Genomic DNA, 72,089 nt, shown 5'->3' with positions numbered 1-72,089 from the left:
TGCTGGGAAAACTGGACAGCTAAATGTAAATCAATTAAATTAGAACACTTTCCAAAGGACAAAAGAAAGATATACCCATTTGAATGCAGAGTTCCAAAGAATAGCAAGGAGAGATAAGAAAGTCTTCCTCAGCAATCAATGCAAATAGAGGAAAACAACAGAATGGGAAAGACTAGAGATCTCTTCAAGAAAATTAGAGATACCAAGGGAACATTTCATGCAAACATGAGCGCAAGAAAGGACAGAAAAGGTAGGGACCTAACAGAAGCAGAAGATATTAAGAAGAGGTGGAAGGAATACATGGAAGAACTATACAAAAAAGATCTTCATGACCCAGATAATCAGGAAGGTGTGATCACTCACACTCACCTAGAGCCAGACATCCTGGAATGTGAAGTCAGATGGGCCTTAGGAAGCATCACTACAAACAAAGCTAGTGGAGGTGATGGAATTCCAGTTGAGCTGTTTCAAATCCTGAAAGATAATGCTGTGAAAGTGCTGCACTCAATATGCCAACAAATTTGGAAAACTCAGCAGTGGCCACAGGACTGGAAATGGTCAGTTTTCATTCCAATCCCAAAGGCAATGCCAAAGAATGCTCATACTACCGCAACATTGCACTCATCTCACACGCTAGGAAAGTAATGCTCAAAATTCTCCAAAGCCAGGCTTCAGCAATACGCAAGCCATGAAATTCCAGATGTTCAAGCTGGTTTTAGAAAAGCCAGAGGAACCAGAGATCAAATTGCCAACATCCGCTGGATCATTGAGAAAGCAAGAGTTCCAGAAAAACATCTATTTTTGCTTTATTCACTATGCCAAAGCCTTTGACTGTGTGGATCACAATAAACTGTGGAAAATACTGAAAGAGATGGGAATACCAGACCACCTGACCTGCCTCTTGAGAAATCTGTATGCAGGTCAGGAAGCAACAGTTAGAACTGGACATGGAATAACAGACTGGTTCCAAATAGGAAAAGGAGTACATCAAGGCTGTATATTGTCACCCTGCTTATTTAACTTATATGCAGAGTACATCATGAGAAACGCTGGGCTGGAAGAAGCACAAGCTGGAATCAAGATTGCCGGGAGAAATATCAATAACCTCAGATACGCAGATGACACCACCCTTATGGCAGAAAGTGAAGAGGAGCTAAAAAGCCTCTTGATGAAAGTAAAAGAGGAGAAGAGTGAAAAATCTAGCTTAAAGCTCAACATTCAAAAAACTAAGATCATGCCACCTGGTCCCATCACTTCATGGCAAATAGATGGGGAAACAGTGGAAACAGTGACAGACTTTATTGTTCTGGACTCCAAAATCACTGTAGATGGTGATTGCAGCCATGAAATTAAAAGACACTTGCTCCTTGGAAGGAAAGTTATGACCAACCTAGACAGCATATTAAAAAGCAGAGAGATTACTTTGCCAACAAAGGTCCATCTAGTCAAGGCTATGGATTTTCCAGTAGTCATGTATAGATGTGAGAGTTGGACTATAAAGAAAGCTGAGCACCGAAGAATTGATGCTTTTGAGCTATGGTGTTGGAGAAGACACTTGAGAGTCCCTTGGACTGCAAGGAGATCCAACCAGTCCAGCCTAAAGGAGATCAGTCGTGGATGTTCACTGGAAGGACTGATGTTGAAGCTGAAACTCCAATACTTTGGCCACCTGCTGCAGAGAGCTGACTCATTTGAAAAGACCCTGATGCTGGGAAAGATTGAGGGCAGGAGGAGAAGGGGACGACAGAGGATAAGATGGTTGGATGGCATCACCGACACAATAGACATGGGTTTGGGTGGACTCTGGGAGCTAGTGATGGACAGTGATGCCTGGCGTGCTGCAGTTCATGGGGTCACAAAGAGTCGAACACTACTGAGTGATTGAACTGAACACCATATACAACGATAAACCCCAAATGGATTAAAGACCTAAATGTGAGACCAGAAACTATAAACATCTTAGATGAAAACGTAGCAGAACACTCGACATAAATCAAAGCAAGATCCTCTATGACCCACCTCATAGAATAATGGAAATAGAAACAAAAGTAAACAAGTGGGACCTGATTAAACTTAAAAGCTTTTGCACAGCAAAGGAAACTATAAGCAAGGTGAAAAGACAGCCCTCAGAATGGGAGAAAATAATAGCAAATGAAACAACTGACAAAGGATTTATTTCCAAAATATACAAGCAGCTCATAAAACTCACTGTCAGAAAAATAAACAACCCAATCAAAAAGTGGGGAAATGACCTAAACAGACATTTCTTCAAAGACATACAGATGGCTAACAAACACATGAAAAGATGCCCAACATCACTCATTATGAGAGAAATGCAAATCAAAACCACAACCTCACACCAGTCAGAAGGCCATCATCAAAAAGTCTACAAACAATAAATGTTTGAGAGGGTGTGGAGAAAAGAGCATGCTCTTGCACTGTTGGTGGGAATGTAAATTGACACAGCCACTATGGAAGACAGTATGGAGATTTCTTAAAAAACTAGGGATAAAACCACCATATGACCCAGCATACTGCTCCTAGGCATACACCCCGAGGAAACCAAAATTGAAAGAGACACATGTATCCCAGTGTTCATCGCAGCACTATTTACAATAGCTAGAACATGGAAGCAACCTAGATGTCCATCAACAGATGAAAGGATAAAGAAGTAATGGTACATATACACAATGGAATTTTACTCAGCCATAAAAAGGAACACATGTGAGTCAGTTCTGATGAGGTGGATCAACCTAGAACCTATTATACAGAGTGAAGTGAGTCAGAAAGAGAAAGATAAATATTGTATTCTAATGCCCATAGAAAAATGGTACTTAAGAATTTATTTATAGGGCAGCAATGGAGAAATAGACATAGTGAATAGACTTATGGACATGGGGACAGGGGAGGAGAGGGTGAGATGTATGGAAAGAGTACCATGGAAACTTACATTAGGGGAGGAGAGGGTGAGATGTATGGAAAGAGTACCATGGAAACTTACATTACCATATGTAAAATAGATTACCAATGGGAATTTGCTGTATGGCTCAGGAAATTCAAACAGGGGTTCTGTATCAACCTAGAGGGATGGGATGGTGCAGGAGATGGGAGAGAGGTTCAAAAGGGAGGTGATATATGTATACGGATGGCTGATTCATGTTGAGGTTTGACAGAAAACAACAAAATTCTGTAAAGCAATTATCCTTCAATTAAAAAAAAATAAAATAAGTTGCAGGGTATATTATCAATATGCAAATATCAGTTATAATTCTATTGCTAGCAATAAAACACTGAAAGAGAAATTTTAAAACTTTCATTTACAACAGCATCAAAAGAAACAAAATACCTTGGAAAAAATGCAATTGACAAGGTGAAAGAGTTGCACACTGAAAACCATAAACATAATTGAAAAGAATTGAAGACTTAAATAAATGGAAAATTATCTCATATCTATGGGTAGAGGAACTTAATATTGTTAAGATGGCAATCGTTAATGATAGCAATTTACAGATTTAATACAATTCTTATCAAAATCCCAGCAGTTTTTAAGAAATGAGAAAGTTGATCCTAAAATTCTTATGGAATTTTCAGGGATCCTGAATAGCCAAAATAGTCATGAAAAAGAGAAACAAAGTAGGAGGATTAACATTTCCTGATTTCAAAACTTACTATGAAGAAACAGTAATAAAAAGTGTGATGCTGGCATGGGGTTATACCTTCAGATCAATGTAATTGAATTGAGAGTCCAAAATAGATTCATACATCTATGGTAAATTTACTTTTGAAAAGTATGCCAAGACCATTCAATGGTGGAAATAATAGGCTTTTCAACAAATGGTGCTGAAACAACTGGATATCCACATGTAAAAAATAAAGTTGTGCCCCTACTTCCCACCATATATAACAGTTAATTCAGAATGGATTGAAAAAAAAAAAGAAAGAAAGAAAGAAACCTCAACATTAGAGCTAAAACCATAAAATTCGTCGAAGTAAACCTAAGGGCAAATCCTCATGATTTCGGATTTGGAGATGGTTTCTTAGATATTTGATTTACACCAAAGCACAGCAACAAAATAAAATTGATAAGTTGGATCTCATCAAAATTTAAAACTTATGCATCAAAGGACACAATGAAAAAAGTGAATAAACAACCCCACGGAATGGGAGAACTCTTGGGATTTCCCTGGCGGTCCAGTATTTAAGATTCCATGCTTCCACTGAAGAGGTTGAATGTTCCATCCCTGGTCAGGGAACTAATAATCCCACATGGCACAGTACAACAGCAAATAAATAAAATGGGGACTTCTAGAGGTTCCTGTCAAAAAAACCTCATCAGTTCAGTTCAGTTCAGTCGCTCAGTTGTGTCTGACTCTTTGCAACCCCATGAATCGCAGCACGCCAGGCCTCCCTGGCCATCACCAACTCCCGGAGTTCACTCAGATTCACGTCCATCGAGTCAGTGATGCCATCCAGCCATCTCATCCTCTGTCATCCCCTTCTCCTCCTGCCCCGAATCTCTCCCAGCATCAGAGTCTTTTCCAATGAGTCAACTCTTCGCATGAGGTGGCCAAAGTACTGGAGTTTCAGCTTCAGCATCATTCCCTCCAAAGAAATCCCAGGGCTGATCTCCTTCAGGATGGACTGGTTGGATTTCCTTGCAGTCCAAAGTATGACCTAAATCAAATCCCTTATGATTATACAGTAGAAGTGAGAAATATATTTAAGGGCCTAGATCTGATAGATAGAGTGCCTAATGAACTATGGATGGAGGTTCGTGACATTGTACAGGAGACAGGGATCAAGACCATCATCATGGAAAATAAATGCAAAAAAGCAAAATGGCTGTCTGAGGAGGGCTTACAAACAGCTGTGAAAAGAAGAGAAGTGAAAAGCAAAGGAGAAAAGGAAAGATATAAGTATCTGAATGCAGAGTTTCAAACAATAGCAAGAAGAGATAAGAAAGCCTTCCTCAGTGATCAATGCAAAGAAATAGAGGAAAACCACAGAATGGGAAAGACTAGAGATCTCTTCAAGAAAATTAAAGACACCAAGGGAACATTTCATGCAAAAAATGCTTATATTACGTCACAAAAAAAAAAAGACAAAAGAAAAAAATTTAAATAGGCAAAGGACTAGGATAGATATTTTCCCAAAGAACAAATAAAAATTGCCAACAAGTAGTTGAATAGTTGTTCAGTCACTCAGTCATTTCCGACTCTTTGGGACTCCATGAACTGCAGCATGCCAGGCTATCTTGTCCTTTACCATCACCTTCAGTTTGCTCAAACTCATGTCCATTGAGTCAGTGATACCATCCAACCATATCTGTCGTCCCCTTCTCCTCCTGCCCTCAATCTTTCCCAGCATCAGGAACTTTTCAAATGAGTCAGCTCTTCACATCAGGTGGCCAAAATATTGATGCCAACATAATTAGTCATTTAGTTCAGTTCAATTCAGTCGCTCAGTCGTGTCTGACTCTGGGACCCCATGAATCGCAGCACGCCAGGCCTCCCTGTCCATCACCAATTCCCGGAGTTCACTCAGACTCACGTCCATTGAGTCCGTGATGCCATCCAATCTCATCCTCTGTCGTCCCCGTCTTCTCCTGCCCCCAATCCCTCCCAGCATCAGAGTCTTTTCCAATGAGTCAACTCTTTGCATGAGGTGGCCAAAGTACTGGAGTTTCAGCTTATGCATCATTCCTTCCAAAGAAATCCCAGGGCTGATCTCTTTCAGAATGGACTGGTTGGATCTCCTTGCAGTCCAAGGGACTCTCAAGAGTATTCTCCAACACCACAGTTCAAAAGCATCAATTCTTCAGTGCTCAGCCTTCTTCATGGTCCAACTCTCACATCCATACATGACCACTGGAAAAGCCATAGCCTTGACTAGACGGACCTTAGTCAGCAAAGTAATGTCTCTGCTTTTGAATATGCTATCTAGGTTGGTCACAACTTTTCTTCCAAGGAGTAAGCGTCTTTTAATTTCATGGCTGCAGTCACCATCTGCAGTGATTTTGGAGCCCCAAAAAATAAAGTCTGAATACTGTTTCCACTGTTTCCCCATCTATTTCCCATGAAGTGATGGGACCGGATGCCATGATCTATGTTTTCTGAATGTTGAGCTTTAAGCCAACTTTTTCACTCTTCTCCTCTATCACTTTCATCAAGAGGCTTTTTTGTTCCTCTTCACTCTCTGCCATAAGGGTGGTGTCATCTATGTATCTGAAGTTATTGATATTTCTCCCAGCAATCTTGATTCCAGCTTGTGTTTCTGCCAGTCCAGCATTTCTCATGATGTACTCTGCATAGAAGTTAAATAAGCAGGGTGACAATATACAGCCTTGACGTACTCCTTTTCCTATTTGGAACCAGTCTGTTGTTCCATGTCCAGTTCTAACTGTTGCTTCCTGACCTGCATACAGGTTTCTCAAGAGGCAGGTCAGGTGGTCTGGTATTCCTATCTCTCTCAGAAGTTTCCACAGTTTATTGTGACCCACATAGTCAAAGGCTTTGCCATAGTCAATAAAGCAGAAATAAATGTTTTTCTGGAACTCTCTTGCTTTTTCCATGATCCAGCGGATGTTGGCAATTTGATCTCTGGTTCCTCTGCCTTTTCTAAAACCAGCTTGAACATCAGGAAGTTCACGGTTCACGTATTGCTGAAGGAAAATGTAAATAAATACCATCTACTATGATGGCTAATATAAAACAGAAACAACAGAAAATAGCAAGTGTTGGTGAAGATGTAGAGAAATTGGAACCCTCAGACACTGTGGAATGTAAAATGGGGCAACTACTGTGGAAAACAGTATGATGGTTCCTCGGTAAGTTAAACATAGAATTATCACATGACCCAGCAATTCTGTTGAATATTGTTATGGACTGAATAATGTATACCTCCATTCATACGATGAAATTCTAACCTCTAACGTAGCTGTATTTGGCAATGAGGCCTTTAAGGTAGTGATTAAATGAGGTCATAAAGGTGGGTACCTGGTCTGAAAGGATTTGGAAGAAAAGTTATGACCAACCTAGATAGCATATTCAAAAGCAGAGACATTACTTTGCTGACTAAGGTCCGTCTAGTCAAGGCTATGGTTTTTCCAGTAGTCATGCATGGATGTGAGAGTTGGACTGAGAAGAAGGCTGAGCACCAAAGAATTAATGCTTTTGAACTGTGGTGTTGGAGAAGACTCTTGAGAGTCCCTTGGACTGCTAGGAGACCCAACCAGTCCATTCTGAAGATCAACCCTGGGATTTCTTTGGAAGGAATGATGCTAAAACTGAAACTCCAATACTTTGGCCACCTCTTGCAAAGAGTAGACTCATTGGAAAAGACTTAGATGCTGGGAGGGGTTGGGGGCAGGAGGAGAAGGGGACGACAGAGGATGAGATGGCTGGATGGTATCACTGACTCGATGGATGTGAATCTGAGTGAACTCCGGTAGTTGGTGATGGACAGGGAGGCCTGGCGTGCTGCGATTCATGGGGTTGCAGAGTCGGACATGACTGAGTGACTGAACTGAACTGAACTGAAGGAGAGATACAAAGAGCTCACTTGTTCTCTCTCCACTTTCACGCACTGAGGCAAGGCCATGTGAGGATATAGCAAAAAGACAGCTATCTCCAAGCTCAGAAGAAAGCTTTACCAGAAACCAACTGTGCTGGCACCTTAATCTCAGACTTTCAGCCTCCAGCACTGTGGAAAATAAATTTCTATTGTTTAAGCCATGTGGCAGCCTGAGGAGACTAAGACAGGTACATACCCCAAAGATTTAAAAATAGATGTTCAAATAAAAACTTCTACATGAAAATTCATAGCAGCACTATTCACAGTAGTCAAAAGGAAGAAATAAGCCAAATGTCCATTACCTGATAAATGGATAAACAAAAGGTGACATATTCAAGCAATGGAATATTATTCAATCATAAAAAGGAATGGAGTACAGATTAAATGTACAACATAGATGAACCTTGAAAACATGCTAAGTGAAAGGAATCAGGCACAAAGTGCCACATATATTATGATTCCACTTATATGAAATATTCAGAATAGGCAAATCTCTAGAGACAGAAAGCAGATTAATAGTTGCCGGGGGCTGGGGAAAAGGTAGAATGGGGCATGACTGATTAATATATAAGGGGTTTCCTTTTGGGATGATGAAAATGTTCTGAAAGTATATAGCGGTGATGTTTGCACAACATTGTGAATGTACTAAAGGTTACTTATTTGTGCACTTTTAAATGGTTAAAATGGTACATGTTATATGTATTTTACCATACTAAAACTATTTCTAAAAAACAAAGGGATGGAGAAATATATACCATGTTAACATAAAAGAAATCTGAAGTAGTTAAAATTAATTTTATACAAAGTGAACATCAGAAAAGAAGACATAACCATCGTTAATAGGTATGCACCTAAAAACACAGCATCAAAGTACCTAAGGCAAAGTGATAGAACTTCAAGGAGAAGTAGACAAATATGCTATTATAGTTGAAGACTGTGTTAATGTTAACCAATACTTATGAGAACATAGACGTGGTTAAAGCCAAATAAGGAAAAAAAAAAAAAACAGCTTTCATTTCGGGTTTGCTAGGACTGCAGCCTTCGAGACACAGCTTCAAGAAGCATTTGGGTTGTGTTCTGCCAGACTACTGGCAGAACTTTGGCCTCCAGTACTTTGGTCACCTCATGCGAAGAGTTGATTCATTGGAAAAGACTCTGATGCTGGGAGGGATTGGGGGCAGGCGGAGAAGAGGATGACAGAGGATGAGATGGCTGGATGGCATCACTGACTCGATGGACGTGAGTCTGAGTGAACTCTGGGAGTTGTTGATAGACAGGGAGGCCTGGCGTGCTGCGATTCATGGGGTCACAAAGAGTCAGACACAATTCAGCAACTAAACTGAACTGAACTGCCAGACTACAAAATGGGGGAAGTTTATAAACACAAAAATCTGCAAGGTTACATAAATTTTTGGCCAAGAACTGGGATTGGAGTTGGAAAGAAGTAAGAGTATTTGTTAAGCAAGGATTGGTAGGGGTTTGAAATGATTACATAGTTACAAAGATCTGAGTGATTCTGAAGCTATAAGGTTGCAGCTAGCAGCTGCTAGCAGATAATGTTTTGAGAATGGCTGGTGATATCCTTGAACTTGATATAACTGAGAAAATTCAAGTTCTCAATGATTCAGGAAAATGTCTGAAACCACATCCACAATGACCACCTGTCTCCATTGTGGATGCCTGGATGATAGCTACTCCATATTGATTTTTTAAATGATCTTAGTGGAGAGGTCTGACAGATTGTGGTCCACTGGATAAGGGAATGGCAAACCACTTCAGTATTCTTGCCTTGAGAACCCCATGAATAGTATGAAAAGGAAAAATGATAGGATACTGAAAGAGGAACTCCCCAGGTCAGTAGGTGCCCAATATGCTACTGGAGATCAGTGGAGAAATAACTCCAGAAAGAATGAAGGGTTGGAGCCAAAGCAAAAACAATACCCAGCTGTGGATGTGACTGGTGATAGAAGCAAGGTCCAATGCTGCAAAGAGCAATATTGCATAGGAACCGGGAATGTCAGGTCCATGAATCAAGGCAAATTGGGAGTGATCAAACAGGAGATGCTAAGAGTGAATGTTGACATTCTAGTAATCAGTGAACTAAAATGGACTGGAATGCGTGAATTTAACTCAGATGACCATTATATCTACTACTGTGGGCAGGAATCCCTCAGAAGAAATGGAGTAGCCATTATGGTCAACAGAAGAGTCTGAAATGCAGTACTTGAATGCAATCTCAAAAACGACAGAATGATCTCTGTTCATTTCCAAGGTAAACCATTCAATATCACAGTAATCCAAGTCTATGCTCCAACCAGTAATGCTGAAGAAGCTGAAGTTGAACAGTTTTATGAAGACATACAAGACCTTTTAGAACTAACATCCAAAAAAGATGTCCTTTTCATTATAGAGGACTGGAATGCAAAAGTAGGAAGTCAAGAAACACCTGGAGTAACAGGCAAATTTGGCCTTGGAATGCAGAATGAAGCAGGGCAAAGACTAATAGAGTTTCGCCAAGAAAATGTACTGGTCATAGCAAACACCCTCTTCCAACAACACAAGAGAAGACTCTACACATAGACATCACCAGATGGTCAACACCGAAATCAGATTGATTATATTCTTTGCAGCCAAAGATGGGGAAGCTCTATACAGTCAACAAAAACAAGACCAAGAGCTGATTGTGGCTCAGATCATGAACTCCTTAAAACTAAATTCAGGCTTAAATTGAAGAAAACAGGGGAAACCGCTAGACCATTCAGGTATGACCTCAATCAAATTTTTTATACAGTGGAAGTGAGAAATAGATTTAAGGGCCTAGGTCTGATAGATAGAGTGCCTGATGAACTATGGAATGGGGTTCGTGACATTGAACAGGAGACAGGGATCAAGACCATCCCCATGGAAAAGAAATGCAAAAAAGCAAAATGGCTGTCTGGGGAAGCCTTACAAATAGTTGTGAAAAGAGGAGAAGCGAAAAGCAAAGGAGAAAAGGAAAGATATAAGCATCTGAATGCAGAGTTCCAAAGAATAGCAAGGAGAGATAAGAAAGCCTTCTTCAGCGATCAACACAAAGAAATAGAGGAAAGGAACAGAATGGGAAAGACTAGAGACCTCTTCAAGAAAATTAGAGATACCAAGGGAACATTTCATGCAAAGATGGGCTCGATAAAGGACAGAAATGGTATGTACCTAACAGAAGCAGAAGATATTAAGAAGAGGTGGCAAGAATACACAGAAGAACTATACAAAAAGGATCTTCATGACCCGGATAATCACGATGGTGTGATCACTCATCTAGAGCCAGACATCCTGGAATGTGAAGTCAAGGGGCCCTTAGAAAGCATCACTATGAACAAAGCTAGTGGAGCTGATGGAATTCCAGTAGAGCTATTTCAAATCCTGAAAGATGATGCCGTGAAAGTGCTGCACTCAATATGCCAGCAAATTTGGAAAACTCAGCAGTGGCCACAGGACTGGAAAAGCTCAGTTTTCATTCCAATCCCAAAGAAAGGCAATGCCAAAGAATGCTCAAACTACCGCACAATTGCACTCATTTCACATGCTAGTAAAGTAATGCTCAAAATTCTTCAAGGCAGGCCTCAGCAATACGTGAACTGTGAACTCCCTGATGTTCAAGCTGGTTTTAGAAAAGGCAGAGGAACCAGAGATCAAATTGCCAACATCTGCTGGATCATGGAAAAAGCAAGAGAGTTCCAGGAAAACATCTATTTCTGCTTTAATGACTATGCCAAAGCCTTTGACTGTGTGGATCACAATAAACTGTAGAAAATTCTGAAAGAGATGGGAATACCAGACCACCTAACCTGCCTCTAGAGAAATCTGTATGCAGGCCAGGAAGCAACAGTTACAACTGGACATGGAACAACAGACTAGTTCAAAATAGGAAAAGGAGTGCGTCAAGGCTGTATATTGTCACCCTGCTTATTTTAACTTCTATGCAGAGTACATCATGAGAAACGCTGGACTGGAAGAAACACAAGCTGGAATCAAGACGGCCGGTAGAAATGTCAATAACCTCAGATATGCAGATGACACCACCCTTATGGCAGAAAGTGAAGAGGAACTAGAAAGCCTCTTGATGAAAGTAAAAGAGGAGAGTGAAAAATTTGGCTTAAAGCTCAACATTCAGAAAACGAAGATCATGGCATCCGGTCCCATCACTTCATGGGAAATAGATGGGGGAACAGTGGAAACAGTATTCAGGCTTTATTTTGGGGGGCTCCAAAATCACTGCAGATGGTGATTGCAGCCATGAAATTAAAAGACGCTTACTCCTTGGAAGAAAAGTTATGATCATCCTAGATAGCATATTCAAAAGTAGAGACATTACTTTGCCGACTAAGGTCCATTTAGTCAAGGCTATGGTTTTTCCAGTGGTCATGTATGGATGTGAGAGTTGGACTGTGAAGAAGGCTGAGCGCTGAAGAATTGATGCTTTTGAACTGTGGTGTTGGAGAAGACTCTTGAGAGTCCCTTGGACTGCAAGGAGATCCAACCAGTCCATTCTGAAGGAGATTAGTCCTAGGTGTTCATTGGAAGGACTGATGCTGAAGCTGAAGCTCCAGTACTTTGGCCACCTCATGCGAAGAGTTGACTCATTGGAAAAGACTCTGATGCTGGGAGGGATTGGGGGCAGGAGGAGAAGGGGACGACAGAGGATTAGATGGCTGGATGGCATCACTGACTCGATGGACGTCTGAGTGAACTCTGGGAGTTGGTGATGGACAGGGAGGCCTGGTGTGCTGCGATTCATGGGGTCGCTAAGATTCGGACACGACTGAGCGACTGAACTGAACTGAACTGAAATATGTTGTGAACTGCAACATTCCTGTATCAATAATTGACAGGTCCAGCCAGAAGATGACCAGTAAGGATATGGTTGAAATGAAAGGCACCATCAATCTAATCTTGGATCTGAATCTGACATTTACAGAATACTTTATCCAACAACAGCAGAATAAACTTCATCAGTTCTCAAGCTCACATGGAACATTCACCAAGATAGAATACATACTGGGTACAGACACACTTTAACATGATTGGGAGAATATATATCATACAAAGTATGCTTTCTGATTACAATGGATTTAAACTAGAAACCAATAACAGATATAGCTAGAAATTCCCCCAAGTGCTTGAAGATTAAACTACACACTTCTAAATAACACATGGGTCACAGAATTCTCTAGAGAAATGTCAAACCAACAACCTTCTACTCTAAGAAACTAGAGAAAGAACATACAAAAATGCAAAGCAAACAGGAGAAAGGAAATAATAAATATTAATGAGGAAATAAAACAGAAACTAGAAAAACACTATAGAAAATCAAAAGAACTAAAAGTTTGTTGAGATGATCAACAAAATTGACAAATCTTTAGGCTGAAAATAGGGGAGCAAACTCAAATTATTGAATCAGAAATAAAGAGAGGACTTTACTACTGACCTTACAGAAATAAAGAGGGTTATAAAGGAATACTTTAACAATTATATACCAACAACAACAAAAATTAGATAACCAGTATAAAACAGACATATTCTTAGAAAGACACAAATTTCTGAAACTTTCTCAAGAAGAAATATTAAAAGAAAATATGAACAGATCTATAAAACATAAGGATATTGAATTAGTAATTTTCAAAAAGCTTCTCACAAAGAAAAGCTCAGGACCAGGTGGCTTCTTCAGTGAATTTTACCAAACATTTACAGAATTAACATCTCACAAACTTCAAAAAACAGAAGGTATATGTCCCAACTTATTTTATGATGCCAAAACCAGACAAGAAAACTCCAGATCAATTATCATTTATAAATACACACACAAAAAAATTCCAAAACAAAATGCTGACAAACCAAATCTAGCAATACGTAAGAAGGATTACATGTCATGACCAAGTGGAATTTATGAAATGCAGAAATGTAAGGTTGTGATTTAACAAAAAAAAAAAGCCAATAAATCAATCAGTGTAACACAACACATCAACCAAATAAAGGCCCTCAACCAGATGGTTATCTCCACAGATGTAGATGAACATTGACATTAGCCAACAACCTTTCATGGGAAAACCACTCAATACACTATGAATAAAAGGAATCTTACTCAAACTAATAAAAGCTATCAATTAAAAATCCATAGCTAACATCATATTAATGGTGAAAAACTGGAAAGTCCTCTTAAGAAGGAGCAAGACAAGGATGTTTGTTCTTGCCACTTGCAGGCCACATTGTACTAGATGTTTTAGCCAGGGCAGTTAGACAAAAAAATAAACAAATGGTGCATTGATTGAAAAAGAAGTACAATACACTTAAATGAGGTGAATTTTATACTGTGCAAATTATATCTCAATAGAGCTGTTTTTAAAAAATTTGCTACTGTAACAATGACACTGAGAATTTTAAGTCAGGTGTTTTAATAAAAAGTAGATACAGTCCAGGATGCACATACAATCATGTGGGTTCACTTTAGACTACTTCTTAACTAGACAGCAGTGAACAAATATTGCATGTCTAAATGCCAACCTGCAAATGTTTGCAAATTGAGAAAGTGAATGAAAATCTGCCAACATAGAACTTCTGAGCCTAATGCATTAGGCCCAGAGAGCTTCTCTCTGCATTAGGATGGTTGTGGTCCAGATTTCATTGTGTCAAATATGGAGCCTGGCCATTTTCTCCTGGCAGAACGTTTTGTCTCAACTTTCTCTCCACACTATTTCCAGCTTAACATTTTTTAATGTGGTAAAATATACAGAACATAAAAATTACCATTTCAACTCTTTTAAAGTGTGCTGTTCAGTGGTATTAAGTACACTCACATTGTTATACAATAATCACTACATCCATCTCAAGAATTTTTTCATCTTCTCAAACTGCAACTAAGTACCTCTTAGACAATAATTTCTCATCTTCACCCCCTACCCAGCCCTGGAGGCCACCTTTCAAATTTCTGTCTCTATGAATTTGACTATTCTATGTACCTCATGTAAGTGGAATCATACAATATTCATTCTTTTGTGTCTGGTTTATTCCACTTATAATATTCTCAAGGTTCATTCCTTTTTAATGCTGAATAATGTTCTACTTTGTATATATACCATTTTGTTTATCTATTCATCCCCGGATGGACATTTGGGTTGTTTCTACCTTTTGGCTATTGTGAATAACACTGTTATGAACAATAGTGTATAAAAAAAAAACTGTTTGTGTGAGTCCCTGATTTCAATTCTTTTATGTAGATACCCAGAAGTGGGATTGCTGGGTCATATTGGTAATTCTATGCTTGTTTTTTTGAGAAATATCAGTAATGTTTTCCACAACATCTGCATCACTTTATATTCCCACTAGCAATGGACAAGGGTTCTTATTTCTCCACGTCCTTGGCCAACACTTATTTTGTCTATTTTTATAATGACAGCCATTGTAATGAGTAGAAGTGGTTATCTCATTGTGGTTTTGATTTGTATTAACCTGATTAGTGATATTGAGCATTATTTTTCATGTGTTTGTTGACATGAAAATCTCAATAATCTATATGCCCTCTTTAGAGAAGTGTCTATTCAAGTTCCTTGCCCACTTTTTAATTGGGCTGTTTAGTTTTTGTTGTTGTTGAGCTGTAGGAGTTTGTATATATTATGGATATTATTCCCTAATCAGATATATGATTTGCAAAGATTTTCTTTCATTCTGTGGATTGCCTTTTTTCTCTGCCAATAGTGTCCTTTGATGCACAAAGTTTAAAAAAGAAAATGATGTAGTCCAATTAATCTATTTTTTCTTTTGTTGCCTGTCCTTTTGATGTCGCATCCCAAAATAACTGCCAAATCCAATGTCGTGAAGGTTTCCCCTTATGCTTTCCTCTGAGAATTTTATAGTTTTAGCACTTATACTTAGGTCTTTGATCCACTTTGAGTTAATTTTTGTTTATATGATTCCAATTTCATTCTTTTACATGTGGATATCCAGTTTTCTCAACACCATTTGTTGGGAATATTTTACTTTCCCCATTGACTTGACTTGGTATCCTTACTGACAATCAATTGACCATAAATGTGAAAATTTATTCCTGGACTCTATCCTATTTCAATTGGTTTATGTTAGGTTGGTTTATTTATTCAATTAGTTTATTATTGGCTTAAGCAGGTTAACCTTTTATTTACTTATTTATTTTGGCTGCACTGGGACTTAATTGTGGTCCGTAGGGTATCTCTAATAGCAGAGTATGAGGACTTCCCTAGTTGTGGCATGTGGGCTTTTCTTGCTACGATGCACAAGCTCTAGAGTATATGGGTTCTCTACTTGCCAATCACAGCATTTGGGATCTTAGTTCTCCAATTAGGGATCAAATCCATATCCCCTGCATTGGAACGTGGATTCTTAACCACCAGAAAAGCAGGGAAGTTCCAAGGTTAACTTTATTTAAAGTACATTGTGTTGATATAAGAGCTTTGTAACTGGGCCAGAGACATGCAGTCTCTTTGAGATTAGACATAAGGACACTGGAAACTCTTAGAAAGGAAATGTAAGACTTGAGTGATCTAACCCAGGCAACTAAATTAAGTAGAAATAAAGAAAAGTATACATCAATATCTCTCATGAGCAAGGGATGCAGAAATCCCTAACATAGTATTAACAAATCCATCAATATATATTAAAAAAATAATTTACCATGACTGTGTGGGTTTATTCCAAGGATAAAAGGAAGGTTTGATATTTGAAAATCTATCAATGTAATGTATCATATTAACAACTTAAAGGAAAAAAAAAATGACCTGACAAGATCAACTGATAACAAAGAAAATTTGAAAATTATTTGACAGTCATTTGTGATAAAAATCCTTAGCAAACCAGGAATTCATCCTTTTGACCAGGGCTTAACTGTTGTTAGCCGAAATAGACATTTGACAATGATATGATACAGACTGATGAGAATAAAACAAAATCAAACAAAATCTGGCTAGAAAATGTTTCTCCTTCAGATTCATTTGACAGGCTTGTCTTCTTGTCTGTCTATCTGGGCTCCAGTAAAGCCCATGTACTCCAGTGGAGGATATGAAGTACACCATTTTCATTCATAGGAGGCCACTGTAAGGAAAAGATCTCATCAATCACTGGAAATTTAAAGAACCAGAATTGAAAGAGACACATGTATCCCAATGTTCATCGCAGCACTGTTGATAATAGCCAGGACATGAAAGCAACCAAGATGTCCCTCAGCAGATGAATGGATAAGAAAGCTGTGGTACATATACACAACGGAGTATTACTCATCCATTAAAAAGAATACATTTGAATCAGTTCTAATGAGGTGGATGAAACTGGAGCCGACTATAGAGAGTGAAGTAAGCCAGAAAGAAAAACACCAATACAGTATACTAACACATATATATGGAATTTAGAAAGATAGTAATGATAACCCTGTATGCATGACAGTAAAAGAGACACAGATGTATAGAACAGACTTTTGGACTCTGTGGGAGAGGGAGAGAGTGGGATGATTTGGGAGAATGGCATTGAAATGTGTATAATATCATGTAAGAAACGAATCGCCAGTCTAGGTTCGATGCAGGATACAGGATGCTTGGGGCTGGTGCACTGGGATGACCCAGAGAGATGGTATCAGGAGGAAGGTGGGAGGGGGGTTCAGGATTGGGAACTCATGTACACCCGTGGCGGATTCATATTGATGTATGGCAAAACCAATACAGTATTGTAAAGTAAAATAAAGTAAAATATTTTAAAAAATTAATTAATTAAAAATAAAGGACCAATCGCTTGTTTAGCTTTTAATTATGCTTGCCTTCCTTTTCTATCATCCCTTGGCCCTCATTCAAGCTCCAGTTTCATTACTTCCAAACATCATCTGCTTCTTCCATCTCAGAAGCATCACATGGCCTTGATAAGAAATGTAACAAATTGTAGTGCATGCAGTAGTGTGCCTCTCAGATGTCTCCCTCTTTAGGACTAAGTTACTCATTCTCTCAGCAGCTTAGAGATTTAGCAGCCAATAACTCTCAGCTGAGTCTCTCTCAGGAATTGTCCTTGGCTCAAAAAAGTCATCTAATGTAAAGTCATGCCCTACCTCCACATCCAACAACTGGGAGATGTGTGGTTCAAGGCCTGGCACATTTGCTTTAACTAGGGATAACAATGAAGGGCTTTTCCAACTCCATAAAGACTTAATACAACTTACCAATACATTCGGTTCCAAATCTTAACAACTCAACTAACCAAAATTTTATCCCCTCATGTCTGTGTCAAATATTCCCCTTTTTTTCTACAAACTCACTCACCACCCCTCTTTATCCTGCTGTGTGTCCCAGGATGCTGTTCTCTGCATCCACCAGGCTGCCTAGCCTTCTGGCTTCCAGCCAAGAAAATAGCACACCCATGGCAAGTATTAACAGAGCAGGAATTTGGGGACAGTCCACTTAGAAATTTTTTTAAAGATGATGAGTTTTGCTACTTTTATTTTCAGCTAAAAACCGCTCTGAACAGTTATGACCCTGAATTAGACCATGTCAAATTATACAGTAGCAGAGAAAAATAGATTTAAGTGACTAGATCTGATAGAGTGCCTGATGAACAATGGACTGAGGTTCATGACATTGTACAGGAGACAGGGATCAAGACCATCATCATGGAAAAGAAATGCAAAAAAGCAAAATGGCTGTCTGGGGAGGTCTTACAAATAGCTGTGAAAAAAAGAGAAGTGAAAAGCAAAGGCGAAAAGGAAAGATATAAGCATTGAATGCAGAGTTCCAAAGAATAGCAAGAAGAGATAAGAAAGTCTTCCTCAGCGATCAGTGCAAAGAAATAGAGGAAAGCAACAGGATGGGAAAGACTAGAGATCTCTTCAAGAAAATTAGAGATACCAAGGGAGCAATTCATGCAAAGGTGGGCTCAAGAAAGGACAGAAATGGTAGGGAACTAACAGAAGCAGAAGATATTAAGAAGAGGTGGCAAGAATACACAGAACTATACAAAAAACATCTTCATGACCAAGATAATCACGATGGTGTGATCACTCATCTAGAGCCAGACATCCTGGAATGTGAAGTCAAGTGGGCCTTAGAAAGCATCACTACGAACAAAGCTAGTGGAGGTGATGGAATTCCAGTTGAGCTATTTCAAATCCTGAAAGATGATGCTGTGAAAGTGCTGCACTCAATATGCCAGCAAATTTGGAAAACTCAGCAGTGGCCACAGGACTGGAAAAGGTCAGTTTTCAATCCAATCCCAAAGAAAGGCAATGCCAAAGAATGCTCAAACTACCGCACAATTGCACTCATCTCAATGGCACCCCACTCCAGTACTCTGGCCTGGAAAATCCTATGGACGGAGGACCCTGGTAGACTGCAGTCCATGGGGTCGCTGAGGGTCGAACACGACTGAGCGACTTCATTTCACTTTTCACTTCCATACATTGGAGAAGGACATGGCAACCCACTCTAGTGTTCTTGCCTGGAGAATCCCAGGGATGGGGGAGCCTGGTGGGCTGCCATCTATGGGGTCGCACAGAGTCAGACACGACTGAAGCGACTTAGCAGTAGCACATGCTAGTAAAGTAATGCTCAAAATTATCCAAGCCACGCTTTAGCAATACGTGAACCGTGAACTTCCTGATGTTCAAGCTGGTTTTAGAAAAGGCAGAGGAACCAGAGATCAAATTGCCAACATCTGCTGGATCATGGAAAAAGCAAGAGAGTTCCAGAAAAACATCTATTTCTGCTTTATTGACTATGTCAAAGCCTTTGACTGTGTGGATCACAATCAACGGTGTAAAATTCTGAAAGATGGAAATACCAGTCCACCTGACCTGCCTCTTGAGAAACCTGCTTGCAGGTCAGGAAGCAACAGTTAGAACTGGACATGGAACAACAGACTGGTTTCAAATAGGAAAAGGAGTACGTCAAGCCTGTATATTGTCACCCTGCTTATTTAACTTATATGCAGAGTACATCATGAGAAACGCTGGACTGGAAGAAACACAAGCTGGAATCAAGATTGCTGGGAGAAATATCAATAACCTCAGATATGCAGATGACACCACCCTTATGGCAGAAAGTGAAGAGGAGCTAAAAAGCCTCTTGATGAAAGTTAAAGAGGAGAGTGAAAACGTTGGCTTAAAGCTCAACATTCAGAAAACGAAGATCGTGGCATCTGGTCCCATCACTTCATGGGAAATAGATGGGGAAACAGTGGAAACAGTGTCAGACTTTATTTTTTGGGCTCCAAACTCACTGCAGATGGTGATTGCAGCCATGAAATTAAAAGATGCTTACTCCTTGGAAGAAAAGTTATGACCAACCTAGACAGCATATTCAAAAGCAGAGACAATACTTTGCCAACAAAGGTCTATCTAGTCAAGGCTATGGTTTTCCCAGTAGTCATGTATGGATGTGAGAGCTGGACTGTGAAGAAAGCTGAGCGCTGATGAATCGATGCTTTTGAACTGTGGTGTTGGAGAAGACGCTTAAGAGTCCCTTGGACTGCAAGGAGATCCAAGCAGTCCATTCTAAATGAGATTAGTCTTGGGTGTTCTTTGGAAGGAATGATGCTAAAGCTGAAACTCCAGTACTTTAGCCACCTCATGTGAAGAGTTGACTCATTGGAAAAGACTCTGATGCTGGGAGGGATTAGGGGCAGGAGGAAAAGGGGATGACAGAGGATGAGATGGCTGGATGGCATCACTGACTCGACGGATGTGAGTCTGAGTGAACTCCAGGAGTTGGTGATGGACAGGGAGGCCTGGCGTACTACAATTCATGGGGTCGCAAAGAGTCGGACACGACTGAGCAACTGAACTGAACTGAACCCCTCTCTACTAAGGCTGCAATGAAATTTCTGCAATGAGAAGACTATTAAGGCACTGTTTGAGTATTTAAAACCAGATAATTTTAAGGGTTACATATTTAATACATTTTGCGCTTCCCTGGTAGCTCTGCGGTAAAGAATAAATCTGTAATGCACTTTCACTGCTGAGGGTATGGGTTCAATCTCTTGTCAGGGAACTAAAATCCCACAAGCCACATGGTGTGGCCAAAAAATCAGGAAAGAGAGTGAGAACACAATCAAATGATGGGAACGGTGTGTAGAAAAGAGAAACCTTGTACGCCACTGGTAGGAATGTAAACTGCTACAATCACTGTGGAAAACAGTACAGAGTTTTCTCAAAAAACTAAAAATACAACTCTCATGTGACCCGATAATTACATTCCTGGCTACATATGTGAAAAAACAAATAGGAATTCAAAAAGATACATGGACCCCAATATTCATAGCAGCACTATTTAACAACAGTCAAGATATGGAACAACCTAAATTCCCATCAACAGATGAATGATAAAGATGTGACTACACACATATGTGCACACATGCACACACAAACACACACACACAGGAAAGCTACTCAACCATAAAAAATGAAATTTTGCCCTCTGTGACAACATGGATGGACTTAAAGGCTATTGTGCTAAATAAAATGTAAGACAAAGACAAATACCATATATCACTTACACGTGGAATCTAAAAAATACAACAAATTAGCACATACGACAAAAAAGAAGCAGACTCACAGATATAGAGAATATACTAGTGGTTACCAGTGGGGAGAGGGAAGGGGGTAAAGGTGCAATATAGGGGTAGAAGATTAAGAGGTACACATTATTATGTATAAAATAACCTGCAAGGACATATTGTACAACACAGAGAATACAGTCAATATTTTATAATAACTAAATGGACTATAACCTTTTAAAGTATAACCTTGCCCAGCTCCTCCTCTAGGCCAATTCTGGACTGACCACTGACCTGGGACCATGCTGCTGCTGCTGCTGCTAAGTCGCTTCAGTCGTGTCTGACTATGTGCAACCCCATAGACGGCAGCCCATCAGGCTCCCCCGTCCCTGGGATTCTCCAGGCAAGAACACTGGAATGGGTTGCCATTTCCTTCTCCAATGCACAAAAGTGAAAAGTGGAAGTGAAGTCGCTCAGTCGTGTCCGACTCTTCACGACCCCATGGACTGCAGCCTTCCAGGCTCCTCTGTCCATGAGCTTTTCCAGGCAAGAGTACTGGAGTGAGGTGCCATTGACCTGGGACCATAACCTCTCTTTAATGGGCCGGCCCCGCCCCCAAAATGGCCACAACCATGTGCTGCTGGGGACCAGTGCCGGTTTTCTTATTCTGAGAAAGAGAGCATGGCTTTGGGGAATGGAGGGGCGGGAACTCTCCAGGGAGCATAGCCACAGGGAGGCCCAGCGGCGCAGGAGGACTGGAGGAGCGGGACTCGGAGGTGGTGGAACGGGGTCACAGTGACAGTCCGCACGGAGCCCGCTCACCTCCCGCCACCCGAGACGTCTCCCCAGACTTTTGTACTACTTGTCGCGGAAAATAGTCGCACTCCTGTCTCTCCATTTAACCTCAGAGGGAGCCACGTCAGAAGCAGTGTCCCCAAAGGTACCATGTTACCCATTGTCTGTGTTGCCCTTCGCCCTTTCAACCCTCTCCTGCGCGTGCGCAGCACTCAGGCTCCTCGGGCAATGGGGAACGGAAGTGCTCTGCTGACCCCAGGGAGGTGGAAGTTGGTGCTGCTTGGTGTTACCCGCCCAGAGATCTCGCGTTCTTGGTGGTGGATTAAGGGGAGGCGAAGTTGGGGATCTGCCACTTAGGAAGGTCGGAGGAGGGGCCATGGATAAAGAGCTCCCGCCCCTGGGGTGGAGGCGGTGTTGAGTGACCGGCCTCGGTGGTGGAAGAAGGGCGGGCTCAGGGCGTCAGCGAGTGGTTGCTTCATTAATTGATTAATTCAGCGACTGTTTACTCAGTGTCTGCTAAATGCCTGGCACTGTTTTTCACATTTGTCGTCATAGTTGCCCTGTATGTACTTTGATACTACCCTTCTGTTCATTTTATAGGGAGAAAACAACAACAGAAGGGCTTGGAAACCTAGCCAAAGTCACACAGTAAACCCGAGGGATCCTTTTGTTGCCAGGGCTGCTCCAACTTTACTCAAAACATGCCAACCCCCACCTTTAGCAGGAATTAACTGAAATCTTACTGTTAAAGGGCCCAGAGATTAGAAAGATTACAAACCAGCTGGGACCGAGATGCTCACTCTTCAGACCTCCAACAGACCCTGGGTCTCAGTATATGCTGATTTTATTACATTAGCATATTAGATAACACTTACCGGTGGCCATGTCCAGAGATTAAAGACCAAAAAATAAATAAATAATAAAAGGATAAAAGGGGGTAATACCACACCCCTTGGAAAAAGCACCACCTTTTCCCCAGTAGACTAATGCATATGCGTCCCCATCTTTAGCCTCACTCCTCCCCCTTTTGCCTTCACTGTTTAAAATTAAATCCCTGCTGCAGGTGGGCGAGGAGAAGTTGCTCTGTGAGCTTAGTTCCTGCTTCTCCATGCTTTGACCACTAAATAAGCTTGTGCTGTGTCCATCTCAGCTTCCATTTCATTATTAGCTGCTCAAACTGGAATGGAAAAAGAACCCTCCCCAACCGGGGCAGAGAGCCTTAGCCAGACTAGGGCCTGAGCAGGATGCAAAGGACTTACAGGTAGCACTTTTTTCCCCTTCGCATAGCACTTATGCCTTTCTAACTAACATACCCTTAATTTACTTATCAAGTTTGTTGCTTACTCTCTCTCTCCTCTGATAGAGTATAGCTCCACACGATCAGGGAACTCTTTTATATCCAACACATAGAATAAGTACATAGTAGGCACTCACTTCTTATATTGAATGAGTGAAACCTGCAGAGGACTTTGATTTCAGAGGCTGGACTCTCAACGAAGTAAATCAGTTGTAGCTCATTGTCTGCCAATAATTGAGCTCTTTGTTTCAGTTCAGTTACTCAGTCGTGTCCAACTTTGCAACCCCATGGACTGCAGCACACCAGGTTTCCCTGTCTATCACCAACTCCTGGAGCTTGCTCAAACTCATGTCCATCGAGTTGGTGATGCCATCCAACCATCTCATCCTCTGTCGTCCCCTTCTCCTCCTGCCCTCAGTCTTTCCCAGCATCAGGGTTTTTTCCAATGAGTCAGTTCTTTGCATCAGGTAGCCAAAGTATTGGAGCTTCAGCATCAGTCCTTCCAATGAACATTCTGGACTGATTTCCTTTAGGATTGACTAGCTTTATCTCCTTGTAGTCCAAGGGACTCTCAAGAGTCTTCAACATCAGCGCATAGGCCCAGGTGGACGGCTCCAGCAGCAAGGGCCGAATCCAGCGCCAGGTGGCGGTCCAAAGGCCCAGATCCCTGCACGCATCCAGAGGCCCAAAATCCTCGGCGGCAGACACTGAAGGAGACCCTGTCAGCAGTTGACCCCTTACCTCTTAAACATAGAATGAAGAACTGTGCCTCCTTGTGTTGAGTAAAACATTTAGGTTTTCTTCAACTTTACTTCATCATATGGTTTGCTAATAGCATCTCATGTGTGGTCATTGCCTTTCCAGGGTCAGGGTTCATAACAGCCAACGGCTCACCAGCTTCAAACACCAGCTTCCTGCCATGGGTTTCCTTAGTCTACAGAAGACCTCATAAGGAGGCAGGTTCCCAGAACAGAAGCAGAGATATGGTGCTGAAGTGATGTTTCTGCAGAAATGTGTTTGGTTCTGCGTACTTAGGAATAAGCTCCTCTGAGGGGAGTTGCAGGAGATGCCTCAACCCTGAACCCAGACACCAGGGCAGAGGAGGAAGGCTCAAAGAACAGCAGATCCTACAAGAGCTAGGCCTGCAATGTGCTGTCCCTTCTCCCAGCTGAGAGAGAGTAACACTGTCATGGTGACGCAGCTTCCAGCCACCCATGAAGGACCAGGTTACAAAGGGCAGTTATATCCCTATTAGAGGAGAGAGATGAAAGTTACAAGTGTTTGGAGAGACACTGCCATGAGGGCAGATGCCTTGCTGTAGTGCCTGTGAGGGCAGGATTGAGCTAGGAAGGATCACTCCCCACCATGTAACCAAACCAAATTGCATCTGGTTGCCAAGTCTACTGACACTGGGTTGTGGTGAAGGAAAATGCAACATTTATTACAGGGCACCAAGCAAGGAGTCCAGGCAGCTAGTGCTTTAAAGACCCGACCTCCCTGGTAACTGTCAGGAAAAGGTTTTTTTAAAAAAAACAGGGTGACTGAGACAGGGTGACTGAGGGGGATTATAGGATCCATCATCAGCTGGTGAACATTTTTCTGATTGACTTGTGGTGAGATAATTGGGAGTTAACATCATCGACCTTCTGGTTCCAACCCGTCTGGGGGTCTCCGTGCTTGTAGTCAACATGCAGTTAAATTCTTCCACCTGGTGAGGGTTTCTGTCTCTGAAAAACAGCTCAAAGGATATGGCTCAGAAGTATTATCTAGAGTCCTTGAGAAGGAACTAAAAGTATTTGACTTTGTTTAATGACTTAACTATTACTCTTTTGTCTTGCTTGACTGTTTTCCTTTGTTTCTGCATTTTCTCATTTCTTTGATTAAATTTATTCTTTGGAACTGAGGAAAGGCCTAGGAGACTAGTTTTTCTACAAACAAGAGGCAGGTAAAGGACATCTGCCTGGGAAGACCCCAAAGGGTCCTGCTCGGTTACAATCTCACAGGACTTTCCCCCATGCTGACATACTTGTGTACACACTTTATTCTTCCCTCTTATGCCATGGGCTATTTCTGGGTTTGAGTCAATCCCTTAGTATGAACATCCCTCCTGCCTCTGGCAGAAATGTTGAATATCCCTCCACTCTCCACTCTGACTAAAGTGCTTTTTATCATTTAACAAAAATACATCAGACATCTTTTCATGTCAGCCAATTGTTATAATGGCCATTTCAGAGTGTAGCCATAACAACTTAAACACTGTCATCCTCCAAGTCCAGATGCAGCTTGTTTACTATCAGAGGTTATTTTTATCAGAAGCGACACCACCTGGTCATATAACTGTCATGCCACCATTATTGAATTCTCAGGAACATAGGACATTGAGTCATGACCCTTTTCTTTTAGCTAACATGAATAATGCTGCCTTTAACATCCTTATGGCCATACAAATATTCCAGTAGGACAGAAAGAAAGTGTTAGTCACTCAGTGGAGTCTGACTCTTTGTGACCCTATAGACTGTAGCCTGGCAGGCTCCTCTGTCCATAGAATTCTCCAGGCAAAAATACTGGAGTGGGTTGCCATTTCCTTCTCCAGGGGATCTTCCTGACCCAGGGATCGAACCTAGTTTTCCTGCATCACAGGCAAGATTGTTTACTGTCTGAGACATCAAGGAAGTCAGTAGGATAAAGTCCTGGTTAAAATATGAGAAAAAAAATGTAATAGTTACTGCCACACTAGGAGTATTCGTGTTCCTATACCTTCATGAACAGTGGCTCTTCTCTATCTTTTGAATGTTTACTAACCTTATAGGTAAAAAAGAGTATCTTACTATTTAATTAGCATATATTTGAACTTTATTGAGATTTATAATCTATTTGTATCTTTAGCAGCTGCTTATATTGGTTTGGCCAAAAAGTTCATTCAGGTTTTTCCATACCATCTTACGGAAAAACCCAAATGAAATTTTTAGTCAAGTAATTACTTCTGTTAGTATGAACATTTTATCCGTTCTGTTGTCTTTTCTTAACTGACATATCAAAAACTCTAGAGTAAAATCCTAGAAATGGCACTGCTGCATTAAATAGTATTTGTAATATATATTTTGATGTATATTAACCAGTTGCTCCACCCATACCCAATGTTTTAAATCATTTATAACTTCTTCGTTGTTTTTCTACACACTTGATTGCACTAGGTATTAACCTGTTTAATATTTAAGAAGCTGAAGAGTATAAATAATTACTGGAGATCTAATGCCCAGCATAGTGATTATAGTTAACCATACTGTATTATAAACTTCAAAGTTGCCAAGAGACTACATTTTATTGTTCTCACTACAAAAAAAGAAATTATAATTGTGTGACATGATAGAGGTGTTAGCTAATGCTACTGGTGGTAATCATATTACAAAATATAAATGTATCAAGTCAGTATGTTGTATGTGTTGTGCTCAGTTCCTCGGTGTCCGATTCTTTGTGACCCTATGGACTGCAACCCACTAGGCTTCTCTGTCCATGGGATTCTCCAGGCAAGAATACTGGAGTGAGTTGCCATTTCCTTCTCCAGGGGATCTTCCCAACCCAGGGATCAAACCTGAGTCTCCCACATTGCAGGCTGATTCTTTACCACTGAGCCACCAGGGAAATCCAGACTTTACACAGTGTTATATGTCAATTACAGAGAAGGCAATGGCACCCCACTCTAGTACTCTTGCCTGGAAAATCCATGGACAGAGGAGCCTGGTAGGCTGCAGTCCATGGGGTCGCTGAGGGTCAGACACGACTGAGCGACTTCACTTTCACTTTTCACTTTCATGCATTGGAGAAGGAAATGGCAACCCACTCCAGTGTTCTTGCCTGGAGAATCCCAGGGACGGGGGAGCCTGGTGGGCTGCCGTCTATGAGGTCGCACAGAGTCAGACACGACTGAAGTGACTTAGCAGCAGCAGCAGCATATGTCAATTGTATCTCAATAAGAAAAAGAATCTGAAGGGTGATAAATCATATACTATTATAAATTTATTTCACATTCCTCCAGTTATACTGGAGGAGGTTGTGGTTCTTAAAGATGTTAGAATTTTAGTGTATGAAGGAAATTAGATCATTGTTATATAAACAAATATCATTACCACTTTGATATTGATGTTTGAGAATTTGAGAAGTTATTTTCTTCAATTTAGATATTTCTAATGTCTAGGTAATCAAGTTTGCCAGTCTTTAACTGTATGTCTTCTGAATTTGGGGATGGCTTAGAAAGACTTTCACTACTTTGCATTTATAAAAACTTTTAACTACTTTATGGTTATCCTGCACACATTTAAATCTCTAATTCATCTGTAATTTATTTTGGAATTTGGAGTGGGGTAGTTAATGCAGTTTTATGGTATGCTTTTTCCCTGCATACATACATAGCCAGATTTTGCTAATAACCTCTTTTCTGCAGCAATTTGAGATGTTTCGTTCTGAACTAAATTCTGACCCTGTATGTGTAGGATCTGTTAGTAGTTTTTAAATTCCTTCATTGTCATTATTAAGCATAACACTGAGTCTAGTATGAATAAAACTCTTTCTCATCACAGAAATCTGAGATAACCTCGCTTTAGCTTTGTGTTTCTGGAAATCCAATAATTGTGGAATAACGGCTGTATTACCAGGCATTGTTACTTAGGATCAATATGACTCTGGATTGGTAAACAAACTGCACCTGGACTGGGAGGCCTGTGAATAACTAAAAATAGCTGGTAGGAAGCCATTGATTTGGGTTCTCCTGGGTCCAGGGTAACTCTCATAACTTAGCATGTCCTTCACCAGGACCCTGGAAAATATGCCGTTAGGGAAATTAAAATGGAGGTAGTCTTGTTCAGGCTTCAGAGGCAAGGGATCAGACCTCTGACCTGCTTCTGACCTGCTTCTGACCTGCCTGGACACTCCCTGGGTTACTTGCCTGCCCATGAGCATGAACATTGTTACCAGCCATCAAACACCTCTTTAGATAAGAGAGGGAATGGGTCTTGGAATTTTCTTGAATTCTTGGAGGCCTGGCCAGCCTCTGGGGTCTGGAAAATCTGGTGACTCAGAAGATGGAATAAACAGCACTGTCAAAGTTTAAAGAAAAACCAGAGCTGCATTTTTGTTCACAAACTGATGATGGTATCAATTTGCAGCCTGGGATTATAAGCAGGAGCCCCCAAAGCTGCAATTTGATCTCTCCAGTGGGGTGGAGGCACTGCCCAGGACCCTCTCCCAATTGGGACTCCAGATTGCTGTTACGTCACAGCGCTGTTAAATTCTGGATATAGGTATTGGTCCAATTTGGTGATGTGTATGCTGTTACTTCTCTCTGTTGCTTCTATTTTTTTTCTTTTAATGACTGTATATTGAAAATAAGTCAGATAATCCTCTATTAAATATTCAAATTGTTGTGTGAGTAATGAGTGGTTTCTTTTTCTAATGAATCCTTTGAACCTAAAATGAAGTAAAACTGTTGGCAAAACGTGTGCCTGGGGGGTCTGTTACAAGAGATACTGGTGTATGGAGCAGCTTTCGGCTTCTAGGCCAGATAGTGGCTGTGTTTGACAGTGTGGCCTTGTTCCTGGGCACCTCAACTAGCACATGGCGGGGGCAGTGGCAGGGGCAGGTTGAGCTACTGGATTGTACAAAGTCCTCCTGCTGGCGACACAGGCCTGTCACTACTTTTTGGCCCACTGCTTCCTGTCTCCCTCTGCAAAGCTGAGTAAACTGGTGCCACACATGGCCCATGGGGGCCTTGTGGCTGCAACATGTCTTCTTGAATTTAAGGCCACCAAGGGTGAGTGGGACAGGATAGGATCCAGAATGGAAATGGGTGGGTTATTGCTCTCCAGGAAGTTAGAGAAGTAAATCCTTGTTTGGTGGTGATAAGATCAAATATAGACCTTTTCTTTATTACCTAAATTTGCTGACCAGGCCAGATACTGTCCTGTTCTTTGACTCATGATTGATCGGATTATCAGTGCCATTGGTCATGACTGAGTGGCTATGTTTTGAACTGTTTGTTCTAGATCTACGTCCCTTTCAAAGCCTTCTCTGTCAGTCCCAAGCAGAACTGAGTTCTTCCTCTTGTGGATTCCCTGCCCTACCTCTGCCATTGCCTTCTTCCTTTCCTCCCACCCTTTCATGTGTAAGTGGTGTTTTTCTCCTTCTACTAGAATGTATGTAATGCCTTCAACTCAGGAGGTGTTTGTTTTTTATTAATCTTTAAATCCTCAGAACTTATCAGCTTGGTCTCTAGTCAATAAATATGTGCTGGAAGAATGAACTTCCAGGGTGAGATATTTCTAACACTTCATCTCTTTTCCCACAGTTTAAAATAATTTTAGTTACATAAGCACCCTATACACTATACTATGTGAAATTGTGGATGATGAACAGTATAACAACAATTACATAGAGAAAGGCAATGCAGTGTCTAAAAGTGTGTGTGCAGAAACCAGACCGCATGGATTTTGATTCCTAGTTCCTACCTGTGTGATCCGGGGCAGGTGACCTTGCACTCTATGAACCTTCCTGAACTCATCTGTCAGGATTCTCCTGGGTGGTGGGGAGGGCTGAAATCTTTCTACATATGAAGAACATAGGATGGGCACAGAGTGGGCACTTGATTTGATGTACTATCTCTGTCTGCAAGCTAATCACTGGGCTAAGGATATGTTGTTGTAGGAAACATTGACCTTCAGGGATGTGTTTGTGGACTTCACGCAGGAGGAGTGGCAGCAGCTGGACGCTGCTCAGAAGAACCTCCACAGGGTTGTCATGCTGGAGAACTACAGCCACCTGGTCTCCGTTGATGAGGAACCCTCCACAGGGTGACTGGAACACATCCCCTCGTGTCTCCCTCTCTGGGCTGCTATAGCTCAGGGGCGTCTGGGCCCTGAATGAGTCAGGCCTCAGGCTCCCGGTCAGCAATTCCTAATGGCATTTGCCCCCTGCCCAGGATAGTCATGCTCTTGCTTTCTCTGTGGATGGTCTGCACTGGGGGCCCACTGGCTGGGCTCACGGGGCAGTCACCAAGGCCAGACCAACCCCACCCTGCAGGGATGGGCCTCGGTTCCAGAATGCTGCAGGTGTTCACAATCAAGTCCTCTGTCATTTCCCCTTAACAGGATACCTTGTGGCCCAGCCACATGGGATCTTCAGGTTGGGACAAGAAGAAGAGGAGGCCGGGATGGCAGCTGGAGAAAGCCCACCGTGGAGCTGTCCAGGTAAGCCCATGTCAAGTCAGGGGTAAAGGGGTGGAGGTCCTTACCACAGTTATATTTATTTCATCTTTCTGTCCCCTGAAGAAACCATCTGGATCCCAGAGAATAAGTTTAAACTACCACAAGCTCAACCACATCAAGTTTAACTTCACAAAAGAGAAATATAGCACCTTGAGGTCCTCTTTGGGATCAGAGGTGACACATTTTACACCTAGAAATACTTGTCTGGCCCATATTCCAGGTAACACAAAAGGCTGCCAGCTTTGGCTGGGGCCTAGGGCAGGAAAGGCTCTGCAGTTAGCCCAGGCTCTAGTGCCAACAGCCTTGTTGCTTGCACCATATGGTCTGGCTGCCCTAAGGGGCTGAAGGTGTCAGTGGTGGGAAAAGATGCAGAGTGAGAAACAAGCCCCTTAGATTTTTGAGTAATGCCATGAAATATGTGTCAGAGAATTATACTACTTTTGAGATAGCAGGGTCCCATAAATCATGAGGGGCACTAGGCACAATAAACCTCCTTATATCTTGCTGCTCTGCTCCATTTACTGAATAACCCACAAAACTGCCAGTTTTCAGTGTGGCCTAGAACAAGCATAGACTTTGCAAGATTACCAAATGACCTAGCATATGAAGTGTCTGTGGCAGATGGACATGGTATATGGAAATTTTGGAAGGTCCCTGTATGTGAGTCACAGTACAGTCTGTGAGGGTTTTGGAGCATAGCAATACCATCTTCTGCAGACAGATATTCTTCAGAGAAAAAAAATTTCTAGTGTGCTATTGACCCTAATTGAGGATCTTCCCTTTGCCCTTTCTAAGTCCTCCCCCTCAAAGTTATTAACTATCCTGAATTCTAATACCAGAGAGGAGAATTCCATAGATACGATTGTATGTTTTATGACCCTGGAAAAATAAACAAGAAAAATTTTAAAAGCACTGTTAGAAACTCCCTGAGAAGGCAATGGCACCCCACTCCAGTGGGGAAAATCCCATGGACGGAGGAGCCTGGTGGGCTGCAGTCCATGGGGTCGCTAAGAGTCGGGCACGAGTGAGCGACTTCACTTTCGCTTTTCACTTTTATGCATTGGAGAAAGAAATGGCAACCCACTCCAGTGTTCTTGCCTGGAGAATCCCAGAGACAGTGAGCCCCCATCTATGGGGTCTCACAGTCAGACACGACTGAAGCGACTTAGCAGCAGCAGAAACTCCAGGAAAATAAAAAACTAAGCAAAAAAGTAAATAATTATTGGGATTAATTTATATTTTCTTATGAATTTCATCCTAAGTTCTTCAGAGGTTCCAATTGAAACTCTGATAATTACCTGGGCCCATAATCACTAGTGGGGTCTGATCTCTAAGTTGATCTCCTTAGCACATAAGGTTCTGGGCTGCTATACATCTCTGAATCTGTCCTATGCCATTTACCAATCAGCCAGCTCCTTGTGGGGAAAAAGTAGCTACTTTTCTTGCTATTGCTACTTTTCTTGCCTGCATGAGCTTGCCACTGAAGTCCCACTGTCTTAGCTCAGGGCTCCTTCAGGCCCTAGAAACCAGCTGCAATTCCTTGTCACATGTATTTCCTCAACATGGCTGCTTACTTTATCAGGCCAGCAAGGGAAATTTCTCTCTGGTCTCCTAAGATGAAGTGTTGTATAACATAACATAGTCATGGGAGTGATATCCTATACCTCTGCCACAAACTATTGGCTGAAAGCAAGTCTCAGTTCTGCCTACACTTAAGCAGAGAGGATTATATAGGGCATAAATCATTGGAGTCACCTAGGATGTGCCTGACACAACTGCTGACAACAGGACAAGGAGAAAAGAGGGAATAGGAACATTCACAGGTGTCACAGTTGAAGAGATTTCTATTTCGTGTCAGAAGTCAGTTTTGTTTCATTACTTGTACCTTTGACCAATTTACTACCTCTCTCCTCACCTGTATAGTTTGTTAGCTGATAATTTATGTAATGAGGTGTGGTGATAACAGAGTAAAGAACTATAGAGACTCATTTTTATCTGAAAAATCACACAGATATTAAAATTGCAGGATATTCATTGTCAAGATGTAAAACATATACTCAAAACCATACCCTCAGATAACTACATGAAAAAGGAATAAAGAATATGTACACATATGTGAAAATGGGGTTATTTTAAGAAAACAATGATGTCATACATTAAAGTATGGATGGAAAGACAGAATCAAGCATGCCCAAGATTACTTTAAACAATTTATTTTACTGGTAGTTTCTGGAGACTACATTTAAAAATTAAAAAATCAACAGTCCTAACACCCAAGTAATAATCTGGATAGTCTGCTTAATAATTTGGTATATTTCCTTCTAAGCATTTTGTTCTGTCTACCTATACAATCTAAAACACATACAAATATAAAACAAATATATTTGTATACAAATATGTACATATAGTTTTACTTTTCTGCCACCCAGAATCACTGATATAATGCTGCATATCCATTCTCAATGCATTTTTACAATGTAAATAATGTGGTACATTTAAAAATTTTTTTCACTTAGCCAATTATCATGAACATTTCCCTAAATCCTCAAACATAAGAACACTTTTGGAGAAGGAAATGGCAACCCACTCCAGTATTTTTCCCTGGAGAATCCTGGGGAGGGAGGAGCCTGGTGGGCTGCCATCTATGGGGTCACACAGAGTCGGACACGACTGAAGCGACTTAGCAGCAGCAGCAGCAGCAGCAGCAGCAAGAACACTTTTAACTAGTGCATACTATTCTATCCTACTGATATGTCAATTTTGAATCAATTGACTGTTGGATAGTCAATTTTTTCCTATTTTAAAGAATATTGTATTAAGGGAGATAATCTGAAAATTAAAAATCTTTTATTGACTAATAAAATGAGGCATAAAATGTAACCATAAAATGGTTACCCTTAAATATTAAGTTGTAAGCAATGTTCCTAAGTGAGGTGTGTCAAAGCTTCAGTTCAGTTCAGTTGCTCAGATGTGTCCGCCTCTTTGCGACCACATGAATCGCAGCACACCAAGCCTCCCTGTCCATCACCAACTCCCGGCGTTTACTCAGACTCGTGTTCATAGAGTCAGTGATGACATCCAGCCATCTCATCCTCAGTCGTCCCCTTCTTCTCCTGCCCCCAATCCCTCCCATCATCAAAGTCTTTTCCAATGAGTCAACTCCTCACATCAGGGGGCCAAAGTACTGGAGTTTCAGCTTTAGCATCATTCCTTCCAAAGATACTATATGCCTTTTCTGAAAGGGGTTTGTATTTTGCACTGAAAGTGTTGATGAACATGTGTAAGATCTCCTGTTTCAGTGCTTGTTTCAGGGATCATGATGACTCATTCCCCTTTATACCACTTAAGGGAGGAATTTTCCTATTTGTTTAAGAAGTGAACGTAGTTTGCCATAGCTAGGATTAGTAATTTTATAGTTTATATTTTTCTTTCAAAAATGTCATACTTACTCCACAGTGAACATGTCTTAACTACTGAGTGCTTATTTGGAACCTCGAGACCTTTCCCACAAAATGTGTGGTACAGAATATGGAACATATTTTTCTCATAAGTTCTAACAGTTTTCTAGACTTTAAATTCTTTCTTTTCAGCATATTCTGATACTCAATGATATTTAAATTCTTTCTAAATTCTTTTCTACATCAATATATTCACAGTTTTGTCACTTCTGAATTCTCTGATATATAATTCTCCACTCGTGTAAGAATTCTGGATGAAAAATTGGTCACATTTATTAGATGCTTCTGGAATTATGCTTTTGTGCTCTGTCTTAAGTTAAATGAACATTAAATAGTAATATGAAGATTTTTACATTCTTGATATTTATAAGGTTACTCCCCAGGATGAATTGATATATAATGAGGTATAACTTGGAGAAGGCAATGGCACCCCACTCCAGGACTCTTGCCTGGAAAATCCCATGGACGAAGGAGCCTGGTAGGCTTCAGTCCATGGGGTAGCTAAGAGTCGGACACGACTGAGTGGCTTCGCTTTCACTTTTCACTTTCATGCATTGGAGGAGGAAATGGCAACCCACTGCAGTATTCTTGTCTGGAGAATCCCAGGGACGGGGGAGCCTGGTGGGCTGCCGTCTATGGGGTGGCACAGAGTCAGACACGACTGAAGCGACTTAGCAGCAGCAGCAGAGGTATAACTAGTGAAATCATCTCTATATTAATATAGTAATAGGTTATGATAGGTTATTATATCATATTATAGGTTATTAGTAAGTATATTAATAGGTTTTATCTCCTGTGTGACTTTTCTGATGTTTAATGAGAGTTGACTTCCCACTGAAGGCTTTATCACATTCTCTGCATTCATAAGGTTTCTCTCCTGTATGTATTCTGTGATGTACAATGAGAGTTGATTTCACACTGAAAGCTTTCCCACATTCACTGCATTCATAAGGTTTTTCTCCTGTATGAATTCTCTGATGTTTAATGAGAGTTGACTTCCTACTGAATGCTTTCCTACATTCACTGCACTCATAGGGTCTCTCTCCTGTATGAATTCTCTGATGTTTAATCAGTGGTGACTTTTCACTGAAAGCTTTCCCACATTCATTGCATTTATAGGGTTTTTCTCCTGTATGAGTTCTCTGATGTACAATAAAGGTTGACTTCTCACCAAATGCTTTCCCACACCTTCTGCATTCATAAGGTTTCTCTCCTGTGTGAGTTCTATGATGGACAGAGAGATGTGATTTTCCACTGAAAGTCTTCCCACATATGCTGCATCCATAGGATTTTTCTTGTGTATGAACTCTCTGATGAACAGAAAGATGTGACTTTCCCCTGAAGCCTTTTCCACATTTACTACACTTATAAAGTGTCTCTTTCATATGAGTTAGCTGATGTTTAATGGGTGTAGGTGTCTCATCAAAGGCTTTCCCATGTTTATTGCATTCAAGTTTTTCACTGATATGAGTCCTTTGATATATAAGGCTGGACTTATCACATTTGATAGCTTCATAAAATGTTTGTCTAATGTGTGTTTTTTCATGTCTAATAAGGCGACATGAACTCTTAAAAGCTTTTGCACATTCACCACATACAAACGGTTTCTCTCCTGTATGAGTTCACTATTTAGTCAGAGTTGACTTCTGGATAAATGTTTTCCCACATTCACTGCATTCATACGGCTTTCCCCCTGTATGAGTTCTCTGGTGTGCAATTAGGGTTGACTTCTGGCTGAAGGTTTTTGCACAGTCACAGCATTCATAAGGTTTCTCTCCAGTGTGAATTCTCTGATGTACAACAAGGTTTGCTTTCTGGATAAACACTTTTCCACATTCAGAACATTGATAGAGTTTCTCCCCATTTTGAATTCTTGGACTTTTATTAAGAGCTTGCTTACGGTGGAGGGCTTTTCCATGTTCATTAGGCTCAAAGAATTTCTCTCCAGATTGAGCTTTATCAAGATTAGAATAGAAGCATAATTTCCAATATGCCTTACATTCATCACCTTTCTTTCTTGCATAGCTTCTACTTTGACTAAGAAAATTGAAATTATGTTTTGAACACTTTCCCCATGAATAATATTTAGTGAGTCTTTGTCCTATAGAAACAAAGCCTGTGCTTGGATAAATGATTTCTCCGTATGTTCTGAATTCTTGGCCACTTTTATCCTTCAGCGTTTCCTTATTTATGGATGCAGCTTGTCATAGAGGTTTGTCTTGGCTTTCCTTGTGGTTATCTATCTGGTCATTAACTTTCCAGAATTCTAGGGAAAAATGCAATGATTCATCAAACTTGTAACTATTTCTATGATAATGTTATGGGACAAAATTCATTCATAGATGCCCTGCTGTGAACTCCTATTAATGGGCCTGAGCTGATGTGAATGAACCCTCCCTATATTCCACCACCTTCTCTATACTCCACCACTTCCCTCAACTGTATATACAAAGAAATGCTGGCCTATATTAAACAAAAATAATTTAATTCACAGTCAAGCTCAAGACCAAGAAAATATAAATTTTAGACATCAAAAGTGAAATGAGAATTTAAAGTGATGGGGTGAACAGAAACTGAAGCTTGAAGATTTACTGGGGAATCCAGACCACAGGGCACAAATGTTCAGGAAACTGGAATGTAATTTTCACTTAAAGTAGGAACCACAAAGGGTATCCATGCTTGTTAAACAGGAACTAGAAAGACTCCCCACTGGTCAAGGAAACTGGAAAGAATGATATTATATATAAGAAATTAGAAGTCTGATATGATACTATATATAGAAAACCCTGAAGATTCCACACAAAAACTACTAGAACTGATAAATTCAGCATGGTAGCAGGATATGAGATTAACACAAAGAAACTGGTTATGTTTCTTTATACTAACAGTGAAATATCAGAAAAGTTAAAAAAAATCCCTTTTAAAATCACATCAAAAAATAAAATACTTAGGAATAAACTTGACCAAAGAGGTGAAAGACTTAATACACTGAGAACCATAAAACATTGATAAAGGAAACTGAAGATGGCCTGAAGGAAAAATACTCCCATCCTCTTTGATTGGAAAAATTAATATGTTTAAATGGTCATACTACCCAAAGGAATTTACAGATTTAATGCAATACCTATCAAATTACCTATGACATGTAAATAAATGAAGTTAGAACACACTCTCAGACCATGCACAAAAATAAACTCAAAATGGCTTAAAGACTTAAATATAAGAGAGGATACCATAAAACTCCTAGAAGAGAACATAGGCAAAACATTCTCTGACATTAATTGTACCCATGTTTTCTTAGATCAGTTTACCAAGGCAATAGATATAAAAGCAGAAATAAACAAATGGGACCTAATCAAACTTATAAGCTTTTGCACAGCAAATGAAATCATGTGTGCTTAGTCACTCAGTTGTATCCAACTCTTTGTGACCCCATGGACTGTAGCCCACCAGGTTCCTCTGTCCATGGGGATTCTCCAGGGAAGAATCCTGGAGTGGGTTGCAATGCCCTCTGCCAGGGGAATCTTCCTAATCCAGGGATTGAACCCAGGTCTCCCACATTGCAGGCTGATTCTTTACCATCTCAGCCACCAGCTTTTGCATAGCAAACAAAACCATAAACAACATGAAAAGACAACTTATGGACTGGGAAAAAATATTTGCAAATGATGAGACCAACAAGGGCTTAAATATACAAACTATATTTGTATATTTCCAAAATATACAAACAGCTCATACAACTCAATAACAAGAAAACAACCTAATCAAAAAATGGGCCTAAGGGTCATCATGCTGGTCATCTTGTGGTTCAGGTTGTCCTTGGTGAGTACTGCATCAAGGGAGGGCCCTGGGATGAAAGGTGTTGTTTCTTAGGATCCTTTCTGCCTTCCTGCAAAAAAGATAGACACAGAAAGGATGGTAACTGAGTGTTCAAAAAACTGTTCTCAGGTAAGAAGAAAGTGTATTCTGGATATCCCTTGTGGTCCAGTGGTTAAGAATTCACCTGCCAAAGCAGGGGACATGGGTTCAATCCCTGGTCTGGGAAGATCCCACATGCTGTGGAGCAACTAAGCCTGTGCACCACAACTACTGAAGCCCAAACACTCCAGGGCCCATGTGCCTTCACTACTGAAGTTGCATGCTGCAACAACTGAAGTCCATGGGCTTAGAGCCTGAGCTCCATGATAAGAGGAGCCACTGCACTGCAACTAGAGTAGCCCCTGCTCGCTGTAACTAGAGAAAGCCTGCATACAGCAATGAAGACCCAGGGAGGCCATAAATAAATAAATGGACAAATAAATTTGTGAGGGGGGCTTCCTTCAGATGGTAAAGATACCTCCTGCAATGCAGGAGACTGGGTTCGATCCCTGGGTCAGGAAGATCCCCTGGAGAAGGGAATGGCTACCCAATCCAGTATTCTTCCCTGGAGAATCTCCATGGACAGAAGAGCCTGGTGGGCAACAGTCTCTATGGGATCACATAGACTGAGCACAACTGAGCAACTAACACACTTCATTTTGGGGGCTCCCCAGGTGGCACAGTGGTAAAGAACCCACCTGCAAGTGTAGGAGATGCCAGAAACACATTTGATCATTGGGTTTGGAAGATCCCCTGGAGAAGGATATGACATCCTACTCCAGTATTCTTGCCTGGGAAAAATGGACAGAGGAGCCTGGTGGGCTGTAGTCCATGGGATCACAAAGAATTGGATATGACTGAGCACACATGCTGGAGAAGGCAATGGCACCCCACTCCAGTACTCTTGCCTGGAAAATCCCATGGAGGGAGGAGCCTGGTAGGTGCTGGGAGCCAGCGTGGAGAATCCCGCCCATGCCAAACGTCATGAGGAAGAGGCCTGATGGGCAAAGGCGAGATCAGGCCTCGAGGGGCCCCCCTTTCTCGAGCATCTACCCCAAAACCAGAATCTGTTTTTTCATGACTTTCACCAACTCTTCTGACATTAACAGGGGGCTGTCCCGACCACCTTTCTCTGGAAAGAGTTAACTTAGGGCTCTAGTTGATAATTCTCCTGGGCATGAAATGAGTGTTTCAAACCCCCTGTTAGCATTCTAGCTTACTTGGCAGGTTTATTGAGACTCTTGCAACATTGTTGAGCCTATGCTTGCTGCCAAGTTCTCACATCCCTTATCCATTGTGTTCCTGAGAGTGCATATAGTCAGGATGTAGAAATAACAAGCAGTAGCTTTAGCATTAGCAACATTAGACTTTGAGTTAGTAAGTTTTTTCTTTACTGTAACCCACTGAATCTTTGCTCCATAAAAATGTAACTCTGTACTTTAAGGGTGACGCGGGCTAGGAATTTAAGAAGAAACACTTTAAGGGAAAATTATTGTTCTGGCTGACCAACCTTTATCAAAAAGAGGTCATAAAATATCAACAGGCCTCCAGGCCAGAAGATAATGTACAAAAAATAAGACTCTTGCAGGAAGGAATCGGATATCGATAAAAGTTAATATTGAAGAAATGTTGAGTTGACTCTGCATTTTTCACCTTGCTGTATGTACAACTCAGGGTATAAAAGCCCCGAGAAAAATAAAGTAAAGGGGCCTTGCTCACTGAAGCTTGGTCACCCCTTGTCATTGTTTCCTTATCTCTTTCTCTATCTTTCTTCATTCACTGATGTCATCCATCCTGAGGTTATCCCTGGACTCTGCTGAGGCTGGACCTTGGCAGGTAGGCTGCAGTCCATGGGGTCGCTAAGAGTTGGGCATGACTGCCATGGGGTCGCTAAGAGTTGGGCACGACTGAGCGACTTCACTTTCGCTTTTCACTTTCATGTATTGGAGAAGGAAATGGCAACCCACTCCAGTGTTCTTGCCTGGAGAATCCCAGAGACAGTGGGCCCCCGTCTATAGGGTCACACAGAGTCAGACACAACTGAAGCAACTTAGCAGCAGCAGTAGCAGAGCACACACGCACAAATAAATTTTTAGAGTTCCAATTTAAAAATCAAAAAAGATACATGCACCCCATGTTCAATGCAGCACTATTTATAACAGTCAGGACATGGAAGCAACCTAAATGTCCATCAACAGATAAAGGGATAAAGATATGGTACATATATACAATGGACTATTACTTAGCTATAAAGAATGAATTTGGGTCGTTTATAAAGATGTGGATGGACTTGGAGTCTGTCATACAGAGTAAAGTAAATAGGAAAAATATCATATGGTAATGCATACATCTGCAATCTAGAAAAATGATACTGGTGAACCTATTTGCACGGCAGAAAAAGAGGTGTGGATATAGAGTATGGACTTCTGGACAAAGGGGCAAAGGAGAGGGTAGGAAAAATTGAGAGAACAGCACTGACATACATTCACTAGCATGTGTGAAACAGATATCTAGTGGGAAGCTGCTGTATAACACAGGAAGCTCAGCTTGGTGCTCTGTTTTGACCTAGAAGAACAGAATGAGGCGGGGAGGAGGAAGATTCAAGAGGGAGGGGATATATGTATACATATGGCTGATTCACTCTGTTGTACAGCAGAAACTAACACAACATTGTAAAGCAATTATATGGCAATAAAAAAAATTTTCCTGAAAAAAACATGGGCACAAGACATAGACATTTCTGCAAAGCAGACATGCAAATGGCCAGTAGGTAGATGAAAAAAAATGCTCAACATCACTAATTATCAGAAAAATGCAAATGAAAATTACAATAAGGTACTACCTTATACAGGTCAGAATGTCCATCATTAAAAGGTCTACAAATAAATACTGGAGAGGGTGTGGAGCAAAGGTAACCCTCCTATACTGTTGGTGGGAATGTGAATTGGTGCATCCACTGGAAAATAGTATGGAGGTTCCTCTAAAAATTAAAACAAGAGTTGCCATATGATCCAGCAATCCCACTCCTGGGCTTATATCTGGACATAACCACTAATTCGAAGAGATACATACATCCTATGTTCATAGCAGCACTATTTATAATAGCCAAGACATGGAAACAACCTAAATGTCCACTGACAGATGAATGGGTAAGAAAGATATATATCTAAAGTGGAATATTATTCAGCCATAAAAAGAATGACATAATGCCATTTGAAGGAACATGGATGGACCTAGAGATTAACATACTAAGTGAAGTCAGAGAAAGACAAATACTTTATGAAATAACTTATATGTAGAATCTAAAATATGATACTGCTGCTGCTGCTAAGTCGCTTTAGTCATGTCCGACTCTGTGTGACCCCATAGATGGCAGCCCACCAGGCTCCCCTGCCTCTGGGATTCTCCAGCCAAGAACACTGGAGTGGGTTGCCATTTCTTTCTCCAATGCATGAAAGTGAAAAGTGAAAGTGAAGTCGCTCAGTTGTGTCCGACTCTTCGCAACCCCATGGACTGTAGCCTACCAGGTTCCTCCATCCATGGGATTTTCCAGGCAAGAGTACTGGAGTGGGTTGCCATTGCCTTCTCCCAAAATATGATACAAATGAACCTATATATGAAACAGAAACAGACTCACAGACATAGAAAACAGACTTGTGGTTGCCAAAGGGGAGGGGGGATGGGGGAGAGTTGGATTGGGAGTTTAGGATTAGTAGATGCAAACTAGTATGTATAGAATTAATGAATAAGGTTCTACTGTATAGCATAGGGAACTATATTCAATATTCTGTGATAAACCATAATGGAAAAAATATGAAAAAGAATATATGTAAGTATAACTGAGTCACTTTTCTGTACAGCAGAGTGTACATTGTAATTATACATTAATAAGATTAAAAAAATCAAAAGCCTAGTTCTGTAACTCAATCCAAATGATTATAAGTATAGTAGAGAGCCCCCTAAGCTAAAAAATTAGACTGAAAATTGGCCCTGTAATAGTAGGTTCCCAGTGGTGGCACATCTTCCAAAATATATATTTTTGTATTTTTATAGCTTAGGGCTCACAGTATGTCTATGGAATACCAATTATCACTGAAGAGTTAACAGTAAAAAATTAATCTCACAAGGAAACGACCTACTATGAAAGGGAAGCAGCAGATATATTTAAAGATACTCCCATTTCTAGAACTATAGCTAGTAAAACCATGTGGACTTCAAGATAAATATATTTCAACTGTTCAAAGAAATAAGGGAAGAACTCTACCTACTTTCTATCTAGTCACAGATAAAGACAGATTTAACAAATTAGGTGACAGACCTTGAGATCACCCAGAATGTAGCATGAAGAGCTAACAATGGAAATATAGTAAGAGAAATAGAGAAATGATAAGTTCCAGAATAGGTTTAACAGTTAATCCAAATGGAAGACTAGAGAAAAAGGGAGAGGCAATATGCCAAGAAATGGGTTACTAGAACAACACTGAGACTGCTATACTTAGAAAGACCAGCTTGCAAAGCTGGCCCTTGGCTGCCATCTGGAAATTTAGAGTTCAGGAATGTCCCCACCATTCACTAACTGATAAGGCTGCTTGTACAAACAAGGTGATCTGCTTTCCTTCCGGGAGTCTGGAATGTTGGTATGTGCAGGGCAGTTGGTACATGTATAGATGCTGAGTCTCTAATGGGCTTCTCTGTGCACAAAAACACACATGTTGCTGCCTTTTCAATGCTGGGAGAAGTGTGTGCTGTGTGACCCTAGATGGGAGGGAGAGAACATAAGGAACTCTACATGGAGTCCTCCAGATTCTGCTCCTGTCTTCTCCCCTTATGCTCTAGTTGTATATCCTTATATCCTCAGTCGATAAGTCGTGTCTGCCTCTTTGAGACCCTATGGACTAAAGCCTGCCAGGCTCCTCTGTCCATGGAATTTTCCAGGCAAGAATACTGGAGTGGGTTGCCATTTCCTCCTCTAGGGAATCTAACTGACCCAGGGACTGAACTTGCATCTCCTGTGTCTTCTATATTACAGGCAGATTCTTAACCTGCTGAGCCACTGGGGAGGCCTGTATATCCTTATTACATTGCTGTAATAATCTTAGCTGTATATACAGCTAAATGCCAAGGCCTGGGAATCCCTCTCAAGAATCTCTGAAAGTGGCAGTGGTCTTGAGGGACCCCCAGTCTAGGCAGCATTTGAAGAGATAATGAATGAAAGATTTCTGTCATGTATCTTACCCTTTTTAAAAATTTATTTATTTTTTTAATTGAAGGATAATTGCTTTACAGAATTTTGTTGTTTTCTGTCAAACCTCAACATGAATCATCCATAGGCATACATATATCCCTTACATCCTACCCTTGAATGTCCAGAGTCCTGAGTGTGGTGAGACACAGTACTGAGACACAGTTCTGTGTAACTGTAAGACTTTAAGAAAGTAAGTATTGAAAGCTACCATGGAGAAATTTTTAAAAGCACCTATAAAGAAACAATTAGATAAACAACATATTTCATCAGCTAAAAAAGAAGCCAAAAGAATATTTTTGAAGTCCTGAGAGAAGCTGTCACCTTAGACAACCTTTTAGATATCTCTGTCCCCAGCTAAATTATTGCAATGGAAGATGACAAAATAAAGATGCTTTTGGACAAGAAAAGACAGAGAATTTGCCACATACAAAGCTTGCTAAGAATATGCTTTGTACTTGAATTATTCAAGAGGCAAATGAGTAAAGGGGAAAAAGGTATGGGGGGAGGGTAAAGAAAATCCAGCAAAGGCATGAAAAGAGGTAAAGGAAAAGCAGGGATCTTTAGAAAATACAGTTTCCTCTAAAAGAAGAAATACAAATACAGTAATAGAACAATAAATAAATATTAACCCCATTAAGTATAGGCCAACCATATTAAATTGTACTTTTAAAAATGAGCTATGTGTTTTTAAAAGACAGTTACAACAAAATGGGAAACGTTAAAATCATAGACAGATACACCTGGCACTTAATAACCAAAGAAAATTGGTAAAACAATGCTTATGTTATACTGTGGTGTTGGAGAAGACTCTTGAGAGTCTCTTGGACTGCAAGGAGATCCAACCAGTCCATTCTGAAGGAGATCAGCCCAGGGTGTTCTCTGGAAGGAATGATGCTAAAGCTGAAACTCCAGTACTTTGGCCACCTCATGTGAAGAGTTGACCCATTGGAAAAGACTCTGATGCTGGGAGGGATTGGGGCCAGGAGGTGAAGGGGATGACAGAGGATGAGATAGCTGGATGGCACCACCGACTCGATGGACGTGAGTCTGAGTGAACTCTGGGAGATGGTGATGGACAGGGAGGCCTGGCGTGCTGCGAATCATGGGGTCACAAAGAGTCAGACACGACTGAGCGACTGATCTGATCTGATCTGATGTTATACCAAACAGAATGAGCTGAATGCCAAAAACAAATAAGGACAGAATATGAGAATATAAAGCAATTTCAGTTATATAGATGCAAAACACTTAAATATATATGACAAATTGATTATGAGAGAAAAAAGGTTAGACATCTAATAATGTTAAAAATGTATATATTCTACTACATATTCTGCTTACAGTTACACCACAGAGAAATTCTGCAAATATGTACATGTACAAGAATGGCAACAAGGTATTAGAAACAACTAAATGCCCACCAATAGAGGCTTAGATTGGTGGACTCTGATACTGAGATGTTGGAATGCTATACAGGAGTTAAAATGAACGAATTAAATCTAACACAGGTAAACTCAAAGGTGAATACTGAATACAGAAAGTTAGTTGTGGAAAGATCTCCTATGGTTTCTAGGGCACTAATCTGGTAAATTTACAGAAAGAATGCTATATTGATTACCGGTGCAAATTTATGTAGTATAAGCATAAAAACATGGGTTAGAAGGATATTCACCAAATTCATGATACTGTTTGCCTATGGAGGAAATGAAGGCAACAGGACTCAGGAGGGGAAAAGGGAGGCTTCACCTTTATTTGTAAACCTCTATTTCTTTTATAAACAAAAAAAAATCAACACCAAATGACAAAATTTTAACATTTGCTATTATTGGAAGGTAACTACAGCATTTCTTGTGACTATGACTTTCTATACTTTTGTGCAGTTTTAAGAGAAATGCCTTAAAGCAGGGCTTCTGGAACAGTGGAGTGAGGACCTTAGTAAATTGTATTACCCTTAAAAGCAATGAAAATATTGGCAAAATTATAAAAATCTATAATTTCAGGACTTTGGAAATTAACCAAAGTCATACACCACGTTGAAAAGCATTTATTTAAGAACCACCAGTGAACCTCACTGAGAACAGCCAAGTACGTAGTTTCTACTTGGTGTTACTTCTCCCCATCTACACCTCCACCCTAGACCCCTGGCTCCTCAACTGTGTGATCTGGAAGGAATGAAAACTGGCATCCTCACAGCAACTGAAGGGAGCTCCACTGAAAGCCCCATCTCCAGAGTTTTGTTACTACCTTGATCTAACTTGGAACTTGGTTCCAAACAGTATATAGTAACTACAATCCCCATGAAAAAATAGAGAGTACCAGTAAAGCTAATGTCCAGCAAGGTGTTAACGTGGCAGGCATGGCTCCTGGCTGATGTTTGGGAATGCAGATTGTGGAATGTTCCCTATTTTGATGATTTTAGCCTACCTGGGGCACTAAATACCTGATTTTCTCCTGGGTGTCTAGACGCCTGGATGTGCCTATTTTTATTTAGTGGGTCAACTGAGAATCTCCCACAAAGTGAAAAGGGCTTTCTAAAAAGTCTTACATGCCACGTGGACTTGAACTGCAGGTGTCTAGCCATGCAGCATCTTGGCTTTGCATGAGAAAGGGGCAACTATCCCTGTAGGGATTTGTCTCCTACCAAGTGCCCAGCAATACGGGTGCAAATGAACCCTATTAGGACACATGAAATGTCAGAAAGCAGGAAATAAAGGGAGGAAAAGTCTTAGAAGCTTCAGAGTTCGCAAAAGGAAAATTTCAGTCAGAAGACAATGGCACAATGCCTTCATAAGTCTAAGGAAAAGAAATGTCCATCCTAGAACTCTACTCCAAGCTTGCCTTCATAAGTCTAAGGGAAAGAAATGTCCATCCTAGAACTCTACTCCAAGCTCAACTCCCCATCTTGGATGAGGTTTCAACAAACGCTTTCAGATATTCAAAAATCTAAAAAAAAATTTACCTCCCATGGACCTACATTCTTTCTTAGGAAAGCACTGGAAGAATGTGTTCCAGTGAAACGTGGAAGAAGGCATGGCATTAAAGCAAATGAGGACTTCCAACAATGAGAAAGTGGGGGGAATTCCCAGAATGATGGTGGAGAGAGATGTCAGGATGGTGGCTGCACAAAACAGGAATGAAGATAATCCATCCAGAAGGGAGTGGTCAGAGGGCCCCAGACAAACACAGGGATATGACATTGCTGGAGCACTTTTAGTTCTGGAAACATTTAAAATCACTCTGGATCATGGGTCATGGAGTGTTTAAGCTGAACTAGCGAGAAGTACTCAGAGAAAGAAGCAAATGAAAGAAACAAGGCAATTATTAACCAGAGGAAACTAAAAGTTATACAGAAAAGGTAAATTAATCATAGGTCACTACATGGCTAAGCTATCTATAGTGTTCATATAGTCATTTTGTTCATATAGTCATTATGTAAACAACAGTATTGATGGAAAGCAAATTTATGGTATAATCATACTGGGAACATGGGCAAACAAGAAGTCTTTGTGTTGCAAGGAAAATATACAGATGGCCAATAGGCACATGAAAAGATGTTGATGTTCAACATCACTAACCATCAGGGAAATGCAAATCAAAATCACAATGAGCTATCACCTCACACCTGTCAGTATGGCTACTATGAAAAAGACCACAGCCAATGTTGGTAGAGATGTGGAGAAAAGGGAACCCTCCCACACTGTTGGTGGGAATGCAAACTGGCACAGTACTATGGAAAACACTATGAAGTCCCTCAGGAAATTAAAAACAAAAACTACCATATGATCCAGTAATTTTACTCCTAGCTATACAGCCGAAGAAAACGAAAACACTAATTTGAAAAGACACAATGTTCAAAACAGCATTATTTACAAAAGCCAAGATATGGAATCAACCTAAGTGTCCATCAACAGATGTATGGATAACGAAGACACACACAGACACAAACACATACATGCAATGAAATATTACTTAACCATAAAAAGGAATGCAATTCTGCCATCTGTAAGAACATGGATAGACCTGGAGGGTATATTTGTTCAGCTGCTAAATCATGTCTGACTCTTTGCAACCCCATGGACTGCAGTACGCCAGGCTTCCCTGTTCTTCACTACTTCCCAAAGTTTGCTCAAACTCATGTCCATTGAGTCTTGCATAGTGAAATAAGTCAGAGAAAGACAAATACTGTATGTTTTCGCTTATATGTGGAATCTAAAAAATAAAACAAATGAATGTAACAAAAGAGAAACAGACTTACAGATACTGAGAACAATTTAGCTGTTACCAATAGGGAGAGGGAAAAGGGAGGGGCAAAATAGGAGAAGGGGATTAAGAGATAAAAACTGGGACTTCCCTAGTTGTCCAGTGGCTAAGACTATGTGCTTCCAATGCAGATGGCCTGAATTTGATCCCTGATCAGGGAACTAGGTCCCACATGCCACAACTAAGAGTTCACGTGCCACAACTAAAGATCCCAAATGCTGCAACTAAGACTTGGCTCAGCCAAATAAATATTTTTTAAAAGATAAAAATTACTAGGTATAAAATAAAAACTAGACACAGGGAATACACCCAATATTTTAGAATAACTTTAAATGGAGTATAATCTATAAAAGAAATCAAATCACTGTGTTGTATACCTGAAATTAACCCAGTATAATATATCAACTATACTTCAAAAAAAGGAAAAAAGCTTGATATTCAAAAAAGAAGTCTTTGTGTGTATGTGTATGAATGGCAAAAACAATGAAGTGAGCTAAATCTTCATCTTCCATAGCAGAAAGTTTTAAATAATTTTTATAAGAAATATGTAAATTATAAAGAACAGAGATACCAAAAATTATCTGCATATCCACCACTCATTAAAACAATTATTTTTACCTTTGATGTTCTTCATATGCTCATTTTATTCTCTTTCTTCTCAGATAATCACTATCCTGAATTTTATATTTCTCATACCCTGACTGTTTCTCAGCTTGTTAGCTAAAACCAAGTACAGTATTATGCCCTTGACATTCATTATAGTTTTATCACATTTATTTTATTCTTTAAACCATGGACATGATTTAATTTGATAAAAATTAAAGCTTTTTTAATCAAGAGAATACTGCCCTAGGTCAGTAAATCTGAAGTCTCAGATGAAACATGATTATCTTAAAAAATTATCAGAACTGACAGAAGATAGAGAAAACATGAATAAATCAAGAATTGTTTTTAAAAAACTATAAATTTTACTCTGTACTTGAAAGTTTTGCCCTAAAAAAGACTTCCTATCCAGATGCTGTTATAGATGACTGCTATCAAACTCTTAAAACAGGTATAGTTCAGTCAATATAGTTTCAGAAACTAGAAAAAAAAAAGGGAAAAGTACAGTTTTTTTTTTATGCAGTGAGGATAACCTTGGATACCAAAATAAAAGAACAGTACAAGAAAAGAAAATCTAAGATCTGTCTCACTCTGAACATTAATGGAAAACTCTTAAACATGAGTAAACTGAATTCAATCAATTAAAAATGCTTTAAAACTAATTAAGAGTTTAGCACAGGAATGCAAGAACAGTACAACATCAGAAAAGTGTTAATATAATCTACCACTACCACATTAATAGATTAAAGAAGAAAAAAGTATCTTCTCAATAGATGCAGAAAATAAGCATTCAAGAAAATACCGCACATTCATGATTTTTTTAAAAATGTCTTAGTAAACCAAGGACATAAAAGCTTTTGATGAAAGATATTTTTTCAAAAAACCACAGCATATATACTTAATGATGAACGTTTTAGAAATCACATTCTCTGTGCTTAGTTTCTCATCTATAAAATAATAATCAGTTTCCTTTACAAGATCATTTAGAGGATTAAACTCTGTAACGTATATAAAGCAGACAGAGTACTGCATTTGTGGCACGCAGCACATGCTTACACATTGACTATCATTACGTTTCTATCATTGTCCTCACCATTATTTCCATTAGAATCAGAAACAAGGAATTCACTATCATTATATCTATTAGATACTATATTACAGGCCCTGACTAATAGAATGGGAAATGAAAAGAAAATGTATAATTGGAAAAGACCCTGACACCTAGAAAGATTGAAGGCAGGAGGAGAAGGAGACAACAGAAGATGAGATGGTCGGATGGCATCACTGACTCGATGGACATGAGTTTGAGCAAGCTCCGGGAGCTGGTGATGGACAGGGAGCCTGGTGTGCTGCAGTCCATGGGGTCACAAGGAGTCAGACACAACTGAGCGACTGAACTAAACTGATAATTGGAAATCCAAAATTGCTTTTAAGAAGATAATTGTTTACATAGAAGACCCAAGAGAATCTAAAAGCTATTAGTATTAATAAAAGCATTCAGACAGGTTTCTGTACACAAATTGAATGTATAAATATCAATGCATTGTCATACATTAGTATTAACCAATTAGGAACCATACTATGAAAAAAAAAAAAACCTAATCACAATTGCAATAATAGCTAGGAGGTATCTAGGAATAAGTGTAACAAAAGATGTGCAAACATGTCCTGAAGACAAGTTCAAAATATTACTAAATGGCAGAAAGGACAGGTTGAATAAGAGTTCACTGGTGGTAAAATTCAATAGAGTAAACATACCAAACCCCAACATACTTCCAACTCATCTCCAAACACAGGTCAATTGCAACTGAAATCCCTAATAGTTTTCCGTGGAACTTGACAAACTAATCCTTAGATTCCTATTTGAAGACAAAAGAGTCCAAAGAGATAAGGAGAATCATCCTACCAGCTATTAACAACATCAACAACAGTAAGAATGATATAACAGTTGACATTTATATAGCATTCAATTAGGCACTTTAAAGTTATAAAGTTAGAAAAACATGCAAACGGCAAAGGGACAAACAGACCAATGGAACAAAATAGAGCCTTGGAAAAGCCCCACACAGATATGGAACTTGTCCTCTAGCTGAAGGGGTATCCCACACCACTGTTGAAAGGGTTCAGTATGTGGGATGGTACAAGTGGATGCCCACATGGGGAAAAAAGGGCAATTAATAGTTCCCTTCTTCATGAATTATGTAAAATCTAGGCAGGTTTTATATATGCCTATATATATGGCAGAAAGCGAAGAAGAACTAAAGAGTCTCTTGATGAAAGTGAAAGAGGAGAGTGAAAAAGTTGGCTTAAAACTCAACATTCGGAAAACTAAGATCATGGCATCTGGTCCCATCACTTCATGGCAAATAGATGGGGAAACAATGGAAACAGTGAGAAACTTTATTTTGGGGGGCTCCAAAATCACTGCAGATGGTGACTGCAGCCATGAAATTAAAAGATGCTCGCTCCTTGGAAGAAAAGCTATGACCAACCTAGACAGCATATTAAAAAGCACAGACATTACTTTGCCAACAAAGGTCCATCTAATCAAAGCTATGGTTTTTCCAGTAGTCATGTACGGATGTTAGAGTTGGACTATAAAGAAAGCTGAGTGCCAAAGAATTGATGCTTTTGAACTCTGGTGTTGGAGAAGACTCCTGAGAGTCCCTTGGACTACAAGGAGATTAAACCAGTCCATCCTAAAGGAAATCAGTCCTGAATATTCATTGAAAGGACTGATGCTGAAGCTGAAATTCCAATACTTTGGCCACCTGATGCAAAGAACTGACTCACTGGAAAAGACCCTGATGCTGGGAAAGATTGAAGGCAGGAGGAGAAGGGGATGACAGAGGATGAGAAGGTTGGATAGCATCACCGACTCAATGGACATGAGTTTGAGTAAACTCCGGGAGTTGGTGATGGACAGGGAAGCCTGGCATGCTGCAATTCATGGGGTCACAAAGAGTCGGACATGACTGAGTGACTGAACTGACTTAGGCAGATTTTAAGAGAGTAAAATGCAAAATTTGAAATTTTGGGAAGAAAATTACATTACATCTTTATGAGCTCAGTCAGAGAAAAGTTACATGTAATTACACAAAAAGTACAAACTAAAAAATCAATCAGTTACAAAGAAATTACATTACAAAGAAAACTTCTACTCAAAAACCACCAACAATAACCAAGATGAAGAAAGAATACTAACTAAAAAGAGTGACATATGTGTATGTGTAACTGATTCAGTTTGCTGTACCTCTGAAACTAACACAACATTGTAAATCAACTATACTCTCCAATAAAAACTTTTTTAAAAGATACTGACTGTACAAAAATCAGAATCAGGACTATATAAAGAATCTGTATATATCTGAAAAAGTCAAATACCCCCAACAAAAACACAAATAAAGGATATCAACAAGTAAGCCACAGAAGAGGAAATCTAGTCCACACCAAATATGAAATGATAAATACCTTTACTTATAATCAGGGAAACAAAAATTACAGTAAGATACCAATTCGTACTTAACAGATTACCAAAATGTAGAGTGTGCCCCTGTATGCATGTGTGCTAAGTTGCTCCAGTTGTGTCTGACTCTTTGTTAGTCATGGCTCACCAGGCTCCTCTGTCCACAGGATTCTCCAGGCAAGAATACTGGAGTGGGTTGCCATGCCCTCCTCCAGGGAATCTTCCTGACCCAGGAATCAAACCCACATCTCTTACATCTCCTGAATTGGCAGGCAGGTTCTTTACCACTAGTGCCACTTGGGAAGCCCAAGGAGTGTGCCCATACTACAATTCTATATAGAGAGAACAGTGCTATCATTGTAGAAAGTTATCTTGGGCAGCACTGGTCTAAATCATGCATTGTCTGTATCATCAGTTTGGCTGCATGAGGTTACAGAGCTTTGCATTTTTACATTGATGCTTCCTGTTCAAAACCAGAAGTTTCACACATTTCAGAAGCTACATCTGCCACCCAGTTGCAATCCATGCTCTGAAGGAACTGGCTTAACATGATATCAGTACAGCTCTTTGCAGGCCATCTGCTTTGAAAAAACCATTGGTAGAGCCCTTTATTTTTCCACTTCTCTTGCCCACATCTCAAGATTTAACAATGATCTGTACACAAGGATTAAGGTGATACTAACTTGCGGGGAGGGGGGAGGAGGCGGCTCCACTGTAAACTGGGAAACAGCAGTGACATTTTTTCTTAGTTTGATTCCAGCCTGGGGCTTTCTAAATAAACACTGCAGAAGTAGTAACAGCATGGTGACTATAGCTGTGTGTGTATGCTTGGTCGCTCAGTCATGTCCAACTCTTTGCGATCCCATGTACTCTACCTGCCAGGCTCCTCCTGTTTATGGAATTTTCCAGGCAAGAAAACTGGAGCAAGTAGTCATTTCTTCCTCTGGAGATCTTCCCAACCCAGGGATCAAATGTCTCTTGCATCTCCTGCACTGGAAGGCAGATTCTTTATCACTGAGCCACCTGGGAAGCCCAAGTATAGCTAATAATACTGTATTGTGTATTTGAAAGTTGCTAAAAGAGTGAATCTTAAAAGTTCTCACTACAAGAAAATAAAACACTAAAAAAAAAAAAACCCTACTCATTTCAAAGGCTGGTAATAAAATACTACCAAGTACTTTTGCAGTCCAGAGACCTTTGCAGGACTTAAAAGAGTAGGTCAAAACCACTTGGAGTCCCTCTGCAGTAAGACACCTTACAAGTAGGAGTTAAAAAAAATAAAAGTAGGAGTATTAAGGTTTAAGAAGCTGAGGAAGAAACCTTCTTCAGACAGAGCTGTTGGAAAGTGGTGGCATTTTCTCTCTCACACAACAGGGGCAGGAGGAGTACTTTTGCCCCAGCCCTAATCTAGTAAGGATAACTTCAAGGAGTCAACCTGCTTGATATATGTCCACTAGACTCTGGGGGACCCATGGGACTTGGCACCTGGTTTGTGGCTAGAAAACTCTACAGGTGACAGGCAGGTTGTGGCAGTCTGTGGCTACAGAAAAGAGGTTGCATTGGGTGGTGGTGGGAGATGATGAAGAGCTCAAGGCCCCATCACACAGACACGCATTCCACAAGCCAGATGTGGACCCTCTGGATAGAAACAGGGTTGGGTTACTTTGGAGAGGGGGCTTTCTCCTAGCATCAAGGTGACCTCAGCAAAAAGAGACTGGATGTCTACAACGGTGCTGTTTGGTGAGGGCAAGAAGGAGATATATTAAATAACTTGCTGGAAAAGAGGCACCACCTATATTGAGGGAACTGCAATCAAGAGCCCTAGCTGGGGCATCTCCAAAGAAACCATAAACATACCAGTTTGTATGTGCTCAGTCGTGCCCAACTCTTTGGGACCCTATGGACTGAAGCCCACCAGTATCCTCTGCCCATGGGGATTCTCCAGGCAAGAATACTGGAGTGGGCTGCCATGGAGATGCCATTTCCTCCTCCAGGGGTTCTTCCCAACCCAGGGATTGAACCTGTGTTTCTTATGTCTCCTGCATCGGCAGGTGGGTTCTTTACCAGTAGTGCCACTTGGGAAGCCCAAAACATACCAGGGACAGAAAGAAATCGGTCTCTAGAATCTGCCACATGCAGAGGGTGTCAATATCAGATTATATCTTTATCAGTTAGGGCAAACTATTTTTGTCCTAACTCCCTTCTTCACTTGCTTCACCCAAGGAGCCAGAGATGGCCCAGTTGGTGATTCGGTGAGTGGCAGGGGGCGGAGGGGGTGGGTGGGTGGTGGAGAGTGGAGTAAAGAAAGAAAAAGCTGAGCATGCTTCCTTTGGTACTAAAACCTTCGCTGAGGGAGAGAGATTTCCCTTTAAATGAAGTTCATAGTTTTCACTTCTACACATGATTACTATTTTTAAAACTAAAATGAAACTACCACAGACCCTCAGAAATTAAAAGCATATACGAAAATAACTATGAACAACTTTATGCCAATAAATTTGCCAACTTAGGTGAAATGGACAAACTCCTTGAAAGACACAAGTTACCAAAGTTCGTTCATGAAGAAATAATCTGAATAATCCAGTATCTATTGAAGACATTACACTGTAGTTTAATGCCTTCCTATAAAGAAAACTCCAGGCATACATGACTTCACTGGGGAATTCTATCAAACATTTAAGGAAGAAATAACACCAATTTCATACAAATTCTCCCAAAGAACTAAACAGGGAAGGGAATATTTCCCAGCTCATTCTATGACTTCACTATCTTGATTGTGGTGATAGATTCTTGGGTGTTTACATGTCAAAACTTATCAAATTATACACTTTAAATACATGCAGAAAACTTACCAAATTATATACACTAAATACATGCAGTTTCTTGTATGTTTCTTGTATATTGTGGTATAATACAGAGAGGCTGAAACAGCTTAATCAGTTCTTAGAGGCAGTCATAGCATCACAATACTTATATTAGACAGGGAAGCTATCAAATGAATTATCTAAACTTCTACCTTATGAAACTAGCAAAAGGGAAAATTAAATTACCAGGAGGATAGAAATAATAAATATAAAAGCAAGAATGAATGAAACTAAGGTTTCCATTTCTAGGCACAATGGAGTATGTCTACTACAGCCCCTCTCCTACTGATTATTGCAACTAAGAACTCTGGACAAAATATGTAAAGCAGCTATGCAGGATTCTGACAAGTTAAAAGCAAAAAAGAAGCAGGTAGACTCTGAAGGTGAGTCAAGTGAAGAAGCAGCCCATATACCAGGGCATTTCTTTTTAGTCCCCATTCTTTTTTCACAAGACTCTGTCCTAATGGTATATAAACCTCCAGAAGTCCTGAGCTCATCCAAGCAAAAGCCTCACATCAAAGCTTTAAGAACTGAATGAAAGTTATATTTCAACCACAGCTCAATCTGAGACTAACACCTAAGTGACAAATGCATGGAGACAACCATGAAGCCAGCCAGCAAAGGTTCTGAAAGCTGCACAAAGACTTAAGCCATCATTCAAGTCTCACATTAACCCCTGAATGGTGCATACACAAAGCAAAGGCTTTGAACACCACATCGATTAGAATCAATACCCACAGAAGACAACACAAAACCAGTGATATGAATCTAACTAGGTTTATTAAGTGATAAATAAAAATTAAAAGCAACAAAACAATCACCACTATCTAGGATAGAATCCAAAATCATTCAACATGACAAACAACTAGCAAAATGTGACCACTTCTCAAGAGAAAAGATAACCAACAGCTGCCAGATGCTGGAAATACCAAAGACATTTTAAGCAGCTATGGAAACAGCTCTATGCGGCAGACACACTTGAAGTGAATGGATAAACAGAAGTTCTCAACTGAGATACAGAAACTATTAAAAAAATGGAAATTTTAGAACTAAAAAAGATAGTATCTGAAATCAGAAAGACAAACAAACCAACACCTGGGGTGAATTGAGCAGCAGAATAGAGACGAGAGAGGCAAGAGTCAATACACTTGGAGTTAAACTGACAGAAATGGTCCAACCTGCCAATATGAGGAACAGAGACAAAAAGTCTGAGAAAAATAAAAGAAAGAAATACAGCATCAGATATCCATGGGGCAGTATCAGAAGGTCCAACATTCACATCATTGGAGTCCTCCAAGGAAATGAGACTAGTGCAGAAGAAAAGGTCTGAAGAAATAATGGCCAAAAAAGTCCCAAATTTTGAAAAAGACATAAAATGACAGATTCAAGGTACTCAGCATAGCAGAAACAACATAAACTCACAGAAACACCCAGGAATATTACAGTCAAATATCTGGAAAGCAAAGTTAAAAAAAAAATATCTTGAATGTAGTCAGTTAAAAAAAAAGCACACTGCATATGAATCAATTATTCAAATGACTGTGATGTTCTCATCAGAAACAATGAAGATCAGATGATACTGGAACTTCTTAAAATTACTAACGGCAAAAAAAGAGTCAACCCAGAATTCTACACTGAAGCAAAGAGATTTTGTCATCAGATTTATTCTAAGAGAAATGAAACAGGATCTTCTGCAGGGTGGATGGGAAGACTAACAGAAATGATAAAATATCTGGGTAACAATAAAAAAATGGGCCAAAGAACCAAACAAACATTTCTCCAAAGAAGACATACAGATGGCTAATAAACACATGAAAAGATGCTCAACATCACTCATTATCAGAGAAATGCAAATCAAAACCACAGTGAGGTACCATCTCAACCTGGTCAGAATGGCTGCTATCAAAAAGTCTACAAACAATAAATCCTGGAGAGGGTGCAAAGAAAAGGAAGCCCTCTTTCACTGTTGGTGGGAATGCAAACTAGTACAGCCACTATGGAAAACAGTGTGGAGACTCCTTAAAAAACTGGAAATAGAATGGCCATCAGTTCAGTTCAGTTCAGTTCAGTCGCTCAGTCATGTCTGACTCTTTGCGACCCCATGAACTGCAGCACACCAGGCCTCCCTGTCCATCACCAACTCCCGGAGTTTACCCAAACTCACGTCCATCAAGTCAGTGATACCATCCAGCCATCTCATCCTCTGTCGTCCCCTTATCCTCCTGCCCCCAATCCCTCCCAGTATCAGAGTCTTTTCTAATGAGTCAATTCTTCACATGAGGTGGCCAAAGTATTGGAGTTTCAGCTTTAGCATCAGTCCTTCAAAGAACACCCAGGACTGATCTCCTTTAGAATGGATTGGTTGGATCTCCTTGCAGTCCAAGGGACTCTCAAGAGTCTTCTCCAACACCACAGTTCAAAAGCATTAATTCTTCAGCACTCAGCCTTCTTCACAGTCCAACTTTCACATCTATACATGACTAGACAGACCTTTCTTAGCAACGTAATGTCTCTGCTTTTGAATATGCTATCTAGGTTGGTCATAACTTTCCTTCCAAGGACTAAGCATCTTTTAATTTCATGGCTGCAATCACCATCTGCAGTGAGTTTGGAGCCCCCCAAAATAAAATCTGACACTGTTTCCAGTTTCCCCATTTATTTCCCATGAAGTGATGGGACCAGATGCCATGATCTTCGTTTTCTGAATGTTGAGCTTTAAGCCAACTTTTTCACTCTCCTCTTTCACTTTCATCAAGAGGCTCTTTAGTTCCTCTTCACTTTCTGCCATAACGGTGGTGTCATCTGCATATCTGAGGTTATTGATATTTCTCCCGGCAATCTTGATTCCAGCTTGTGCTTCTTTCAGCTCAGCGTTTCTTATGATGTACTCTGCATATAAGTTAAATAAACAGGGTGACAATACACAGCCTTGACGTACTCCTTTTCCTATTTGGAATCAGTCTGTTGTTCCATGTCCAGTTCTAACTGTTACTTCCTGACCTGCAAATAGGTTTCTCAAGAGGCAGGTCAGGTGGTCTGGTATTCCCATCTCTTTCAGAATTTTCCACATGACTCAGCAATCCCACTGATGGGCATATACACCGAGGAAACCAGAATTGAAAGAAACATGTGTCCCCCAATGTTCACTGCAGCATTATTTACAATAGCTAGGACATGGAAGCAACCTAGATGTCCATTAGCAGCTGAATGGATAAGAAAGCTATGGTACATATACACAGTGGAGTATTACTCAGCTATTAAAAAAATGCATTTGAATCAGTTCTAATGAGGTGGATGAAACTGGAGATTATTATACAGAGTGAAGTAAGTCAGAAAGAAAAACACCACTACAGTATATTAACGCAAATAGATGGAATTTAGAGAGATGGTAACAATGACCCTATATGTGAGACAGCAAAAGAGACACAGATGTAAAGAACAGACTTTTGGAGTGTGGGAGAAGGCGAGGGTGGGATGATTTGAGAGACAGCACTGAAACATGTATATTACCATATGTGAAACAGATCACCAGTCCAGGTTCGATGCATGAGACAGGGCACTCAGGTCCAGTGCACTGGGACAATCCTGAGGGATGGGATGGGGAGGGACGTGAGAGGAGGGTTTAGGATGGGGGACACATGTATACCCATGGCTGATTCATGTGAATGTATGGAAAAAAACCACTACAATATTGTAAAGTAATTAACCTCCAATTAAAATAAATTAACAACAACAATAACAACAAAAAAAACATCTGGGTAAATATACAGAATGGGCTTCTCTGGTAGCTCACCAGTACAGAATCCACCTGCAATACAGGAGACTTGCAGAAGACACAGGTTCAGTCCCTGGGTTGGGAAGATCCCCTGGAGAAGGAAATGGTAACCCATTCCAGTATTCTTGCCTGGGAAATCCCATGGACAGTGGGCTACAGTCCATGGGGTTGCAAAAAAAAAAAAAAACACAGGCTATTTTTCTCCTTTTGAATTCTTTAAGATATGTATGACAGTTGTAGATATATTTGAAACCTATAGCATAACATAAAGGAGGGGAGGGAAGTGACCTATATTGCTATAAACTTTCCACATATGACTTGAAGTCTTAAAACATAACTATATATGGTGAAAGGGTTAATAAAGTATGTATCTCTTAATTGCTAGAGAAACCACTAAATTAAAAAAAAAACAAAGGAGATACTGACAAAAAGCAAATAGGTGTGTTTAAAATGAAATATTTAAATTGCAGTTATATTCCTTATGCAAGACCTATGCACTGAAAACTACCAAATATTACTGAGATACTAAGATAAATTTTATAGACCTAAATAAATTGAGAGATACACTATGTTTGTGAATTGGAAAACTCAATATTCTTGGCACTTCAATGATCCACAGACTCAATGTAATCCCAAACAAAATCCCTGTAGGCTTTCATGCAGAAATTGGCAAGCTGATTTTAAAATTTATATGAAAATATCAAGGACCAAAACATTATTAAAAGAACAAAGTTGGAAGATTCACTGTACCTGATGTGAACATGTAGGCTACAGTAATTAAGACAGTGCTACACTGGCAGACAGATCAATGCATATGTGCTCAACTGTTTTTGATAAGGGTACCAAGGTAAGTCAGTGGAGAAGAGACAGTCGTCTAATACATGCTGCTTGAACAATTAAATACGCATATACAAAAAAAAAAAAAAGGAAAACAATGACCCTTAACTCGTACCAAGTAAAAATATTCATCTCATTATTGGCCATGGACCTAAATATAAGTGAAAGTGAAAGTCACTCAGTCGTGTCCAATTCTTTGTGACCCCATGGACTCCAGTCCATGGAATTCTCTAGCCCAGAATACTGGAGTGGGTAGCCTTTCCCTTCTCCAGGGGATACAGTCCATGGAATTCTCTAGGCCAGAATACTGGAGTAGGTAGCCTTTCCCTTCTCCAGGGGATCTTCCCGACCCAGGAATCAAACCAGGGTCTCCTGCATTGCAGGTGGATTCTTTACCAACTAGGCTATCAGGGAAGCCTAATAAATATAAGAGCTAACATTATAAACAGTGGAAACAGTGTCAGACTTTATTTTGGGGGGCTCCAAAATCACTGCAGATAGTAACTGCAACCATGAAATTAAAAGACGCTTACTCTTTGGAAGAGAAGTTATGACCAACCTAGATAGCATATTCAAAAGCAGAGACATTACTTTGACGACTAAGGTCGTCTAGTCAAGGCTATGGTTTTTCCTGTGGTCATGTATGGATGTGAGAGTTGGACTGTGAAGAAGGCTGAGTGCGGAAGAACTGATGCTTTTGAACTGTGGTGTTGGAGAAGACTCTTGCGAGTCCCTTGGACTGCAAGGAGATCCAACCAGTCCATTCTGAAGGAGATCAGCCCTGGGATTTCTTTGGAAGGAATGATGCTGAAGCTGAAACTCCAGTACTTTGGCCACCTCATGCAAAGAGTTGACTCATTGGAAAAAGACTCTGATGCTGGGAGGGATTGGGGGCAGGAAGAGAAGGGGACGACAGAGGATGAGATGGCTGGATGGCATCACTGACTCGATGGACGTGAGTCTGAGTGAACACCGGGAGTAGGTGATGGACAGGGAGGCCTGGCGTGCTGCAATTCATGGGGTCGCAAAGAGTCGGACATGACTGAGGGAGTGAAGTGAACTGAACATTGTAAAAATATGAGAAAATCTCTGTTACCTTGTGTTAGAGAATTGTTATACAGGGTATAATAGCATGAACTGTAGAAGAAAAATTTGATAAATTGGACTTTATCAAAATTAAAAATGTCTTTTTTGGGAAAGATACTGTTAAGATAAAAACAAGCCACAGCATGGGAGTAAAGACTTGGAAAACACATAGTGATAGAGGGCTTGCATCCAGAATATATAAAGAACTCTCACAATTTAATAATAACAAAAATGGCAAAAGATTACAAGAAATAGTTCACCAAAGATATATAGATGGCAAATAAAAGAACATGAAAAGATGCTGAATATCAGTTATTGGAAAAATGCAAATTAATAGTACAATGAGCTACTCTTACACAGCATCTAGAAAGACTAACAATACTAATAATACCAAGTGCTGGCAAGAGAGCAGAACACTGGAACTCTTATATGTTGCTAGTAGGCATCCAAAATGGTAGTTACACTGTAAACCAGTTTGGTAGTGTCTTGTGAAGTTAAACATACACTTACCACATGACCAAGCAATCCCACTCTATTTACCCCAGAAATATGAAAACATAGGCCCACACAAATGCCTAAACATGAGTGTGTTCATACCAGCTTCTTTCATAATGACCAAAAGCAAGAAAAAATTCAAAAGTGCATACCTTGGTCTATGGTAAGCAAATGGAGTATCATTTGACTACAGAAAGGAACAGACTGTTGAAACATGTCACAACCCAGATGAACCTAAAAAGCAGTAAGGTAAATGAAAGAAGCAAGATGCATAAGGCTATATACTATAAGATTAATTTATATAACATTCTAGAAAAAAACAAAATTAGAAGAAACAAGATCGGATATGAGAGTAGGGGAGAAGTTTAATTGTAAACAGGAACAAGGAATGTTTTAGGGGAATGAAAATGTCCAACAGCTTGACTGTGGTGGTATTTAAATGACTATATATTTGTCAATATATATAGAACTGTACACTTAAGAGATGTGAACTTCATGGTATATAAATTATACCTCAATAACCCAAGCCTCATTTTCAAGAAGAGACTGCAGTTACATATATCATGACAGTACATGGAAAATGCATCTGGAAATTACATTAAAAGATTTCCATATACAACCCACTATCATATTGTGCTAGTTTTGCATTTCCTTTTATGAAAACACCTGTTAAACATTAAGGATAGAAAAAATACTAAGAAATATTTTATTCTAACTAATGATATGCCTGTGGGAGTATTTAGGTGTGAAGCGTACTGATAGCCACAACTTACTTTGAAATGTATTCCACACACACAAAAAAGGGAGATTGATGGAAGAAGAGAGGAATTAGCACACAGATAGGCAATAAAGCAAATACAGCAAAACATTCATTGTAGAATCTAAATGGTATTACATGGATGTTCAAACTATAATTATTTTGCTTGTTTTGTCTGAAAATTTTTATAATAAAACGTTGAAGGGAAAAAGACACTGATACAGAACAGCAAAGTAAACCCAAAGAAGTAGAAATGGAAATAAATGTAAAAGGAGAAATCAACAAAATGAAAAACACAATAAAGAAAATTAACAAAGGTAGAAGTTCTTTCTGTGAAAAGCTCAACAAATTGAAAATAATTAATATGACAGCGAGGCTACTCTTGATATGTGGATCTTGACAGAAGATTTTTATTATCTCAGAACAATCCGAGAATTTATGAGATCTGTCAGAGATTTCATCCAGGGCCCAGAGGGGAAAATAAGCCCTGAAGTAGCTTGAAGAATGGAGGGATGGGGGAAGAGAACCAAGCTATCCAGTAGTGAGGCTGTGTGCTCTTATTTACTACCCTATCTGACCCATGCTCCTGGGTGATGGCCTTGCTAAGTCTCACAGTTCTTTGAACCTCTGTCAGCAGACATTTAAAGCAATGAATCTGAACTAGACATGGATATCAGAACTATCTGGAATGTTACAATGCACATAACTAGGCCTCCACAGGTGATACACCTCTGGTTAACAACCATTACATTAAACAAATATTCTATATGGCTAATAATAATACAAAGAATGATTACATATATTGAGAACTTCCTTTATTCCTAGGCACTTTTTTTTGGTGCTTGACATTTATCAACATATTAAATTCTGTCAGTCCTATAAGTTCTAGCATTTAGCCCCATTCTACAAACAGGCAAAGAGCGGCTAAGTCACATGTACAAAGTGACAGCTTGTGAGTGAAGAAGCTAGAATCTGAATCTAGGCTGTGAGCTCCGAAGTCCAAGCTCTTCACCACTGGGCTATGGAAGAATAACAAACCTCCTTCCTCTGCCCCAGTCCAAAATAATCAAAGCAATACTTACTTAGTGCCTCTACAGCCCCACACCTGGATGAATGAGAATAAGATGTGGACTCTTGCCTCTAGGGGTTTGTGTTCCAGGTAGAAAAGCCACAGGCATTTGGCTACAGTTTAAAGAAAGTTACCAACTGGAATGCAAAAACAGAAGCTTAGCTATGCTGTTGAAAATTACAAAGATAGCCAACAAAGAAAGGAAAAATAAAAATTTAATGAACATTGTGAAGCCCTGCAGAGCAGAAGATCAAGGTTAATTGAACTAAATCCTTATTTTTCATAGGAGGGAAAGTGAACAAAGAAATGTGGGTGTGAAGGTACTCCCTGGACCTTTGGAGATGCTCATCAAAGGAATTAGAAACCTTGAAAAGAAGCTGCCCTTGGAGGTGTGACTACAAATGCACTGAGATTACTTCATATCCCAGACTGTTCTGCACATTCAGACTCAACATGGGAAATGTGACTTCAAAGGGTGGAAGCTGCCTTTGAGTCTATGCTTCCTCCTTCCACAATTAATATTGAAATAAGAATGAGACTCAATTCCTGGAAACACTGGAAGCAGAAAAAAGCAGGCCATCAGCAGACCAGAAACCCTGATGAATCTCTATGGAGCAGCAGATATGGGATTGATTGATAAATTGTAAATTGTAAGCCAAAATGTCCTTGGGAGAAGGTTCAGGGATGCTCTGAGTGAGAGGGTGCACCTGCCAGGCAGGAGTGGGCTCTGGGGAAGCCATCTAGAGAGTCACCTGGAATCAGCTGGGCCCGTCTGACTACAGCTGCAGCCATGAAACTAATCTCTGAACAGCTGTTGAAAAGCAGATGCAGATTCAGTAAAGCTGAAGTGGATCCCAAATGTGCACTTCTACTCTGAGCCCAGGCCATGCCCAGGCTGCTGGTCCATGGAGCACAGTGAAGGGTAACCACTAAGAGTGGGAAAGAAAAAGATGAAGACCAATGTCTTGAGACTTCCTCGGTCACCATAAGGGACCCTGAGCAAAAACAAACAAACAGGAAAGCAGACAGTGCTCACTGAAGCATGCCACTGTGGAAGTAATATGATATGCTCTCAGGTTTATTTAATAAATAGAGATAATACAAAAGACAAAAGAGCTAAGCAGGAGGGAAGTATTGATAAGAGGAGGAATCTGACAACAGGTGCAATCAAGTCAGATTTGGAATGGCATGAGAGAAATAAGCAAACAGAAATCTGTGTGAAGTTGACACTGTTTAGCCTCAAACTGAGAGCAGACAAGGACACGGGGGTACCTGGCCTGCTAGAGCTAAAGGTCACTAAGCAAAGCTCTTTTGTCCATCCCAACTCCAATAAATCAATAAGCCAGGCAGGATAATTTCCCTGAGGTAAAAGACACTGCATTTCAGACGTTAAGGGCCCACAATATGCAAAATAAAGAGGAAAGATCATCCTTCCATCTGCTTGGCTTCTGATGTACATGTGAATACCCAAGAGAGAAGGTTTAACAGCTTTCAGAAAGGAGGAGGAAGAGGAAAGAGACAAACCTGGGCACGTCTCCCTATACTGGAGATGCTAGAAGGTGGAGACAGGATCTAGAGAACAATAGCAGCCACCTCTGTCTGAACCCCAAGAATAAGGGGTGGCATGTGGGGCATCATGTAGCTATCATAGCAGTTCATTCCATCAGCCCTCAGTTGTGTCCCCAAGCCTGGGGTTTTTGAGATAAGTTCCCGGGTGTGCCGCTGAGGCCAAGATCTCCCTGAGCCATGAAGGTCCTCTTGCCTGGCCCAGCTGGCTTGACGTGGGCTTACCTGGACAGCTCCACATCACGCTTTCTCCAGCTGCCATCCTGGCCTCCTCTTCTCCTTGTCCCAACCTGAAGATCCCATGTGGCTGGGCCATAAGGTATCCTGTTGAGGGGAAATGACAGAGGACTTGGTTATGAACATCTGCAGCATCCCAGAACCAAGGCCCATCCTTGCAGGGCGGGGATGGTCTGGCTTTGGTGACTGCCCTGTGAGCCTAGCCAGTGGGCCCTCAGCGCAGACCATCCACAGAGAAGGCAAGAGCATGACCATCCTGGGCAGGGGACAAATGCCATTAGAAATTCCTGACCAGGAGCCTGAGGCCTGACTCATTCAGGGCCCAGACACCCCTGAGCTGCAGCAGCCCAGAGAGGGAAACACGAGGGGGTGTGTTCCAGCCACCCTGTGGAGGGTTCCTCACCAACAGAGACCAGGTGGCTATAGTTCTCCAGCATGACAACCCTGTGGAGGTTCTTCTGAGCAGCGTCCAGCTGCTGCCACTCCTCCTGCGTGAAGTCTACAAACACATCCCTGAAGGTCAATGTTTCCTGCAACAACACACTTCTCCTTAACCCACTGTCACAACAAGGGGGGGTTGGGCGGCAGGGTACTGGCATCCCTCTACCCAGAGGATAGAGACCAGATATGTTGCTAAATATCCTCCAATGCACATGGCACCCCTCCACAACATAGCATTATCTGACTCAAAGGTCAAGAGTGCTGAGGTGAGAAATGATAAGGTTGATCAAACACACAGTGAAATGGAATGGACACAGAAAGGACTAGAATGTGCTGTAATATGCGAAAAGGAAGAAAATAATATAAAAGGGGATTCTTCCATTGAGACAACTAAATATGCACACATGATTTCTGGCAGCATGCATGAAATATGAAGGGGATATGGATACATGTGAGAAGGAAAATTATTTTTCACCTTTTGTTGAACGAAGTGTTTGTTTGAATGTTTTATCATAGGTACAGAGTACTTTAAAAAATGCTCAATTCAATTTATTAATAATCTATTCAGAACACATTTTTAGAATTTCTGCATCCATATTCTTAAATAAAAGTGGTCTTTCACTTTTTACTTTTCTGTAGTATCTTCCTCGAATTTAGGTGGCATCATAGCATGAACTGGATTCCTTCTAATCTTTCAACAACAGCCTAGAAGAGTTGAACACAGAAATTATCTGATATTTAAAATTTTGTGAAAGTACCAATCAGTCCAGGATTTGGGAAAGCAAATTTAAAGTGTGAATACATTTGGTTCAAAAATTCTTCCAGGTGTACTCTCCATAAATACCTGTACTAATGGGCCAACAGATACATAGAAAGCAGTTCATGAGGCACTGTTTACAATAGAAAAATAAAACCAAAAAAAACAACAAATATTCATGAAGAAAGAAATAGTTAAATGAGACATCCATACCATAAAAAGAGGAACTGAAACAGTTTCTATGTACTGATGGGGAACAACACTCATAATATATCAAGTGGGAAAAGCAAGATGGGTATGGGAGTATGATGGCATTTGAGAAAAAACACACATTACATGTACCTCTGCTGCTGCTGCTAAGTCGCTTCAGTCATGTCTGACTCTGTGCGACCCCACAGGTGGCAGCCCACAAGGCTCCCCCATCCCTGGGATTCTCCAGGCAAGAACACTGGAGTGGGTTGCCACTTCCTTCTCCAATGCATGAAAGTGAAAAGTGAAAGTGAAGTCGTTCAGTCCTGTTGGACTCTTCGAGACCCCATGGACTGTAGCCTACCAGGCTCCTCCGTCCATGAGATTTTCCAGCCACAAGTACTGGAGTGGGTTACCATTTCCTTCTCCAACATGTACCTCTATTTTTAGTTAATTAAACTGAAGTAAATGCATCTACAGCACCTTATCACCAAACTGCTAACAGTGGGCATCTCTGAGGAAGAATGTGGTACTGGGGGAAGAAGAAATAGGGATCTTTTGGATACTGTTTATTTTATGCATATTAGAACATGAGACGTGGATTTACTTTCACAATTTCAAACATAATAAAAAGGCAAAAAGTGAACTGAAAATGAATAGAAAAAGCAAGATAAGTCTATGCATTTAAACAATTTTCTTTGAGAAGGCAAAAATATGAAGCTCAGTTCCAAGAGTAAGAAGTAGACAAACATGTCTTTTCCTCTCTATCTGGTTCCTTTTTTTTTTTTTCCTTTTTGGTGAAAAGAGGAAGGAATGGAGAAACCTGAGGTGGATGACAGGTTGAGCAGAAAACAGCCAGAGCTAAGGGAACTAACATATTTTTTCAAGGTTGCAATATAATTTCCTAATTGTTGCCTCAAATTAACTGGAAACAAAGTAGGGGTAAATTAGGAACTCACCTGGGACATGGCTATTGGTCCTGCTCAGACCAAGGATGGAGATCTAGGAAGGCAGAATCAGGAGGGTTGAGGTCAGTGCACACAGCCTTGAGACCACCATCACCAGCCTAATAATAACCCCTGCCCCACAGTGAGGATGATCAGAACACAAGGCCTGGTAGCTCCAGGCTGTTCCCTTGGCTAAGATCCCATGAGTTTTGCACAATCCCATGGGAATTAATTTTCTCTCCCTGGACAGATGTATGACTCGTGTTTAAGGACCTCTACTCAGAAGCCATTAACAACCTGATATTTCCTTTCTCTCAAGAACTCTATGCCTGGGAATTTATCGTAATTTATTTGCAAAGATGTTAACTGTAGGTGTTTCCACCATTCAACAATCTGGAAGCAACTAAAGCTCCAGTAACGGGGACTTAAGTTTAAAAAAAATAAGACACACAAAATGGGAAATACCACATGGGCTTTAAAAATGCAATGGAATCCTGTTCTCATGTCTTAACATATTTAAAAGAAGGTTACCAGAAAGCAGGTGGGTGGGATCTCCTTTGTTAAGCTATATGCATGTACTGAAGAACATCTATTAAAACGTTGACCCTGCTTACCTTTGAGGGTTGATTTCACCTTTCCTTTTTTGTTTACTTGCATTTTATCACTTTTGACAATATTAATTACTAGTAAAATAAAAAGGAGAAGTCATTACAAATCACCTAATTATCACACTGAGCCCTTGAAGTGACACACCCTGAGCAGTCTGGAGACAGGGGCAACTTGCTGCAGTTTGGAAGAAGGAGACTAACCAGGGCTGAGTGCAGGGCAGAAGGGAAAGGGGTGGAGGGTGGAAGGTAGGGGGATGGAGGGAGGTTAAGGGCCTGGCACTGGTCAGGTCCACATGGAACTGGAAACCACTGACCTTGCTCCCCGCCACCCTGGTCCTTCCGGCCCACCACCTCCCTATTCCCTCCCTAATACTTTCTTATTTCCCATCATGGCCATTTGATTGCCAAGCTCTTCCTTATTTGGCAGTTTTCAAAACAAATTTTAAGCAAGGAGCTTTTGTTAACCACTGCCACTCTAGCAATCCCTGCCTTAGTATCAGTACAACAAGGTTCAGCAAGATGGAGCTTAGTGAGTCATGCTTCCAGACCCAGTTACTAGCATGAAAATGGGGTAGCATAGCTAGGTGATGGCTACCTAGAGACTACTCTGAGATTTCACAGAAATGCAGAAACCAAAAACATTTAGTCATTTAGTCAGGGTAGAGGAGATTCAACATTTCTGCTACAGGCAAGTGGATTGTTCCTACTATGGGACTGACTGAAATAGTCCACGGCACAAGAGGGGAGCACAAATGTGTGTGCACAAATGTGTTAAGAGTGGAGAAAGTCCTGGGAGGTAGGGAGTCAATCTTTCCAGCCTGATAATGTCCTTGCTAGCACTACCACAGGGAAGCATCCCTCCATCCATCCATAACTTTCATCTCTCTCCTGCAACAGAGGTTCAACTGACCACCATGACATAGCTCTTGATGGTGGCTAGAAGTCTTGCTCTCTCTCAGCTGAAGGAAGGGACAGAGGGCACTGCAGGTTCAGTTCTTCTAGAATCTGCTATATTCTGACCCACTTCCCTCTAACCAGAGCATTTGAGTCTGTCCTGTGGATCTCCCCACTCTGCCCTGAGGTCTGGTGTGGTGCTTCTCTTCCAGCTCCCCTCAGAGAAGCTGTCTTTTGGGGGTTTAGGGTTTTTTTTTTTTTTTTTTTTGGTCTGGCCGCTTGGCTTGTGGGATCTTAGTTCCCTTACCCAGGATCGAACCTTGGACCCTCAGCAGTGAAAGCATGGAGTGGTAACCACTGGACCGCCAGGGAATTCCCAAATGATCTGTCTTATTACTAAGGAGGCAGGACCCAAGGATTCAAAGACAAAGATACCTTTGCTAGGACCTTCCCTTCAGAACCATGTCTCTACCTCTGACCAAGCAAACTCACCTCCTTCTGAGGTCTCAGACTGGGTCTTCTGTAGACTAACTAAGGAAGCCCATGGTAGATCAGCTGGCGTCTGAAGCTGGTGAACTGTTGGCTGTTATGAACCCTGACCCTGGAAAGGGAATGACCACACAGGAGGTGCAGTTAGCAACGTCTATGATGGAGCAAAGTTGAGGAAAATCCACGTTTCCCTTGACACCAGAAGACACAGTGCCTCCCTCTAGTTTTAAGAATTGACATTTAGTAAGCTCAGTTACCACCACCATTAGATAAAGAGCTAGGCACTGCCTTACTTCCTAAGAGTCTGGGCTATGGAATGAAACTGACCACCCGCTCTGCTGCTTTTCTTCAGTTAATAACAGAAGTGAGTGCCTAGTATGCTTGTTCTACATGAACAGAGTTCCCCATCTTGAGGAGCCATATTCTTAGCAGGGGAGAGACAGTAAGCCATAAAGTTGATAAATTCAGGGTATGTTAGAAACACATAAATAGTATGCTGAAAAAAAGAACAAGGATCCCCCTAGTTTACTGTGTGACTTTGGTCAAGTGTCCGAGCCTTTCTGTTCTTGCTTTCTCTTTGTAAAATGAAAAGAATCATAGTGCCTACTCATGGGGCTATTGTGATGACTAACGTGAAACAATGGTGTCTGGTATTCACTGCTGCTGCTGCTGCTAAGTCGTTTCAGTCGTGTCCGACTCTGTGCAACCCCATAGATGGCAGCCCACAAGGCTCCCCCGTCCCTGGGATTCTCCACTACGCACTAAGTAAACAGTTGGGTTTCCCTCATAGCTTAGTCGGTAAATAATCTGCTTGCAATGCAGAAGACCCGGATTCGATTCCTGGGTTGGGAAGATTCCCCTGGATAAGGAAATGGCAATCTACTCCAGTATTCTTGCCTGGAAACTCCCATAGACAGAAGTGGGCTATAGTCCATGGGGTTACAAGAGTCGGACAGGACTTAGCGACTAAACCACCACCAAGTAAACAGTTGCTAAAGGAATCAATTAATGAACCATTCACTCGTTAACTCCGTAGTCCCCTCCCCGCCCCACGGCCCTGTCACTCAACAACCCAGGGGCGCGAGGTCATTACCCCCCGACCCACGGCCCCTCTGACCTCCCCATTCAGCCCGTCCCCAATTTCGCCTCCCCTTACTAAACTACCAGGAACCCGAGGTCTGAGGGCGTAAAACAGCCAGCGCCAATTCGCACCACCCTCGGGGTGAGCAGAACACTTCCGTTCCCCGTTGCCCTGGGAGCCCAAGTGCTGCGCACGCGCAGGAGGGAGGTGAGGGGGCTTAGGGGATGGCAAGACAGCCAATGGGCAACATGGCGCTTTTCAGGGACGCTGGTTCTGACGTGGCTCCCTCTGAGGTTAGATGAAGCGACGAGGGAGTGCGACCATTTTCCGCGACGAGTCGTACGAAAGGCTGGGGCGGGGGAGTGGAGGGGACGGGAAGCGTCTCGAGAGGCAGGAGGCAAGCGGGCTCCGCGCAGACTGTCGTAGCGGAGCTGGGTCCGCTGTCTCCGAGGCCTGTTCTCTCCGTCCTCTTGCGCCGCCGAGACTCCTTGTGTCTGTGCTCCCTGGGGAGTTCCCATCCCTCCATCCCACAAAGCCACGCTCTCCTCTTTCTTTAGATCATCAGAATAAGAAGCCTCAGCGATAACTACAAATTACATGGGTGCGGCCATCTTGGAGGCGGGGCCGGCCCGTTGGAGCTGGGCTCTGGTTGTCAGGTCAGGGATCAGAGAACGGAGGTCAGGCACTGTTCGCGAAGCTGCCTGGAGCAGCGGATGGGAGCCAGGTTGCTGGGCCGGCAGCATGCACGAATGAAGAAACCATGATGCCTGATTCTCCTGAAATAAATCGAGGAGTTCTGATTTCTTGGAGCCTGGGGATCTTTGGAGAACCTGGGCTTTGCCCATTTTGAAAATGCAGCATAAAGTAGGGGAGAACTGTTTCTCTGATGATGCCAGCCTATGGCAACGTGGACTGCTAAAAAGTCCTGTAGTGCTCTTCAGGAAGGTTTTCTGTTTCTTGTCAGGGTCTTGGGGAGAGAGGCTAATTGTGTGCTGTGTGCCTGTGGCACTTCCCTGGTTGCAAGCAGAACTTGGTCTGGGCAGGGCAGAATCTGGGCTCAGGACGCCCACTCCTGTGCTACAGCCAATATCTGCCAGGCACTGTTGAGAGATACAAGTGAGGAAAGCAGTCATGGCATCCAACATACATTTATTTATTCTTCCATGTGAAAACATTGCTTTCTCCCCCTCTTTCCCTTTGCTCCTATGAGTTAATTGATACTCCCAGGGTAGTTGGATGAATCATAGCCCAAATCTACAACCTGGAGGTCTCGTGGGAAATGACTCTGTCCCAGTCTTGTGTAGAAGTCCTAGGAGAAGAGTCTGTTTACTGTCAGTCGTGTGAGTGGGGACCCCCCGCCCTGTGAATTTCTTGTGCATTTGTAAATGATGGCCAGATTTGGGGATCCTAACCTATTTCCAGAGGAAGTGACCTGACAAGCTTTTCTGACAACACTGTCAAGAGGCAAGAGAAATTTAATAGAGTTAGTGTGATAGTGTCCCGAGGGCAGTAGAGAAACCCCTAGTTGCAGAAAGACCTGGTCTTTTGTCCTGGTCAGACTCTGCCCGTATCCTGACTTGGCAGGAATGAGTGCTCACACAGAAAGAAGGGGCTGGTGAAGGACGTGTGGTTGTTCACACAGTACCAGCTTTTCCTAGTGTGACTTGGGCGTCCAGGATCCAGGAAACATGCCAAGGTATTCTTCTAGCCCACTATCTACCCAGCTGTTGGGATCTTTCTGTCCATAGAAGAGAAGGATTGGCTCCACCACTTACTGGCCCTTTGAGCCTTGTTTACATCATAGCTAAAGACCACCCATCCAAACAGTTCTCATGATTGTTTGAAGGAACATCTCTAGAACTCCAAGCCCAGGACTTTGCCCACAGCAGGCACCTGGCAATTGGTGGCAGCATTTGCTGTCCTCTCCCCAACACTAGGGAGCATGCTAGTCCCCATTACTGCTCCTTCCTGCACTGTGGACTTTCACTTTGTCATCACCCTTGCACAGGATCACCACTCATACCCAACTGAAAACATTTCTAAATGGCAATTAAGTCTCTAAATATTAATAAGTTAAAATTCACTGTAAATGGTAACTCCAGAAGGTCCCAGTTACTCAAACCCTTATATTCCAAAGAAAAGTCTGTCTGATGAAGACTGGTTCTTGTGCACTCCTGGGAAGCCACCCCAAAGACTCTGGCATGTTCTGCCTAATAGGGTATTTCTGTATTCCAGCCCTCTCTGTTTCATTGGACCAGGTAGCTCCTGCTAACAGTGTGATTTATGATGAGCATCTGTTTTGTGTCTGAGGCCCTGGGTCATGCTGTGTTCATTTGACATCTGGAGGCTGTAGACTGAGTAACTGAAGTGGTCACATGGAAGCTGCATGCCTGCATGCCTGACCTCCAGTACAATCTCTGGACTCGTAGTCATGGTTGAACTTCTCTGACTGGTGACACTGCATACGTTGTCACAGATCGTTTCTGGGAGAATTAAGTGTTGTCCATGTGACTCCTTTGGGAGAGAACAGCTGGATCTCACAACTGGTTTCCCTTGGACTTCACCCCTGTGCCTTTCCCTTTGCTGATTTTACTTTCACTGTCATAAATCAACTATGTATATAACAGCTCAGTAGGACTCCCAGACTCTGAGAA

The 72,089-nt window shown here is 41.0% G+C and overlaps 1 protein-coding gene across 1 annotated transcript; it reads right to left on the bottom strand.

Moving 5' to 3' along the window:
* Positions 1 to 34,032: 34,032 nt before the first annotated feature.
* On the bottom strand, positions 34,033 to 69,978 carry ZNF674 (zinc finger protein 674). Its single transcript, XM_070291520.1, is given in 7 exon segments — positions 34,033 to 36,177; positions 63,499 to 63,503; positions 64,008 to 64,116; positions 64,433 to 64,559; positions 66,376 to 66,418; positions 68,358 to 68,466; positions 69,511 to 69,978. Coding segments are annotated over 5 exon segments (1,740 nt in total). The 5' UTR covers positions 66,385 to 66,418; positions 68,358 to 68,466; positions 69,511 to 69,978; the 3' UTR covers positions 34,033 to 34,687.
* Between the last annotated feature and the right edge of the window lie 2,111 nt (positions 69,979 to 72,089).

The sequence above is a fragment of the Ovis canadensis genome, chromosome X, assembly GCF_042477335.2.
Source record: "Ovis canadensis isolate MfBH-ARS-UI-01 breed Bighorn chromosome X, ARS-UI_OviCan_v2, whole genome shotgun sequence".
In the NCBI taxonomy this organism is placed as follows: Eukaryota; Metazoa; Chordata; class Mammalia; order Artiodactyla; family Bovidae; genus Ovis; species Ovis canadensis.
The sequence above is the reverse complement of the archived record's forward strand: the minus strand, read 5'-3'. Positions and strand labels throughout refer to the sequence as shown.